General features: G+C 41.4%; 1 protein-coding gene across 2 annotated transcripts; it reads left to right on the forward strand.

Annotated features, from left to right (window-relative positions):
- Positions 1 to 13,735: 13,735 nt before the first annotated feature.
- TMEM170B (transmembrane protein 170B) lies at positions 13,736 to 49,254 on the forward strand. 2 transcript variants are annotated; one of them, XM_045066973.1, is made up of 3 exons: positions 13,736 to 14,414; positions 31,108 to 31,278; positions 41,730 to 49,254. In XM_045066973.1, the coding sequence occupies exons 1-3, from the start codon at positions 14,096 to 14,098 to the stop codon at positions 41,816 to 41,818; spliced, it is 579 nt and encodes a 192-aa protein (XP_044922908.1). In that variant the 5' UTR covers positions 13,736 to 14,095; the 3' UTR covers positions 41,819 to 49,254. The 2 variants fall into 2 exon arrangements, with proteins under 2 accessions (XP_044922908.1, XP_004753770.2); XM_004753713.2 differs by having other exon boundaries at positions 13,753 to 14,414; positions 41,618 to 49,254.
- Positions 49,255 to 72,089: the final 22,835 nt, after the last annotated feature.

Genomic DNA, 72,089 nt, shown 5'->3' on the forward strand with positions numbered 1-72,089 from the left:
TCTTACCGAAGCAATGATGACATTTTCAAGGATGCATTTCCAATTGAGGTCAAGTCGGCAATTTCAAAGTAAGTGACCAATTTAAATACATGCATTTTTTTCTTTCTCATCTCTTAGGCCTCAGTATGCATAAGAAGGAAATGGCCTTGTTTTCCAAGGCTCACAAAGACTAGTAAGGAATAAATAGTGATTTCAAAATGCTTAATAATCTATTCACATCATGTTCAGACTTTCAGAAAGGAAGAAGGACAAATGAAAGGAAAAATGGTCTTTAATTTGTGCCCACTGCAAGTAACTTCCCCAGAGTTTCCAGATTCCCCTCCCTAAAAAAAATATATTACAAAATAGTCACTCTGTTTAAAATGTGATGTTTTTAAACGGGCCCCTTAGGATACATGGACCACAAATTTTTCATTGCTGATCCTCACCCTGGAGTAAATTAATATGTTTATTCATCCTTCTGTGTTTTATGTATCATATTTCACAGTAAAACACTAAACTGCACTTTGTTTAGAAATCCAGGGCAAAATACGAGAAGGTTGAATTAAAGGGGAGGTTCCCTTGGAAGCCAGACTCTGAGAAGCAAGAAATGCTCCCTGGTTGCAGAGAGGAAGTTGCATTTTGTTGTGCAACTTGTTGGTTACACAGCACCGTTGGCCTAATTCTGAGAGATGCCACTTCAACCATTGCCCAAACTCAGTGCCTTGCTCAATCAGTATCTGTTAATTTGATTTTAAGACATTGTCTTCTATTCCTTTGGTCTTTGGGAATGATAAATTAAGAAAGGTAGCTGAGTGCTCTAGTTGATACAACCTTTCCTTAAATTTGGAATTGTAACATATTTACTGAGTACACACTATATAATATAGGAAAGTATATAATATGTAATACATATATATTTTAAATATACATATTACATACAATGCATATCTAATAATGTACATATATACATAAATCATCTAATTATGTGTTATATACATGTATAATACATGTCACACATGTATTTTTCATGTATAATGTTAGTGTATGTTTGGTCTCAAGTTGTTTTTTACCTGTTTCTTTATCGTTTCTTTTTTTTTTTTATTTGATTTATTGTATTTGACAGACAGAGATTACAAGTAGGCAGAGAGGCAGGCAGAGAGAGGAAGGGAAGCAGGCTCCCCGCTGAGCAGAGAGCCCGATGCGGGGCTCGATCCCAGGACCCTGAGATCATGACCTGAGCCGAAGGCAGTGGCTTAACCCACTGAGCCACCCAGGCGCCCCTCTTTATCGTTTCTAATGTATGTTCTGTTTTCCCTTAAATCGATACTGAGGTCTTCAAGGGTAGGAATAACAACTTCTTTTTAAAAACCATATATGATTAGGATAAGGAAGGAAAAATGATGGAAATTATTAACTTGGGTTCAAGGTTGTACTCTAACAATGGGCCCAGATGTTTACTATATGAGCTTGAAAACGTTATATTATCTAAGATGGCATAAAAAATGGCTACTGAAAAATTTATGTTCAGGGTTTTACTTTAATGTTACAATATATTTCTAGTTGATTTAAATCTATGATTGGTTATACAATCAACATATGATTGGTTATATAGGTGACAATGTATTTCTAGTTGACTTCAATCTATGATTGGACAGAAATTTAACATGGGCTGGAATGGTGGGGTAATGTTCATTGTGCATGTGATATGACAAATTAAGCTGTTGGAATGGGGGAAGGAAGCTGGTCTGGGTGAGTTATCCAGGAGATGCTTTCACTAGCTAGCTACAGAAGTATTGCTTGGGTAGAAAGATTTTGTGATAAACAAGATCTGCTCAAATTATTTGAGTCTGATAGAAAATTTGTATCACCTAGATTGGATTATTACACTGAATTCATCAGTAGATTCCAGGAAATAGAATTAGTGAGCCATCAGGTACAACAGAATTCATTCCTATCAGAAAAGTATTGGAACATTAATTAGGTTAGCTAAACTGCTGAAACAAAAGCTCCAAAATACAATAGCTCAGTGCTGAGAGGGTTCAAATTAGCTCTATCTAGGTCAGTAGGGGTGCTCTATGCCCTGTTCCATGCACCCTCCTAAGAACCTGAGCTGATGATCGCTTTGATGTCTTCAAGTTCTGACTTTCAAGGCTCCTTGGGTATCACCATCCCAGTGGGTCAGAAAAGTGAGAGACTGTAAAGGAACAGTTATGAGAGGTTTTTACATACCAGCCTGAAAAAGGCACACAGCACATCTGGGCACATTCCCTGGCTAGTCTTTAACTCCAAGGAAGGCTGGAGAACATATCCGGCTGTGTGCCCAGGAGGAAGGGAAGAAGAGAATTTGGTGACCAGCTAACATCTCTGCCACAAATATCATACAAGAAGGTCTCCTTCTATAGTTTCTATAAATTTCAAGTCTCAGAAATCTTACTAAAAGAAGGGGGTAGTTTGGGGGAGTAACAGGTTTGGGGGGTCTGAAGTTAAATGGTACTATGCTTGGTGACTTTGGCAGGTAACTGGAGGCTCAGAGCTACACTTTACTCATTGGAAAAGTAGAATAACACCCGAACCTTAAAAGAGCATTTGAGGGTCATAGTTCAGCATGTGGAAGATAGAAAAGTCAAGTGATAGCTTTTAAGCTGTTTGTAAGAGTTCCACCTTTCATTTCAGAGTTTCTTTCAATAATATAAGGGCTATCCCTTCTGTTGAATATATTGTATAACCTAGATGTCTTCAAGTTTATTTATTTTAGAAACAAGAGGAGGAAGCACAAGCTGTTGGGGGAAAGGGTGGGGGAGGGGCAGAGGGAGGAGCAGACTCCCAGCTGAACAGGGACCCCTCTCCCCAATGTGTGACTCCATCCCGGGACCCTGGGATCATGACCTGAGCCAAAGGCAGAAGCTTAACCAACTGAACCATCCAGGTACCCCAACCCAAATGTCTTCAAGTCTCCTGAATTTCTTAGGTTACCCTTGTGATGATTCATTTTATGTGTCAACTTGACTGGGCTATGAGGTGTCCGAATGTTTGGTCAAATGTTGTCCTCAGTATTCCGTTGAGGGTGCTTCTAGATGAGATTTAGGTTTGAATTCGTAGATGAAGTAAAATAGGCTGCCTTCTTTAATGTGAGTGGGTCTCATCCAATCAGGTGAGGCAGTTAGGGGACCCTTATCCTGTTCTTCAAGCCACAAGAAAACTTCTCTTGGGGCTCTCTCTGTGAGTACCTACATCCCTGTCTAGGTTCTGTGTTGTCCTGAGCCTGGGCCAGGGAACACCAGAGGAACAAAACATGGGAAACTAAAGGTCTGTCTGGTGGCCCTTCTCATCTTCTTCTCCAAGCCATCTGCTACTCTTTACTTTTCAAGTTCTTCCTGTCTTCTGTCTAAGTGTAATAGCTGCACTCCACAGAGGATGCCAAGTGAAGCATTTATTCTATCTTACCTTGAACTAGACTGTGACTTAATAATTTTTTGCTTAATCAAATTTTCATTTAAGCATGAAACAAAAGCAACAACAAAAGATTTTAAGGAATTTATTGTATTTTCCATAGACTTCTTAGTGTCAAGGATGAAGTAATATTGTGTAGCTTATAGAAGTTGAGAGGGAAGTGGGTAAAGGGAAGGTTTAAACATTTGTATTTCCTAATCTTTTCTAGCTGGGATTGAAATGATATTTAAAGTGGCTCAGCTTTAGAACCAATCAGCAGAAAAGTTAGCACCAGTGGATACCTGAGGACTACCAAGTGGTTGGGGACCAGGGGTAGAAGAAGATTTTCACTGAGCATATTTGCCTGGTGAGAGTTTTCAACCATGGGGATATTTTATGTCTAAAAAAGGGGTTGAGGCACCCAGGTGGGTCAGTCACTTAAGGATCTGCTTTCAGCTCAGGTCATGATCCTCAAGTCCTGGGATCAAACCCCATGTTAGGCTCCCTGCTTCGCAGGGAGTCTGCTTCCCCGTGTCCCTCTGCCCCTCCACCAGATTGTGTGCAGTCTTTCTCAAATAAATAAATGAAATCTTAAAAAAAAAAAAAAGAGGAAATGAGGAGAAATAGAAGTAGATGCTTTCTCATCAAGACTATTCCTTGCAAGTCCTTTTTGTATATTCTTTAGAAGAACTATTGTTCAGAAAGTTGACATTTCCATATACTTTTATAAAAATATAATAATATTTAAATAAAACAATAATAAAAGCTAGCTTTAATTAAATGTTTATAGTGGAAGTAAGTAATTTTAGGATTGCTTAGAGTGGGTCAGGAGTCACACTCTAAACAGAGGATGATATGTCTATTAGTGATGGTGATAGAGATTATAATAAGAAATAAAAACAGAATCTACTCTTTTAAATGATAAGAAATGCATAAAGGACGTACAAACCACATTAATTAAATACTTCTTTTAAAAACACAAACAGAATAATATAACTATGATACAACTAATAACACATACCTAGTATATCAGCAAATGGAAATGGTTTCAAATTTTCTGTAAAATAGTCTAATGGTGCGTCACAAAGTCAATCTCAACAACAGAACTGCTAGAACAAAGTTATTCAGAAAGGTTGAAAAAGAATGGACAAAATTATGCTTAGCAAATACAAAAAAGAATATTTCCTTTAAATTCATGATCTTAACATTAGATGAGATTAAATTAAATTTTGAAAGCCTCTATAATACAAATGAAGACATTTTATTATTATTATTATTACTATTTAAGATTTTATTTATTTGACAGAGGAGAGCACAAGCAGGCAGAGCAGCAAACAGAGAGGAAGGGAGAAGCAGAGTCCCTGCTGAGCAGAGAGTCCAATGTGGGGCTCAATCCCAGGACCTGGGACCATGACCTGAGCTGAAGGCAGACACTTAACCAACTGAGCCACCCAGGTGCCTCAAATGAAGACATTTTAAATAGCAAGGCGTTAACCTTAAAAAATAAAACCAGTTTTTTACCAAGGCAAAAATGTGTTTATTTGGGAATAGCAGAGAATTGCAATCCTGGACAAAGAAACTAAGTCAAAAACCAAAGGCAAGTCCACTGAACAAAGCAGAGGAGTGCTCTGTACAGAAGAGAGGGGGAAATTGGGAGGCTGATTCAAACAAAAGTCCACTGGAGTAAACTGGGAGTTAGAAGCATAGTGGCCCTTCATTGGCTGAGGTGCGACCACCTCTCATTGGCTGGGCTGTTGCTAGGAGAGGAGGAAAACCTTTTCTTCCTCCTGCTGGGGCAGTAAAGTTGTATCCATGAATTAGGTCTGTCTCTTCCTGTCAGATTTGCAATGGTAACAGGTGGTAGGGCCCGAGAGCTCCTGTCGCCCAACCTCTGGACTCCATTTTTAATGTTTCCCTTTATTAGTTTTCACAAAAGTAACAGTCATAACTAAACTCTAATATACTAGAAAATCTACTCACTGAAAAGTATACAATCAAAATCCATAAAACCCAAACTACAGAAATAGGAGAAATAGACAGACATATTGAAAGGGTTCTATTCAAAGTCCCCTCCCCAGGCAAGCTTACAGACAAATCTCACAGGTGTCTATAGTTGGCGTCAACTCTTTGTTTTTCTAGGTCATGGTGCTCCACATTCTCAGAAAACAGACCACAACTACCAAACATATTCTTCTCAAGCTGGACCACAACCCTGGACAAGCCCTGGGCAGAGCCCTTTGTGAAACCTGTTCACCTCCTGCTCTACCAGGCCAAGGGTTGACCTCTTCCCCACACACCCTCCCCCATGGGCACAGCTACAACCAACTGCAACCCTCTCACATCCTTAAATTCCCTAACAGAAACTTGGGGTTGTCATCTCTCTTAATGTCTGGCCCCTCTCTTCCCTTGGAGAATGAGTAAGCTCTCCTAGGCTTGTTGCTCTATTCTTGGTGCCATTCTTTGTTGCCCACATCACTCGCCACCCTAACACATATATGATTTGTAGGAGACTGACCTCACTCAGCCTATTTTGGACTGTATTATTTATTCAAATTATTTGTTGCCTCCATGCACCCATGCTTCCCTTCCTTCCTTCTTTTCTTTCTTTTTCCTATCCCTTTTGGTCTTTTATTTTTTTTTTAAGATTTTATTTATTATTTGACAGACAGAGATCACAAGTAGGCAGAGAGGCAGGCAGAGAGGCAGGCAGAGAGAGGAGGAAGCAGGCTCCCTGCTGAGCAGAGAGCTGGATGGGGGGCTCGATCCAGGACCCTGGGATCATGACCTGAACCCACTGAGCCACCCAGGTACCCCTCCCTTTTGGTCCTAATCATGTAACCTGCTTTGGCCAAAAGAATGTGAGTCTATGTGACATGGATCATATCTTTTTGTAAACTTTAAATGCATCAGTTTAGTTTGGCGCTCCTCCCTTGTTCCTGCCAGCACTGGGACTGGGGGTGAGGTGGGCAAGGTAGGATTATGCAAGTGCAGGATCAAATTCTGCTTTTATTTAAAACTTTTGATATTGTGATTATCGTGGATTTTTGTATTAATATTGATTTTGAAACTATTGCATGAGAACATTATTTATATCGACTGCTGAGTTTTTGGAGTCCTCTTGAAATTTTCAGGCAAGGCCAAAGCCTTTGCTGTGACCCTACTTCCAGTCCTAGACCATGAGGACAGCATGAACCTTCAGACAGTATCTGATGTGAATAGACCTATGCCTGGACTGAGCCCAAGCAAGCGGATACCAGGAAAACAAAAACCGATCTAAAGTCCTCATGCTCCACAAGTAAGAAATGAGATGTGTTGTTTAAGCCAATGAAATTTTGAGTTTCTGCGTTGTGTACCTTGGGCTGATGAAACCTTACGTACAGCCTATGGAGATCTATCAGGTAAAAATAAGTAAGATTTGGAAGATTGTTGGTAACAAAGTAAAAATGGTAGATCTTCATGGATACGGCAATTTACTAAAAACAGAATACACATTTTTTCTTCGTGTATTCTCACTTACCAAAGTTAACCATATATTGGGCCACAAAGGAAATGTTAATAAATCTCCCCAAGTAGAAATTGTATAGATAACACTCTTTGGCTAGAATGTAATTGCATGATGAGTGGCTGATCCATAGAAAACCGCCTCTCCCAAAAGTCAAAAATTAAATTATCTCTTTGAAATAATTTAAAAGTAGAAACCAAAACTACAATGGCAGAATTTCTGGAAGGTAATAATAGAAAATGTTAATGGAACAGTATGCTTCAAAAGCTCTGGAACAGAAGTACCACTCAGTGAACACTCAAACTTATGTACTTATTCAGAAACAAGAACAAAAGTAAATGAATCAAATAGCTAAAGTAAAACTAATAGAAAATATCAAAATGATACAAAGGAAAGCAGAAGAAAATTGATCATGATAAAAGTAAATAAGTGAATGAATATATAGACACATGGAGAACTGATAAGTATCTCTTAAGACCTAGTTAATGGGGAGAAATATAAAATCATCAGCAAATATAATTAGGATAAAATGAGGGAATATGCAAATTCACAAACTAAGCAATGTGTTGGAAAAGTTTAAAGAGGCATTGGTTAACAGTGAAAATTATTTTTTAGGGGTGCCAGGGGGGCTTAGTCAGTTAAGCATCTGCCTTCAGCTCAGGTCATGATCCCAGGGTCCTGGGATCCAGCCCCACATCAGGCTCTCTGTTCAGTGGGAAGCCTGCTTCTCCCTTTCTCACTCCCCTTACTTGTGTTCCCTCTCTCTCTGCATCTCCCTCTCTCTGTCAAATAAATAAATAAAACCTTTAAAAAAATTATTTTTTAAAATGGTGGACAAAATTATAAAAAGGATTCAAAAAGAGAAAAACATATCCACATGGATTGACTGCCCCGGGGGTAAAATATTAAATAGAAAAAGCTGATGAAGAACCGCTTCCCCAAAGCATCAACAGCAGTTTAACAGTTGAATTCCTCCAAATCTTTAAGGAAGTGAGGAAACCCAAATAAGAACAGTTTCTAATTATTTTATATAAAGCCAATACAAATAAATTAGAAAAAAACCCCCTAAATTAAACATGTTTTTAAACAGAGAACTGCAGATCAATCTCACTTGTAATATTAATGGCACAATTCCTTTTGTTCAATTTTTAAAGTGTTTTATTTTTTAATTTTTTAGAGACGGGGAGAGAAAGAGCACAGGAGTGGGTGTTGAGGAGCAGAGGGAGAGGGAAAGAATCCTGGCTCCACACCCAGCGCAGAGCCAGATGTGGGCCCAGATCATGACCCTAAGATCATGACCTGGGTCAAAATCAAGGGTCGGATGCTTATCCAACCGAGCTACATAGGGGCTGTCACCCCCTCTTTTTTAGAAGATTTTAATTTTAAGTAATCGCTACACCCAGTGTGGGACTTCAACTTAACCATGCCATAATCCAGAGTCACATGGTCTACTGATTGAGCCACCCAGGCACCCTCGATGGCAAAAATTTAATAAAAAATTAAGATGCAGAATTATCATATTAAAAGAATGAGAGATCATGACCCAGTAGCATTAATCATAAGAATTCAAAGAGAATGCATTAGGAAATGTATTAATACAATTCACTGTATGTGGAGAACCAAAGGAAGAATCACATGGTCTTATCTACAGATATTAAACAGACATTTTTAATAACTTTTCAAAATTAAAATTCTTAAAATAAGGGGAAAGTTCTCCATTTCCCCTAAACTTATTTATAAATTTAACATGACTCCACTAAAAATATAACCAGTAGTATTTTTAGAATTAAGAAGCTGATTTTAAAGTTCCTCTGGAATAATATGCATTCAAGATTAATTTTTTAAAAATTGAAAATGAAGAATAAGCAAGACAGAATTTAGATATTAAAGCATATTTTACAGTTAAAATTAAAACAGTGTAATACTGATATATGAATAGATAGATAGAACAGAAATGAAAGCCTGAAAATAGATCCAAGTATATAAAAAATTTTGTACATGAAGTAGCTGGTATTTTAGGTGGTTAGATATTTTAAGCATTTAGGTGAGAAAATGATGGATTATTCAATAAATGTTTTAGGACAACTGAGTGGCCATCTTAAAAAAAAATTGGATCTCTGCCAAGCTCCTTACATTAAAAAAATTACAAGTGGACCAAAGTTATAAACAAAAACACTCATAAAATATTCAGGAAACATAGAAGAGACTTTAAAAATCAAATCTGAGAGAAAGGAAGACTTTCTAAAGCACAGCTGAAGACTCAGATACCATAAAAGGAAAGCCTGATAATGTAAATATCAGACATTCTGTATGACAAAAGAATTTTATTAAAATTAAAAGGCAATGGACAAAGGTTCTGGAAATGATAAATGCAATGCATGTCACAAATGGTGTGTTGTTAAATATCTAAAAGGTCCTACATGTTATTTTTAAAAGATAAAATATCCCAAGGAAAAATGGTAAAATTTCCTAGAAAAGGTAATCCAAATGTTCCTATACACATGAAAAAACGTGTAACTTCACTCAAGATCAGAAAAACATTAATTAAGATACAGTGAAATATGACTTTCATGATTTTGTTCTTGGCATATAATGTTTGCTGATGTTTAGCTCCACAGTGAAATAATTTAAGAACTGAATGCAGTGAGAATTAGGTATTACAAATCTATAGGTGCTGTTCAGTCAACAGACTATTTTATGTTTTATATTTGGCCTTCCACCTATAATATGAGCAGGGTGGATGCAGGGTAATTTGTAAACATTGGTTATGGGTGAAAACTAAGTCTTGTATGTTGCCAATGCAGGATTTTGTGTGCATGTGACTTTAGCAATATTTTTCTTCTTCTGCTCGCATTTAGCCTTCAATATATGAAATTTTAGAGTCCAAATATCATTATGTATTCTCTCTTCTTAAGACTTGGGATGATATCAGGGCACCTGGGTGGCTCAGTGGGTTAAAGCCTTGCCTTTGGCTCGGGTCATGATCCCAGGGTCCTGGGATCTCTCTGCTCAGCGGGGAGCCTGCTTCCTCCTCTCTGTCTCTGCCTGCCTCTCTGCCTACTTGTGATCTCTGTCTGTCAAATAAATAAATAAAATCTTAAAAAAAAAAAAAAGACTTGGGATGATAAATAAGGTGGTTTGAATACACAGGCAGAGATAAGGCACAAAAATGAGATGGAAAATGGAGCTGGAGGCCCTGGCGGTTATCTCTCTGTCCTCCCATCTCAAACATGGCCTTGACACTTGATGACTATGGATGGACGTCCCACTGCCAATGTGAAGAAACTCTTCCTTTTCTGGGCAGCTCCATAATGGTAGCTTGGCATGCTAAGTGTGCCATACTGGGGAGATATAATAGGACACAGCTTTGTATTTCCCGGTCACAGAAATTTCAACTTTTTAAATTCCCAAGGTAGGCAAAGTGGAATGATTCTAATTGTGGTAGCTAGGCTATATTTAGGGTGTGAATTTCCACAGTGTCATTTTCAACATTGTTTTTAGAATTACAGCTTTTAGAGAAGGAAATACTCTTTACCTTGTTTCTCTGATTTACTGTGATAGAAATGTATCTTGACTTAATAGGTGTTCTGAGAAACAGTGCAACATGTAAATTTCGGTGCGCATATTTACATACAACTCTTTGTTCTTAGTACTTCTGTCATTTCATTCAACTGAATTTTATTTTCTTCAGAAAACAAGCAACAATGATCTCACTGGGTGTGTGTGTGTGTGCACAAAGATTTGAACAGCTTTAAGTATGGATTTTGAAAGCAAAACAGTTTAAAAGTGTTGTGAAATTTTAACTCATCCTTGTGAAAATTAAATCTATAATATTTGACACAGGGCCTGACATAAGGAAGGAGGTTGCGTTCATTATTACTATTTCTCAGAGGACATCAAATATTTGGAGAGAGAGATAATATTATTATTCCCATTTTAAAGCTAGTTGCAGGCAGTATTCAAACCATATTTTTCAGATAATCAACCTATTGAACCTATTCCACTACTCAGGGTTTAGAACCACTAAGATGTGCAAGAAGATGAAATTAGATTGTCTATACAATGTGACATTATGCTGTAGTACTGTAGACCAAGAAAGGAAGATAATAAAGTGAAGGAAAAAATTCTCAATTGTCAATGTTTTTCTCAAAGGATCATATCATTTTATATTCCAGTTGATTTTGAAAGCTTTCTTCCGGGCCCTCTCTGAACAATTAATAAGATGCCTAAGTCTTAGGGGTGTCCCTTCACTCGCAAGCAAAAAATAAACCAGGAACTGTTTGTAGATTGGGCACAAGGGCATAAGATTGAAAGACACCTCAAGGATTCATTTGAGGCATTCCCTAACTTCTGCAGTGTGACTAAGCCATTCCTTGATTGCTACATTAATTCAGTATCAAAAATCTGCAAGGAAAGAAGTTACACATGTGACTTCTTTTTGCATTAACTCAGTTTGGAGTTTCATTACTCTGGCTATTGGGAAAATGTTCAGTTCTCTCAAGACTATAGGGTTCTACATGGTGGGTATCATTAGCTTTATCAAAGCAAAGACAAATTAAATGCAATACATTAGTCTAGAGAATAGGGACCTTATTCATCTTCAAATTCTATAGATGAGGCCTCACAGAGAACATTATGGATAGTAGGAGCTGAATAAATACTTACTAAAGTGAACTGAAAAGGAGGGAGAAAATTGTCAGGTTACCGAAGTACAGATCACATTGAGCCTTCATTGCTGTGTTTTACAATCTCATTTCCTGACATTGTTTAGATTTAGTTTAAAAAAATATGAAAAACAAGCAAAATGCCAACTCTTCTATGAAGTTCATTCAATTATTCATTCAGCTAATATTTATTGAATATTACATGCTAGGCACTGCTGCAACTCCTGAATGTTTTAAATATATGCTACCATGTTTAAATAGTGTGTAACCAGAAGCACCCCAATTGATTCTATGTAAACTCACTAAAAGTTCTTGATGTGAGAGTTTAATGCAGCTGTTCCTATAAACCCTTCATCATGGGATGTGTTCATGTTTGGTTAGTGATACCACTAACCAAATAATACCTAGTCTCTTAATGTTGCCATAAGGTAACCTGCACTTCCCCATTCAGAACCTTAAATTATGGAGTTAATTACTGAGGTGAGAAAGATAGTGTCATTTGCAAGAAAGAGTTCATAGACGAGGAATTCAGAAACTGGGCTTTCAAGCGGTGTCACCTCTATTCAATCACTTAATTCTGCAGGATTAGTTTTCTACCTGTAAAATAAAATGAATTAGAAAATTATTAAAGCCTCTTTTAAGTCTGGTAGTGTATAATCTTAAATTAATTAAGATGTAAGACTTCTAAACGGTAGGAAGAAGATAAACTGTACATTGTGAGTTTTGGCTCAATTCCTATTAATAACGCAAAAATTTCCCTTGACTGTGTTGTAATATCCAACAGATAATACATACATATACACAACAGACAATTACATACATATAAAATTATTTTATTTTATTTTATTTTATTATTATTTTTTTAATATAATTTTTTATTTTTTATAAACATATATTTTTATCCCCAGGGGTACAGGACTGTGAATCAACAGGTTTACACACTTCACAGCACTCACTACATATAAAATTATTTTTAAAGTGGTCACCAAGATCACTGTCTTAGAGGTGATTCAGTCCCTCTGTGCTTTGGCCAGATATACTTGGTGATTTAGCTAACACATGAACTTCTTTATTTCTCTTTGTCGATTTTCTTTTCCAGAAAGCAGAGCAGTTGAAAAAGGCTGGAGAGGAGGAGGGGGCTGCCTAGTGCATATTTGTTATCGCCAAAATTTAGCTTTAATTTTTCAAGTTAAAAGGTTTCATCCTTCAAGGAGAAGTTAATAAATGAATTTGCTGTAGTTGTAAATCAGACAGCTCCTCGGGCTCAGATTGGACACAGAGAAAAGCAGCAAGCCAAGGGAGAGAGTATAGTTTCAGTCGTAGGGGGGAAAAAAAAAAACAACAGAGGCTCTGACAATTTAGATAAAAAGAATATTGCAACGAAAAGAGAGCGAGACTAGAGGACGGCATTCAGGAGTAGGACACCTCCGGATCCCTGGGTCAATAGGTGATTTCGGATGCTAGTGCCACGGGAGGCCCAAATTCTTGAAGCGGGAAGGACTGGATGAATGATACAGCGGGTCTATTTCTGTTTTAGCGGCTTAGAAATGTATTCTGCAGGTTGTGACCTAGCCAGATCAGCTGACTTACTTGAAGAAAAAAAAAAAAAACACGCAAATTTTAATACATCTAAAACGTTGAGATATTTACACCCTTAAAAAAAAAAAAAAACAAAACTTGTACGCAAACATCTTTATTAAAAGCATTTTGAGGCCAAAGAGCTGTAATGCCACAGAACCCCTCCCACGCGCTTGAGCACCCCGGCTCCCCACACGGTGGGTCAGGGCTGCCCCGCACGCTTCGAGTCCAGCATCTCCGCCCCCAGCTCCGCCCCGCCGCAAGACTCCAGCTCACACCAGGCGCGCGCCCGCGGTCTGGGGGCGGGGAGGGAGTGGAGGTGGTTCCCTCGGAGCACCCAATCAGCGGCGGGGCCGGGCGGTGGCGCTAGTGACGTAGGCCGCGCTTCCCTCCGCCCCACTGCGGGCCGACGCTCGGCGCCGTCAGCCACCCGAGCTCGCGCGCGCGGGGAGGGGGAGGAGGAGGGCTTTGGGGGCCGGCAGGCTGTCGGAGGGCGGCGGGTCGAGGGGAGGAGGGAGAGTGAGCATGCGCAGCGGCTCCGGGGACGGCGGGGGAGGTGGGGACCTGTGCGCGCGCGCACGAGCGGCCCGCCGGCGGCCGCGGGTGGAGGGGGCGGTTCCTCGAGTGTCCGCGGCCGGAGGGTGGGCAGGCTGGCGGCAGGTGCCGCTGCGGCCGCCGCCGCAGCCTCCTCCGGGTCCCGGGTCTCCTCGTCCTCCGGCGGTGATGAGCTGGGCCCCGTCGGGGGCTGCACCTGCCGTCTGCCCATCACCCCGGGCCTCCCTGCGTGACCTCGGCCTCCTCGCGTGCCCGGCCCCCGCGGCGCGGGGCTGCCCCTGAGAGGGAGCGGCAGCGGCAGCGGCCTCTTCCGCCCCGAGTCCTCGCTCGGGGGCCGCGCGGGGAGAGCGCCCGGCCCCCTCCCCTCCCCCGTCCGCCGTCCTCAATGTCTCCCCGGCGGGGAGGGGGCTGCCTGGGAGACGCGCTGAGCTGCCCCCCCCGGAGGCCCGTCGGCGGCAGCAGCAGCGCCCGGCCCGGCGCCCCGCAGCCTTCCCCGGCGGCGGCGGCGGCCTGGAGGAGCCCTGCACCCGCCGCCGCCCCCGGAGCCTCGCAGCCGCCGCCGCCACCCGGCGCCCGAGGAGAGGGCGGCGGGCGCCCCCCGGGGAAGATGAAGGCGGAGGGGGGCGACCACTCCATGATCAACCTGTCGGTGCAGCAGGTCCTGAGCCTCTGGGCCCACGGGACGGTGCTGAGGAACCTCACGGGTAATTGATGCGCCCGGGGTGGGGACGGGGATGCGGTGCCGCCCCCTGCCTCCCTTCTCGCTCCCGAGGAGGGGCCGCGCTCCTGCCGCCCCACCCCCGTGCGCGCCGGCGGGCTGGCAGGCGGTCCCAGGTCCCGGCCGGGAAGGTGTTAACTGGGGGCACTCCACGCGGGTCCCCGGGGCCAGACGCTCGACCCACTCCCAGGGCGCTCCGAGGGGCCTGATCGCGGGTGGAGAATCCACGACCCCCTCCTCCTGCCGGCGCGGGGAGGGCTGCCGACGGTGCTGCCTTGTGTAGTACGCGCGGAATCGCGTTAGTGCTGAGACTCGGGCACAGTTAGCGCTGGTTTCCCCCACACCCCCCGCCCCGCAAGCGCGCGCACACACCCCGCTTGCTGCTAAAATCCTCTTCTTTCTGGCAAATCTCAAACCGGATGCAGGACTTAAATTCTCTGTTCACCATGATCAGTTTGCTTCACCTGTTAAATTGTTGTTGCCCTAGATGACTGATGAAGTAGGTTATAGGGGGTAAGGGGCTTGGGCCAAGATCTAGTGCATTTCAAGCATTTCAGCTTAACCATTTTCTCCCTCTTGTTTCTCTCTCTCTCTGGCCACAAGCTGCCGCTTCTGTGACATTTGATTTTTTTTTTTTTTTTTTTTTTTTTTTTTTTTTTTTTTTTTGCATTTCCCTTCATTCGTCAAGGCTGTCAAGAGGGAATTGGACTTAACTACATTATAATAATTAACCTCAATTTTGGTGGTAAAAGTGAGCAGTAATATTCTTTTTTATCGAATTTGTAGGTTTGGTTTGTGAAGAAACTTCTGCATTAATGTGGAAATTCTTACACTCTGATTTCTGAATTTAAAAAATACTCTTTAAGATTAGTGGTTAGAGGAAAGAGATTCTCTTGCAATGTGGTGTCTCCTCAGTCTCTGCTTCCCAGGGAAAAAACTCAAAAACATACTCAGGATTTAATTCTTGCAAATGTATAAAGCTAAATTTGGTAGGAACATTTATAATACATTATGTCAAACTTGTTAAGTGTGAGGAGTATTTTACAAATATAACCTGTCCTGACATTATATACACATGTGTATTATATACATGATAAATATAGAGTATCATTTATAATATAGTATCATATGTATATATTTATTATAAAATCTGGCATGATATGGAATTAAGATATCTGTAGAGAACAATTTTATAGAATTTTTATACCGTAGAATGAATTTAAAGACACGGATTTTCTTGAATGCGGCAACTATAAAATTAACATAGATTCTGGATTGATTCATGGTGTCCTCACTTTTAATCTGTGGTTATTTAACTTGATACAAACTGACCTTACATGATGGTTGAGGGTGAGGAACATATTTTTATTTCTAAAAAGAATACATTGACAGGAAGACCATTTCATGATTCAATTGAACTTGGAGATAGCCTATGTTATCTTACTTCTGGCTTTGCTTATATTTATCTACTGTTCATATTTCAAATGTTGTATCCATAGTGTTTGTAGGATTGAAGTGAAAAGTAAGAACTTAAATATATGTTTGTATTTGGTAAGGACTCACCATTTATTTAGAGAAAATTAGTTTGGGGAGCTATAGAGTAGTGTAAATGTAACGTACCACTTGGCTAGATCTAACAGTATTTCTAAAATATTGACTTTAGGATTCCAATCATTATAGTGGCTTCCAGTTCTATGAGTCAACCAGTAGGTTGATAATAGTTTCAACCCAGGGTTAACTCTCATTATTGCTTAATATAATCTTAATAATCGTCTGTTGCTCATCAGACTTTGCCATTTCGTAAAGGATATGCTGAACATCCAAAACTAGTTCCTTGGGTGGGACTGAGGAACATGGGGACCTCTTCTAGGAAATATCGAGCCTGACTATGCAAAATGCTGTTTGTCTTGGTAGAAACAGAGGAAGATGTAGGTCAGAAATACGCTTCACCAGCAGGTGAGTGAACCACATGTTAGGAATCCATTTCTAAAAAAAAAAAAGTGGATTCTGCAAGTGGTAACATTTGACGTGATGTGATTCACTGTGGCCCTCTCATGCTGGTGACCTTAGTAATCCTATATGTACCTTGGTTATTAGTCCAGAGATGCTCGCCATGGTGCTATTTAGGATTTGGTCTATTCAAAACAAACACACACGTCCTAAGACAAGACTCGACTGCCACTTACTTTGTGAGTGCCTGCTATGTAGCAGACACTTTACATATATTGTTTCTGATCTTAAGAATAACTTTCCAAAGTAGAATTGCAGAGAAGAGAGGCGAAGTTGCCCCAAATCATATCAACAGTGAGTGGCTGAGCAGGACTCTGAACCCCTGTCTTTGCCCGCAAATGTACTCTTTCCCCTCTGCCACCTGCTTCTGCTCCTCCTTTTTCTTTTGGCAGAATGAGTTACTTACCTCACCCTGCTGCTTCTGCTCCATATACGTGCTTTTATTATTATGTTGTTCAATTATAATTTTTATTTGTCTCTTCCAGACTGAACTTTTGGGGAGGGGGTCATTGTCGTAATCATGAAATTCTAGAGTTTTAGCATTATTCTGCCTGCACATATAAATACTCAATATGTGTTTATCGAATTGCATTTCTGAAACAATACTTAACAATTGCATTAGTTAAACACTCTACTTGCATTAGTTGGTGTGAATATACTGTTAACTAGGGGATGAGTTGTGTAAGCAAATTTTATGGCTAGATGTTGAACCTTTAAACTACTTAATCCTGAAACTACTTAAAATGCTTATTAAATATACTTTTCTGTGCTTGTTATCATGCCTTCATGTATTTGATCTTTTCGATAATCTTGAAAGAGATTATTGTTTATCTTTATGGATTCAGACATGGAAGCTGAGAGTAACTTGCTCAGCTCTGATAGCTAATAAGTGAAAATTTATTACCTTTTTTTCAGACTTTGATAACACATTAACTCAGAAGACATGTTTGTCATCATGATAAACTTAGAAATGAAACAGAAAGGAGCATAGTGTAGAACCAAATTAATTTGGATTTAAGAAATGGCTGTGTGAAGGATTGCAGAAATCTGGTTAATAGGAACTCTGGTTAATTAAGCAAAAGGAGAGTGTGTTCTCATCTCTATTTTTTCTTTACACTAACATAAATAACAGGTGTTATTTATTCTCTTTGTATTTTATCCTAAACAAAGGTGAAGTAGGGAAGTTTTTATATTGACTTTTTTTTTCCCTTAGACACTTATCTTTAGGCAACAGTCTTGTGTATGTATTACTTCAATAGAAATGCATTTTCAAAAAAATGAAAATAAGAGCTAGAAATTAGAACAGGCTTTAGAACTAGAACTTACATAGTTTGACTGCTTCATTTCAGAAATACTGATGTATCACATCATTAAAGTAACATGGCTGGGATCAGTTACTCAGGGACAGAGGCAGGCCCTAGAAATGATGCTCAATGATGCTTGGTTCTGTGCCTTTCATTTCGTTCCACACAGATTTTTAATTCAGGCACATCTGGTGATAAATCTTAAGATACTTCAGAATAGCCTAGCATTATTTGCCCTGATAAGCCTAATAATGTGTGAATGGAACTACTTTTTGTCCAGCAAACAAAAGATACTGGAAAATATAAGATATTATTGAATAATATTTCTTTCCCAAAATTTTAAGTTGCCATTGCCTGTGTAAAAGTTAGTGATCCATATTTATTATATATGTAGCTTTAGAAATCCTACCAAATTTGCTCTGCTATTTATTCTTTCTCCTTCCTGAAGACACTAGTATAGGGATTCCATATAGAACAGATTAGTACCTGGAAATTCCATCTCTTCTGTTAATCACCATTGCTAAAGTTCTCTTCTCTATCCATCACTTCCCAAAGTGTGTCATTCACGGGATTCCAAAATTATTAACGGTGTGTAGCTTATCCGCTTCTTCAGCTTACTAAAGTAGAGATAAATGCCTTCTTTATGAAATAGTTTTTCTTTCTTTCCATATGTTCTAAGTCTCCTTTCCCCAGTCTAAAATTATAGTCAGTATGCATGTACTCTTTCAGTTTTATGGGTAATTTGACTTAAAAAAATAATCTACAGTGTAATACATTCCTTTGCTTTACTTTTATTTTCTTCAACTACTTTGGCTCCCAATTTTGTGTTCTGACCCAAATTTAGTTGCTAAGAATTTAGAGAAGAATTTTTTACTTAGAAAAACGCAGGATCCCTAAACCTGTGTGTAAACACAGAGTGAGACTGGTACTGGGAAAAGATAATTGGTCCCTGGGAAAAAAGGCACAGGTTGGCCTCGGGCTCATCTCCTTTCGCAGTGTCTGTTGCAAATGGGGGGCAGGTGCCCCTCTTCTGTGGGTACAGACATCGAGAAGCTGGGAATTCAGGCTTGAATGAAGGTCAGATAAAATATATATGTGCTTATTTTTCCTGTTATACATACACACTATTCTAGTTCCCTTTTAGACTTTATAGTGGCTGAGCTACTTTAGTGTTAATATTGACTGTCCGCAAAAAAAAGAAAGAAAGAAAGGTGGGGGGGTTGGGAAGTTTTTTATCCATTTTGTGTAGTTGGAATTGTCCATACACGGGAATAACCAGCATCTTCCTTCAGTATGCTCCCAAGAAAGTGTGCAGCTTTCTGGGGGTACCCTGCTCCCTAGCTTCCAGTGAATTAAGTTCTTTCTAAATGCTCTATTACAGGAGGTTTTTCTGCAATACAAGTGAAAAATTCCTTACTCTTATGTGGTACAGAGCCCATTAACTAGCGCTGCTATGATTTGTACTTTATAGGCTTTCACTTTTTGGAAGTTTTACCTATATGTCTTACTGAGAATGAAGCTACTGTAGTTTTTCAAAAACCAGAATTGTCATCTATGGGTTCTTACTTTCTTAGTCTCCATCTCATTATCTTTGAATCATGCGTCCGTATGATTCATCCATATCCTCTGGCAATAGCAAGTCCGAGGTCTAGATGACATTTCTTAAAGCAGTTTCTGGGTACGTCTTCGGACTGTGTGAGCTGTAATTTTGACGCTTTAATAGACTCTTAATATAAACTTACCTTTGCTTTGTTTGGTGATTGAAAGGAAGGACCGGAAAAGTAAGGTAATTCAGGAAGAGGAGTCAAAATCACTAGAGGTATTTGTCTTGTGGAGAGAAAGCCTAAACTGCAGAGGAAGCCTGAGTCTGGGGTAGGGCAGAGGCAGTGAAACCAGGAAAGGAAATTGGGATTAAGAATAGTTAGGTGTAAACTGCAAAGCTCCTGGAGAAAACAGAGGCAGTAATCTTTTTGACATTAGCCATGGCAGCATTTTTCTAGATCTGTCTCCTTGGGCAAGGGAAACAAAAGCAAAATTAAACCGTTGGGACTATAGCACGGTAAAGCTTCTGTGCAGTGAAGGAAACCCATCAACAAAACAAAAAGGCAATATACTGAGTGGGGGAGAAGATATTTGCAACTGATATATCTGTTAAGGGATTAATATCCAAACTATCAAAGAAATATAGATAATACCAAAGAATGAATGATCTAATTAAAAAATGGGCAGAGCAGCTAAATAGTCATTTTTCCAAGGAACACCTTTGGATGGCCAGCAGACACATGGAAGGATACTCAACATCACTCATCATAAGGGAAGTGTGAATCAAAACTACAGTGATGTATTGTAGAGTCAGACCAGGTAGAGTCAAAATGACAAGAAATAACAAGTGTCGTTGAGGATGGGAATAAAAAGGAACTGTCACGCACGGTTGGTGGGGATGCAGACTGGGGCAGCCACTATGGAAAACAGTGTGAAGGTTTCTCAAAAAATTAAAAATAGAACTGTCATATGATCTAGTGGTTCTACTACTGGGTATTTACCCAAAGAGAATGAAAACACTAATCCCAAGACATACATGCAGCCCTGTTGTTATTGCAACATTATTTACAATATCCAAGGCGTGGAAGCTACCCAAGTGTCCACTGGTAGATCAATGGATAGAGAAGATGTGGTATATATGTACAATGTAATATTAGCTATTAAAAAAGAAAGATTTGTGACAAAATGGATGGACCTGGAGGATATTAGAATGAGTGAAATAAGCCAGACAGATAAATCAGAGAAAGACAGATACCATGTGATGGTACTTACATGTGGAATATAAAACCAGAACAAATAAAAAACAGAAACAGACCCATAAATACAAAGAACCACCTGACGGTTGCCAGAGGGAAGGGAGATGGAGGGGTGGGCAAAATAGATAAAGGGGATTGAGAAATACAGACTCTGGTTATCGAATGAATAGGTCACCCAGATAAAAGATACAGGATAGGGATTATAGACAATGGTGTTGTAATAGCGTTGTATGGAGACAGACAGTGCAGCCGTAGCGAGCAGATGCATAGGGCAGCCTCCAGACTTGTCCAATCACTGTGTTGTGTACCTGAAACTAACATCGTGTGTCAGCTCTTCCTCAACTAAGAAAAAAAAAAAAATCAGCTGTAAGAAGAGAGCCCCGAGACTATATAGCATGCTGAATTTACCACAGTATCAGATGAAAGATTCTAATAAATACCAAAGCTCTAAAATAGTGATGTTCATTGAATATTTACTACATACCAGATACAAGGCAAAGCATTTGATATGCTTCTTTTTTCCTATAATGGAAGTGACCATGTAACTTACTGCTGTATTAAATGTATGTGGTTATATCAGGTAGGATAGACTAATTGTGCTTTTCGTGGCAAAGTATTTTAGCATTAGAAGTATAATATAAAAAAGTAAAATAAATAAAAAGTGTAATATAAAAGAAGTATGATATTAAAGAAAAGTAAAAGTAGTATAAACAGTGGCAGTGGAATCATTTAAAAAAAAGGTCTCATTAGATTATCCAATTCCAGTAACCTTAGCTGAGGAGATTTTTCACCAAACCTTGTACAAGTAGGAAGAACCAGACTTTTACCTGGGTCCAGTTGCCTGTTCTTACAAATCTTGGGATATAATCTAGAAGGACTTTTTGTAAGAGTGAAGTGATATAATAGGAGATTTCGGAAAGCAGGAGGCACCTGTCTACTACTCTCGTATCAATGTCTAGCTGCGATGTTTCTGTCAGTGTTGTGGACTGGATTTTCATGATGAAACTGCACCCCTCTCCCATTCCCTGCCACGAATTACTTTAATCCAACATAGTTTCTGAACTTTGCTGCCTATCAGCATCACCTGGGTTGGGTTAAAGGTACAAATCCAGGGTTCCAGTCCCTATTTATGGAGGACTTTTGAGAAAGGGGTCTCTGAAGCTAACATTTTTAGCTAGTTCTGGGTGATTTTGTTATTGAGAGCTCGAGGTTTGGGAACACCCAATTTTTAAAGATAAAGTTTTTGGTGATCAATCTGTAGCTATATTGTGATATATAAAGCAAATTAATATGGAGAATTTGGTATAACTAAAGACTTATTAAATTTTCAATATAAACAACTCATTTCCAGGAGGATGCTCAAACCCAGTTTTTAATAAGTGACTATCTTTTAATCCTAATTATTAATATTATTTTTAATATTTTAATCTATTTAATATTTTAGTAATGTTTCTTTATATGAACCATTAACTGTAGAGAATAATTCCTATTAAATGACCATATTTTGAAAATTCAAGATGGCTTAGCTACATTAGATCTGAAGTATATGGGAGAATTTAGCATTAGCAATATTTATGTAAACACTTAGATAATGTGCAGCTATTGGAATTCTTCCTTCTGGAATAATCTGGGTTCTGTCAGATACTTGTATGCAAATAAAGAGTCTAAAGAAACAGTAGGATCCCTGCATTTATGGATCAAGAAACTGAGTTTTATGCTTGACTGCAACTAAATGGATTTTGCATGTTGGACAAGCCACATGTTTCCCAGGCTCAGGTTCCTTGTGTGTAATACAATCTGATGCCAGCCGTTCTCATGCTGATGTTATGGGAAAGCTGAGTTAGAAATTAGAAAGTAGGGAGAGAAAAGTTTAGTTAGGGGCACCTGGGTGGCTCAGTCCGTAAGTGTGTGCCTTTAGGTCAGGGCATGATCCCAGGGTCCTGGGATGCAGCCCCACATTGCGCTCCTTGCTCGGCAGGGGGCCTGCTTCTCCCCCTCCCACTTACCCTGCTTATGTTCCTTCTCTGTCAAATAAATAAAATAAAATCTTAAAAAAGAAAAGGAAAAGTTTAGTTAACTATGAGTTAAGGAAAACGCTTACCATTTGCATATAAACTTATTTCTTTAATCTTTAAAATTAAGATATTTTTCTTTTTTAAGTGGTGCTTCCTCAGGTTTTTAATAGGCTGATTTATAAGGTGAAGCTTAGGACCTAGAAAAATCCATACTCTGTGAACACCATTTAACAGCTCTTAGAATGGGGCCTTCTTAAAATTTGGTTTAGGAAACTGGATTCAGTATCTGAAATTATGTCTTCGTTTAATTTTTTTGTTTATCTGTGTGTGGTGTAACTTCTTCCTCTGGATTATTGTCAAGTGATATCCAAGGTGTGACACTCTGACCAGGCGTGCACATTACTTGCTAAATTTTCTTGGTTGTGCTTTTATTTTCTGATCTGTCATTCATCTGGCCCTGTATTTAGATTTAATTTTAGGAGTTTATTACATTGAGAATTTCATTATATGTTATGCTCATTGATGTAAAAAGTTCAATTTTTAGTGTTCAGTGTTAATATCCCTTGGAAATACTGTGTCATGAGATTGTGAAACATTTTATCAATTGCTGACAAGATTTTTTAAATCAGTGACTGATTCAAACAAACATGTTGTTACTGACTTTTTTTTAGTATGACATGTATAATTTAAGATACTTGAGGGCATACAAGTAATAACAATTGAAATCATTGTATAATGCTATAATTTCATAATAGATTCAGATTTTGACATTTAATTCTTATGCTTTTGTAACTGAGTAGCTAATCAATTACAAGGAAGAACAAGATGAGTGACATCTTTTAGGAAGACAGTACTATGGCTTGAATATAGAGCAGTATTTGAACTATTTTAAGTAGCCTTAACCTGATTGCTTTAAAGCAGTGATATTTTGATTGTTTTAAATTAAAAAACTTGCTTTTTAAAGAAATTTCTTTTACTATTCAATGATAAGTACTGTAATTTACCGTTTGAAATTATATAATTAGCTGGCAAAAGTGTAATTTAGTGAAAGTGGGTAATAAGTGTTGCCATAAGCTTTGAGAAAGCCAATGAATTAAGGCAAACCCTGAAAGTATCACCATTGAATTTAAAAACTAGTGTTTTTTTCTCTCTTTAAAAAGCAGAAGCAGATAGCTTTAAATATTTACTGTAGCTTCAACTTCTATGTTAATTGCAGTTTCAAGTGGACGAATACAGTGATTTATTTTTAAGTCCAGTTAATATGTTAAGAATGATTAAAAATAAGGAAAAATGTCCTTTATGTTTACCTTCATTTTAACTTTCTTTTTTGTTCATTTCTTTGTGTAGAGTTAAGCTTCCATCTACTATCATACTCCTTCTGTCTGAAGAGCTTCCTTTAATATGTCTTTTAGGTCCACTGGTGATTAATTCTCCCAGCTTTTCTTCTTTTTGAAAAAAGTCTTCATTTCACCTTCAGTTTTGAAAGCTATTTCTCCAAAATATAGATTCCTGCCTTTCCAGGTTTTTTGTTTTGGTTTGGTTTGTTTTCCCCTTTCAGTCTTTAAAAAAATGTCACTCTATTGTCTTCTGGTTTGATGGTTTCTGATGAGAAGTTTGCTATAGTTTTTAATCTTTGTTCTCCTATATGTAAACTGTTGCTACTACTACTTTCAATATTTTCCCATTATCGTTGATTTTTCATCATTTCACTATGATGTATCTAGGTAGTGTGTAGCTTATTTTTATTTTATTGTGTTTTGGTTATTTTGGCAAGTCTTTATCTTGCTTGAGATTCTCTTGGAGTCTTAGATTTGTGGTGTGATATCTTTCATTATTTTTATAATTTTTCAACCATCTCTTTTCAAATATTTTTCTTTTCCATTCTCTTTTTCTTCTCCCTCTGTGACTCCAATTACATGTGTGCTAAACCACTTGAAATTGTTGCATAGCTCTTAGATGGGTGATTCCTCTTTTCCCTTAATCTCCTTCTTTCCCTTATTCTCCTCCTTTTGTTCTATTCTTTTTTCTCTCATATTTTAGTTTGAATAATTTCTTTTGGTCCATCTTTAAGTTGACTGATTCTTTGCTTAACTGTGTCAGGTCTATTGGGGAGACCATTAACAGAATTTTTTATCTCAGATAATATGGTTTTTGTTGTTGACTTTTAAAAAAATGTCAAGCATTTCCATTTGACTTTTACTTGGAATTTCCATTTTTCTGCTAAAATTCCACATCTGTTCATGTGAGTTTTCTACCTTTCCCATGAAAGCCTTTAACATGTAAATTATAGTAACTGTAAAGTCCCTTTCTGCTTGTTGTAAAGTCTAGGTCATTCCTCAATTTGGTTCTATTGATTGCTTTATTTCTTGACAGTGGATTCTTTTCTTTACCTTCATGCCATTTCCAATATGTTTATTATTTAGTTAAATTAAATTTATTTAAAAAAATTCTTATGTGACAGTGAATTCTCTTGGGACCTTCTTTGACATTGTCCTTCTTGTTCAAGCTTCTCTTCCGCATTATATCAGCTACCCACTGTGCTCTGAAGAACCGAGTTATTAGAATATATGCCATTGAAATCATTAACTAAACACTCAACGTGGCAGCTCTTGCTAATATATGAAAGTACTGTATTAAATTAATTAATGTACCATAGTAAATATTTTCAGCTATGCAGGCCATATGATCTTTGTCATAACTACTCAGTTTTGCTTTTATAGCATGGAAGTAGCCATAGAGAGTCTGGATGAGTCTGACTATGTTTCAGTAAAGTTTTATGGACACTTAAATTCAAACTCTGTGTAATTTTGAGGTGTGAAATATAGTTCTTTTGATTTTTCAACCACTTGAAAATGTAGGAACCATTCTTAGTTCACAGACTTTACAGAAACAGGTAGTGGGCCAGCTACAGCTCATGGAGCCTACTTTGCTGACCTCTGATCTAGGGGACTTTTTCAAATTATAAGTGCATCATCTTCCTGAGACTCTAATAAGTCACCTAGGTGAGATGCATCCCCAAACTGAGAAGTCACTGATATTGGAAACTAAGGGGAGTGATTTCCACGCTTTTAGATTTGCTGGAATGAGAGCAAAGCTTGAGATAATCTAATGTGAACACAGACTATCTAAAGATACAATGTGGACCATTTTTATAAAGAAGGTAGAAATCCTGAACAGCTAACAGAGAAGCAGGCTCTCCGTGGAGACCATCAACTTAAAGATGGACCAAAAGAAATTATTCAAACTAAAATATGAGAGAAAAAAGAATAGAACCATGTCTTACCATGTATTTTCTGCTGGAGACTTTGAGTATGTCGAGCATACAGTAAGAGTTCAGCACCTGTTAATGATTTTAGTAGAAAGGTGAGATAGTCTCTAGAGGATTAAAAATACATTTAGTGTTGTTTGTCTAATGAGATGGTTTTGTTGTTTTTATGACTTTGGGATTTTTTCATAAGCATCTCTTCTGTAACTTTAGCATGGGGTAGTACTTCTGATTTCTATTCCATGTTGTGGTTATTTGGTAGAGTTGACGAAAGTGTTGTTCTTTAGGTCCTACCTCCAGAGATTACTTTAATTTAGGGTAGTTCTTGTGAGCAGCCTGGGTTGAGGAACTTTGGCCTAGTAGAGCACCTTCATTGATGAATTTTAGAATGAAAAACTACTTTTTTGAAGACAGTATGTTTGCAGCAAAATTAAAAAATATACACATTTCAGGCAGGTTCTAAAAAATATAAAGAATATATAAAATAATATCACCCATCTCTTATCTTTAAAAGATAGCCATTGTCAAGTTTTCTGTTTGTGCTTTTTTTCTGTACATAAACATATTTTTTAGTAAATAGGATTGTACAGTATGTACCATTCTTTGACTTGTTTTTACCCAGTTAATACATTTTAGACATCTAGAGAAAACCATTTCTCATAAATAATTTTGCCCAAGGATTAAAAACAAAAGCACAGAAGATAATTTTTGAGCAACTTGGCAACGGGCGCTGATGAGAGATACAGATTGGGAGCAGGGCTATTCTAGGATTGTTTGGAGGCCGGGACACATCACAGTTCTCCGTGCAACAATTCAGGCAAAATTTGTTTACGGTGAAGATTCCATAATCTTTGAATAGGGAGAAATAACCAGAGGAGATGCACCCAAGAAGAAGGAATATTTCCTTCCAGTGAATTAAGGTGAGTGTATGGATGGCAGGCTTCAGAATTTTCTGCTTTGTGCATTGTATTTTTAAAATTTTGTGTTGCATCTTGTTTAGCATGCACCAAGTCTCCCTCTGGCCTATCCTCCCCTCACCGTTGCTCAATTGCTGGAGGCTTGGATTAGGTGGGCTGTTGGCAGACAGGAACAGTGGGCCTGTGGATGTCCACATCAGCTGTATGGCCTAGGCAGTTGAGGAGAAGGTGGTAGTATTCCATGCCTGTCCTCCTAACATCTGTCCTTCCTCTGGGGCTCTTGGACATCTGGTCTTGCTCTCCTCTTAGGATCCTGCAGTTCTCTTCACCTGAACTAACCCAGCAGGCTTCCTCTGTTTGCCAGTAGTGAGCAGGGCCTAAGACAGACTTGTTTATGCAGAGGAGATCAAGTTCTTCAGAAGCCCTATCCACGGACCAGGTTGCGTGCATCCATCAGGTAATTCACAAGCATAGTGATAACATGAGGCCTAAGTTAGCTATAGATATTCTCAGCAGAGTTCAGTTTTTCCAAGATAAATAATAACGATTTTTTAACAAAGACAGAAATGTGAAAATAAATTTAAGTTTAGGTAGTTTATGCTCAATCTGCTTAAGGGATAACCCTTGCCTGGTCACTAGAGGACTCTTCGAGGTTCTATTTTAGTTGTATAATTCTTTGATATCTTGGGGTTTCATAGAACATTAAACTTAAAATTTACATTTCCAAATGATCAGGCCAATTTATTGTTGAAGCCAATAACTATATAGTCAATAGACAAACACCATTGTTTATAATGTCAAATAATTTCTCACTCATAGTCTTAAATATAGTTAAGAATGCTTTACCCCTATTTGTATTTCAAGGACAACAAACAAAAGTGTTTTCTGGGGTAGATCTGGTAAGCTACCAGAGCTGGCTTGGGCTACGAGGCAGATGATTGTTTTCTTTCTCTCTCTCTTTCTTTCTTTCTAAGATTTTATTTATTTGTTTGACAGACAGAGATCACAAGTAGACAGAGGGAGGTGGGGGAAGCAGGCTCTCCGTGGAGCAGAGAGCCTGATGCAGGGCTCGATCCCAGGACCCTGAGATCATGGTCTGAGCTGAAGGTAGAGCCTTAACCCACTGAGCCACCCAGGTGCCCCGATTATTTTCTTCCTTAAGAGTATCTGCCTGTTGCTATCGAACCCTTCTTGTCTCAGCGCCTCCCTGGTGAAAATGCCTTCATGTTCCCTTATATTCCCTTATATTTCCAGTTTTTTAGGTTCACTTTGAAAAATTACATCTTTAAAGATAGAAATATCTTCTGAGCAGGTTAAGCCTTTTTGTCTTTAATGCATTTATTATAAATTGAAGCTATTTGTTTGGGATTGACAGCATGAAAACACTATTTTCCTGAAATCTGGAAAGGCAAGCTTTGTATTCTTTTCCATAATGACCAGCATCTGTCTCTTATGCCACTGAGAAGCATGGATGGTCCTTCAGCACAATTGGAAAATATGTCTGGTGACTCTTCCTTCAAATTATTTCACATTAACTGAGTCCAATCTGATTGTTACTCTTAAGAATTTGGCATGCTGAAATGATTTTATTTTTTAATCTGTTTTCAGTGTATCCTCTCTTTTAAAAAAAAAAAAAAAGAGCTTTTTACTTGGAGACGATTGTAGATTCACATGCGTTTGCAGGAAATAATGCGGAGAGAACCCACTTACCCTTTACCCAGTTTACCCGATGAGACCATCTTGGAAAACCACAGTATAATATCAAAACCTTGATACAGACCTCATTCAGACTTCACCAGTACTACTTGGACAGGTGTACTCAGTTATGTGTGTGCATTTATTTCTGTATGGAGTGACAAAACTGTACACTTGTACAAAACCACTGCAGTCAAACTATAGAATAGTTCCATTGCCCAAGACCCCTAGTATTTACCTTGTTCCATCCACACCTTCTTTCCTTCATGAGGTGTTTTGGGGGTGGTGTATCCTTCATGAGGTGTTTTTTTTTTTTTAAGAATGCATTTATTTATTTATTTATTTGAGAGAGGGAGAGCACAGGGGCGGGGGGAACAGAGGGAAGAGGACAAGCAGACTCCCCGCTGAGCACAGAGCCAGGCGCAGGGACCCATCCCAGGACCCTGAGATCATGACCGGAGCCAGAATCATGAGTCAGGTGCCTAACCAACTGAGCCACCCAGGCGCTCCACTTCACACATCTTTAATTTGTTTCTCATTTATGGTCATTACAATAATTATCTCTTTCTTTTCTTTAAATTTTATTTTATTTTTTTTCAGTGTTCCAAGATTCTTTGTTCATGCACCACAGCCAGTGCTCCATGCAATAGGTACCCTCTGTGATACCCACCCCCAGGCCTTCCCACCCCCCACCCCTCACCCCTCCAAAACCCTGTTTGTTTCTCAACCATGAGAGACTGTGGACTCAGAAAATAATTATCTTTAAAAATTATATCCATACGTTAAAAAGTTTATTTTTAGTGTGGTTAAAAAAAAATGCATAAAATTTCCCATCGTACCTATTTTAAGTGTGTAGTTCAGTAGCATTTAGTCCCTTCACACCGTTGTGTCACGGGTCTCCACATCTTTCTTGTCTTGCAGAACTGCAGTTCTGTACCCGTTCCCCTCTCCCCAAGCCTCGCGCAGTCATAATTCTGTTTCTTCTCTGAACCACACTGCTTTGGATCTACCTCATGTGAATGGAATCACACAGTATGTGTAGTTTTCTGTGACTGGCTGACTTTACTCAGTATGACGTCCTCAAGCTTGAGCTCTGTTGTGGCATGTCCCAAGGTTTCTTTCCCTTTTGAAGCTGACTACTATTCCATTGTATGTGCCATCCCTGTTGGTGGACACCCGAGCTGCTTCCGTTTCTTGGCTGCTGTGAATAATGCTGCTCTGAACACGGGTGTGCAGATTGCTCTTTGGGATGCTGCCTTTAATTCTTTGGCTCTATACACAGAAGCGGAATTGCTGGATCGCATGGTAGTTCTTTTTCCAAGTTCTTGAGGAACTACTCTACTTCTCTTTGGCAGCGGCACCATTCTACATTCCCACCAACAGCATATACCTGATAAATCTGTTCTTATTCATCCATTTTTGTTCTCTCTGTCTGTTTCATGACTGTTTCATTGACCTTTCTTGAGGTCAATGAGAGAGAACGCTAGTGTAGGTAGATATCTTGCATTACGGAATGTTGGCTTACCAAGGATGATCCTCAAGGTGACATCCCAGCATTCTGGTGTCCGCTCTTCCAGCTCTAAGTCACACAACTTGTTTACATAAAAAGGGATTTTATGACAAGGAAACTAGGGTGTTATGTGGAAACTAAGGGTGGTGATGTGGCAGGCCATAGGAATCACTGGAATGAGGGATTTGGTTGTCTCTTCTCTTTGGTGGGTACAGTTTTCTTTCGTCTTGTCCCAAGGCTCTCATCATGTGATGAAGAAATGGCCCTTCAGAGATCCCTCAGCCACCCAAAGACTGAGGTGCTCCCTTGGGCCCAGTCCAGAATTCCCAGAGGAAGGGAAAGAGCAGCTCAGCTGGGATCAGTTGTCTCCCCTGACGTACCTCACCACGGGCTTGGGCGGGGAGATGGAGTCAGTGCAAGGACCTGGCCAAGCCTCTTGGAGCTGCGTGGGTTGACTGGGAGGGTGCAGGAAGCCAGAAGGAAAGGGAACAAGCACAAGAGAGACAGAATGGAAGGTGTGCTCATCGACCGTAGCCTAAACCACAGTGAACAGTAATTAAGGACACTCTGAGGAAGGAACGATGGAGCTTGGAAAGGTCTGGGTAAGGACTATTAAAATTATGCGAGACAAAGAAATTAAAAAAAAAAAAAAACCCATTCTGAGTGATGCCTTAGTATATAAAGTTGGGATCCAAGAGGGGAATTGCCCGAAATGCCTAAAATCATAAAAGATGAAATTGTTGATTTCTGGAACAATTTGAATTAAGAGGTAGATTTCAAAAATGTCAACACTGTTATTTGGTGTAGAAAATAGAAAATCCTACCTCAAACAGCAGTTAATAAATTTATTGCACGAGATTTGCAAATATGTTAGGGACTCTCTAGACACGTTGATGGGTTATAGCTGTATGATGGAGACAGAGCCAGTCAGAGCGTCTTCGCCTTAATGTTTTGAAGGCTGAACTGTTCCCCCGTCGAGCATCAGTGATGATGATCATCGTTAATGTTTAGTTAGTGTTGCTATGTGTGAGGCACAGTACTGGGCACTTTTCTATCCGTTTTCTCATTTACACTTCCTCCAAACCCTGGGTGCGCCCCTGTTCATTAACCCGGGTTGTCTAGGTTGTTTCCAGCAGAACTATTAACCCTCTGCTCTTCTTTTCAGAGATGTGGTACTGGATCTTCCTGTGGGCTCTCTTCTCGTCCCTGTTTGTCCACGGTGCTGCGGGCGTGTTGATGTTTGTGATGCTGCAGAGACACAGGCAGGGGAGAGTGATCTCCCTCATCGCCGTCAGCGTCGGATTTCTGGCTTCTGTCACCGGCGCGATGATTACTAGTAAGCGGGTTTTGCTTTGCTTAAGGACCTGACCGTGCATGCACTTTATTCTTACGATGAAGGGGGCGTCCGTGTCCTCTCCCACGGAAGGTATTTTCAACACTGATTACACTTCACCTGGAGGAAAAGATCCGTTCATGGGCTCATGGAATGGAGAGTTTTAGTACTTCTCTGTGAAGACTTGCTATGCAGGGTTCTGTGGGATCTAGAACAACTTGTGAAAATTGACTAGGGGCGCAGAAATTCAGGGGGAGGTTTATTTTCTAGTGGACTTAGTTTTTGCTTTAAAGGAACTCCGATCTAGTCAGGGAGAGAGACCGGCACACCGATTTGACAGTGGTCATTGTCATTAAAAAAGTGAAAATACCCACCACCTGTGGGTATTATAGAGGGCACGGATTGCATGGAGCACTGGGTGTGGTGAAAAAATAACGAATACTGTTTTTCTGAAAATAAATAAATTGAAAAAATTAAAAAAAAAAAAGTGAAAATAGAGCCCAGAGGTCCTCGATGTGATCTGCCGAGGACTACAAGGTAAAACCGCACTTTCTTCTTAAATACAATTTGTTACGACACAAATCTCCTCTGACCTAGTGGGGATCGGCCGCGTGCGAGTGTCCTCGAGCCCTGATCAGCTGTCCTCCTGTGCTTCCTGAAGTGCCCAGCGGCCCTCCGCAGCCTTCCCTCTGCCTTTCCTTGACACTGGAGCGGGCCCGCCTCTGCCTGGGGTTCAGAGAGGCGGTCCCAGTTCCTGCTGTGCTGGTTGAGCCGGTCCTTAGATGTCCTGTTGAGACCAGAGGGTGCCATGGCTGCTTCCTTGATGCAGCTCTGCCTGCAGGGGCTGCTGCTTCTCTGTGCTGCTGGGGACTTCTGCCCTCGTCAGGGCATCATAGCGGCTTACATGGCCCTGCACTTGGGGCCTGCTCCCTGGTGTCTGGGCAGCTCACTGCTGCACAAGGACATCTAACTTTCTGGTTGGTTTTTAGCCTCCCAGGTAAGAGTCAGTCCTTTTCTTCTCTAGTTCAAAGGCCTCCTTTTGGGGGAGGCAGTCACCTTTTCCCAGAGGGATTTACATACCTTGCCCTGCTCCCATTTCCCAGTGTCGGTCCTGTGGCACTACTAGGACATTCATAAACAGCTGTGGGACAAAGTGTAACTATGACTTGTACTGGGATTTAAGGGAATGGAGAGGTTAATTTGGAGGGAACTGGTATAGTAAACTGTTCCCCCCAAGAACATGTATTAGATTTCCATGTCGTCGTCTGTTTCTTCATCCGTGCTTCCCTCACCGTTCTGTTTTTCTGTGTTCCTCTGTATTGGGTTTCGGTTGTTGCCGCAGGCAGCCTGTCACCCGATCGTGCGGTACCGTGTCCATTCTGCCATAGCTGGGGTGTAGGGCGAGCGCTCAGGTTTAGCCGAAGCACAGGACATGCAGAATGAAGCTGGAGATTCAGCTGGAAAGATAGTGGAACCAGATCCTAGAGGGCCATGGAAGGCGAGCCAGAAAATTTGGGCTTTTTTCCTGCAGGCCATGGAAAACAAGTAAGATCATTTTGAATGGGGTTGGCAAGGGACAAAGCAGTCCGATGGAAAAATGTAATAGCTGAATATAGTTATACATAAAGAACCAGGAGGCAACTCAGAAGGGGCAGGGGCTTCGTCTCTCTTCACCACTGCTGCCTTCCTAGCAACAAAACAGTGCCGGGATCATAACAGATCCTCAGAACATGCTGGTCGGAGGGATGGGTTCAGTAGGGGAGGAGGTACAGGGGTAAGAAAGGAGGAAACGCGAGGGAAGAAAGGAGAAACGGAAAGGAAGGGGAAGTGAGAGACCTCACCTGTGATCTGAACTTGAGGCGGGGATCTGAACGAGAGTTGTAGCTGTGCTTGGACATGACGGCTAGGGACTATGGCAAGAGGAATCAACCCAAATTAGTTTTACTCACTGTGGTGGCATACACAGAGGCTTGGAAGGGACTGCAGTGTTTTTGGTGGGCGCCACTGCTGTGATTGCGAACCCACGAACATTGTGCTTAAGAGTTGTGAGCCGCGTGCAGATCTGTGCATCTATTGGCATAAATTACCGTAGAAGCTCAGAGATCAGGAGAAATGTCACTCTCCTTAGTGTATCTCTAACGGTGCATTTGTATGTTTATTGCCTAGTTTCAGTTCAGCCAAGAATAAAATACGCCAGTGATTTTAGAAACTGCTGTGTTATATTTTAAATCCTTACAAAGAGAAGTCTGACATAATTTCAAGTAAAAATGTGTATCCAGGTTTCCAATAAAGCATTTAAATTTCTTCTGGCTAGTCTTTTGACCTACAGACACTTGAATTAAGAAAACTAGCCAAAATGAAACTATTTTAGCTATATTTATTTTCTTAATGCAATTTGTGATTGTCCGTATTCTCACAACTGTGTATTCAAGTCTGCAAATGATTGCCTCCGATCTCTTCTGAATAAGATACTGATTGAATATAGACACATCTCTGTTATATTTTGCTCCTCCTTAGGTTTTATTTCCAAGACAGTGATTTTTCATTTTAGTTGGTATTGATGGTTAATAACAAACTTGGGAGAAACCAGGTGTCTGTATATTGCCATCAGCCAACATTATACAGCTGACTAATTTTAGCAAATCTGAAGGTATAAAATGACACATCTGTTTGTTGGGTTAATTTGCATTTCTCTGATCACTATAGAGCTTGAACATCTCTTCTTATGCTTATTATATATTTAGATTTCTTTTTCTGCAAATTGCTTCTTTAAGCAATTTAAGTGCTTGCTTTTCTTTTGGGGTTCTTGCTTCCTTCTCATTAAATTATAGGGGTTTCTTATACACTAGAGGTATTGGTCTCTTGTTGGTTTTGGAATTTGCAAATAACTTCTCCATCTTTTATCAGTTACCATCATCTATGATGGTAGTTGATCTATTCTATGATTCTATGATCTATTGAGCCGAAAGCTTGAATTTCTGTGTTATCAGCTTAAAGAGTTTTTTGCCTTAAGAACTTCTTCCCCCCACCAAGGTCAAAAGATATGCTGATATATTTTCTAAGGTTAATTTTATTGTTTTACCTTCAGTACTGAGGTCTTCAATACCTACAGAACAGGAGTCAGCCAACCTTTTCTTAAAGGGAGTATGTAAACTTTGAAAGCCCGGTGGTCTCTGTCAGAGCTCTTTGGCTCTGCCACTGTAGTGTGAAAGCAGATACAGAAGTGTGTAAATGAATAGGCATGGCTTTTTCTAATAAAATCTTACAAATACAGGGATTTGGCATTCAGGAATAATTTCATAAATTCCTGACTTGCCTGGTTTAGAGTCTAACTTTGTATTTGGTATTAGATAGGATTCCAGGTGTATTTATTTTTCTTCCCACATAATAAGTTGGGTTTGACCACACCATCCATTAAAAATACCCATCATTTCCTCATTGATTCACCTTGTCTGTGTATTATGCTCAAGCACGAGGATCTGTCTCCGAACCCTGTTCTGATCTGTCAGTCTTTTTATGTGTTCTTGCAGCAAGGTCACTTTTTTTTTTTTTTTTCTCCTGTAGTTTTGTGGTATTTCTTGATACCTGATCAGGCTGGATCCCTCTCATTTCTTTCTTAAGTTAACATGGCTGTTTAAGGACTTTTATTCTTTCACATAGATTTTAGAATATGTCTACTCAATTTCTCAAAAAGTATAACTGTATAATGTTTATTGGGATTTAATTTAATGGAGAGGTTAACTTGAGAAGACCTGGCATAGTAAACTATTCTACCCAAGAACATGTATTAGATTTCCATGTATTCGGATCACCCTCTGTGTCTTTCGTTAGAGTTTAAAAATGTCTTTCTCAACAAGAGGGTTGCATGTTTTTGGTTAATTCTTAAACTCTTACATCGTGGTTGCTGTGCATGGTATCTTTCAGTGACATTAGTTAGTTTTATTGGTATAGAGAAATGCTGTTCAATTTTCTGAGTGGTGTCTATGAAAGATAAAGCAAAACAGTATCTTAGTAGAAAGATACTAAGATGAATAATCGCTGGTAAACTGATTTAAAAAAAAGTTAAGGCAGAAAAATAAAGTATAGAACAAAATAGAATAAATAAGTAGAGACCCAATGGTAGAGATAGAATAAAGAATTATAAAAATAACAGTTTTGCAAACAGGGATATATTCCTAAGTATAAAATGTCAAAATTGGTATAAAAAGAAACTAAATGAGATTAGGACAGTAAGTATATTTAAACAATTGAAATGCTGAAGACCCCCCCCACACAAAGGAATTCCAGGGTCAAATGGGTTCTACCAATATTTTGAAGGGACAGTTGAGTTCCTATTTTATCCAAATTTTTGAGGAAATGGAAAGAGTAAAAGCCTTGCACAGCTCATTGGCTGAGGCCAAAGTAATCTTGTTAAGCAAAATAAAGACTGTGTAGGAGCAGAAAAGTATAGGCTCATTTACCTTTTGAGTGTTACCCTAGGAATGTAAAAATAATTCAGGATCAGACATGACTATGGCTGTGTGCCAATAAAACGCTATTTATGGGAACTGAAATTTAAGTTTTGTATAACTTTCATGTATCATGAAGTGTTTTTCTTTTGATTTTTAAAAAATCTTTTAAAAATGTAAAAACCACTCTTCACTCCTGTGCCACACTCCTGTGTGATGTGGTATGCAGGGTGGACCTGTGAACCGTAGCTCGCCAGCCCCTTGTTGGACCACACAGGCTGGTGGAACCAACACTGTTAAAACCAAACCTGTCTTAGCCTTCACGTTTACTTTCTCTCAGGAAATTCGGAGGGCAAGTCAGGTCACTTTCTTTGGTGTGTCACTGTATATTGACATCTTTCTTCTTCTGGTGGCTCTTCTAGTCTCTCTTGACCTTGTAGGTTCATGTCTTTCACTAACCCTCATGTCAACTCAGCAGTATTGCTTTCCGCACTTCATCTTTACTGTGCAAGAGTTTGCTAGTCCCTAGGTCCTCAGGAGCCTTTTCCTTATTTCTAAGTGATTCTTTCTGCCATGGTTGGTAGGGGCAGTTCCAGACATGCACCATTTATTTCAAGCATTCTGATCTGCTTGGGTCTTCTTATTCTTGCATAACTTAACCTTGTACTTCACCAAAAAAATAAAAACCATAATATTTGTGGTCTTTCATCTGGCTAGTGTGTAGCAGAATACACTGTAGAGAGAGTGAAAACTAAAGCAAGAATTGGAGGGACGACATTTGTGAACATATATAAATAGAAAAGGATTAATATCCAAACTATATTTTAAAAACCCTATGAATCAAATAAGAAGAAGAAAACTCAATAGAAAAAAGGATGGAAAATTTGACAAGCATTTAGTAAAAGTAGAAAACCCTCCTGGCCTCTAATATGTGAAGAAAAGTTCAGTCACATTAATTATCGGGGAAATGCAAATTTATCACAGAGATGACATCTCTTATCAGATTGACAAAAATTTAAAAAATAGATACCAACTGCTTCTGAAGATAGGAAGTAACTGAAATATAAATTGGTACGACTACTTTGGAAGATAGTTTGGCATTCCTTACTGAAGTTGAAAATGCCTATCATATAAGGCTAAGCAGGGGCATCTGGGTGGCTCAGTGGGTTAAAGCCTCTGCCTTCCGCTCAGGTCATGATCCCAGGGTCCTGGGATCGAGCCCCGCATCGGGCTCTCTGCTCAGTGGGGAGCCTGCTTCCCTCTCTCTCTCTTCCTGCCTCTCTGCCTACTTGTGATTTCTGTCTGTCAATAAAATAAAATAAAATCTTTAAAAAAAAATACAAGGCTAAGCAATTCTACTTTTACTCGTGTATTGAAGAGAAATTTTTGACAGTGTACGTGGGCCAGGGGTCACGCACAAGGATCTTCACAGAATCAGTGTTTGTCATTGTTAAGGATTGGAAACAAATTTACTGGCAGTAGAGTGAACAAATTGTGGTATATTCATGCTTAGAATTCTATGCAATAGTGAAAATGCATGAATTATAGCTACACACCCCAACATGGGTAGCTTTCAGACCTATGATGTTGAGCCCCAATTCTGGAATACTTACTGCGTCAATTTACATAAAATTAATTTATTTTACAAAACCAAATAATATATGTTTTTAGGATACAAGAAGGTGGTAAAGCTGACAAAAAGCGAGGGAATGATAAAAAACAAATTCAAGGAGGGAATGGGACATAAACTGAGCAGAGTACATGGGAATTTCAGAGGAGATAGTGACGTTCTTCTCTTCAGTTGGATGATGGTATTGGGAATTTGTTATTTTATTATCTACACACACATACTTCAAAGACTTATATATTTGAGAGAGAGTGGGGAAGGGGCAGAGGGAGAGAGAACCCCAACAGGCTCCACCCTGAGGTCACAACCCTAAGGTCATGACCAGAGCTTGAGATGAAGAGTCAGACACATAACCGACTGAGACACCCAGGCACCCCCCAACGTATGTTTTTATAAATACTCTTTCAATAGCACTGTTTCCAAATTCATTTATTAGGCATCTAAAATTGTTTTCTTGTAGATCTTTTAGATTGAGAATCACTGGTGCACTCTTCTGACCAGTGCGTCTGGGTGTGGAATCCTACAACACAGTGGGGATTTCTGTAAACCTGCTTCTTCTGGAGGAAAGTTGTAACTTCCGAATTGTTTCCTGACTGATTATCCACTGGAAAGAAAACGGTGGTTTATTTTATTTTCTGTATAACACTACATAGGCTTGAAGAGCTTGTCCTGTGTTCCTTGAAAGATTTTAAAGAAGAATAGTTTATTTAGTAGCTTTGTTTGTTTTTCCTCGAGCAGCAAGGCCTTCCAGCGTGAAATCCATTTTAATCACCAGAGCAGCCAAATACTTAGTAAAGGAGTCAGCTTGTTTGGGAAAGGAGATGCCAGTAGAGTGGAAAGGTTCTCAGTACTCATTTTCTATTCCTTAAATCTTTTTTTTTTTTTTTTAATCCCCTTCTCCCTTTGTCTCTTTGGGTATGTTTCCATGGTTCCTGACCTCCAGTTAAAATCTAACCCCCTACGGAGATGCCCCAAATGTGTTTTCTTGGGCCCTCTCCCTCCAGCCAAAGGAACCTACCCTGAACTTCAGAGGCACAGAAATAATAAATATAAGCACTGCCTCTTTTAGTTACATAGAAAACACTTGACATTGAACATGTACACAATTTTTCTTATTCTGTAAGATGTGCTACCTAGCTTAAAGTGTAATTTATTCCTTATTATTTGATATTAAGAATTCAGTGAACTTTGTCATTACCTACCAATATTTTAGTTTGGAAAATAGGATTGAAAGATATTCTGACCTTGAGGATGAAAGTTTCTTAGACTTATAGAGAAGTATAGGCAAGCTGGCGTGGAAATTTAGATTTTTAAAATGAGTTTTAATTTCGTAAGTAATAAATGACTGCATATTCTCCTTGTAAAACGCAAAACATTATGGATGAGGCAAAGGTCTCTTTGGACTAGCACTCCCAAACTAGCGCTCTTCTCAGTTGTAATCCCTATTTTTAGTTTGGCTTTTATCCCCCCAGATTGTATGTCTATATGAATATTACATTTATTCATATTTACATGTATAAACGTTTACATACAGGCACACCAGCATACAGATGCATGTACTCATAGAGAATAGATACAGTTTCAGGTTTCATTTTCTTTGTTGCAAAAATGATCTGTCTTAGGTTCTGTTCATATCAGTTCATAAGTTTTTTTATTTTTCTTTTGAAATTGTATGGGTTTCATCGTGTGGGCTTGATCTAGTTTACCCACTCCAGACTGAAGGATATTGGGTCCTTGCTTTTGATTTTGTGGTTTGTTTGTGTTTGTTTTTGCTACTACAAAATGTACTGCCTTGGTTATCCTGTGTGTGTTTGTGTGTATTTGTGTGTCTGTGCTGTGGGTATGAGTCAAGTATTTTTCTAGTCTGTCCTTTTAGGGTTTTTCTCTTTTTTATATAGTTTTAAGCTCTTTTCTTTTTCCTAAGGTCATAGATACATTCTCTTCTGTTTTAAAGTTTACATTTATAAGATTGTTTTTAGTATTTTAATATTTTAAGATTGTTTTTAATATTTTAACTTAATATTTTAACTTTAATATTCTTTAACTCATATGAAATATATTCTGGGGAGTGTTGTGAAGGAAGGATCTAGATTTTCTCCTTCCAGTGGCTGCTAGTTGTTCCAACATCATTTACCGAATGCTAAGTCACTGGGAATACCTTTTTCATTTTCTCCTATGACAACCATTAGCCAAAGCTGAGTGCATACTAGGACCAGTCACTCTTTGTCTTCATGCTCGCCCATTTTACAGTTGAGGAAATGAGGCACAGAGAAGTTGAGGGACCGCCCCGTGTAGCATGTCTGCTAGCTAGTGGATTTCGGAGTTTGGTCCACAAGTCTGGCTTCAAAACCCGTGCTCTTCACCTCACATGAGCGTGAGATGTTTGACTTGATGCGTTTGCTTCCTATTTCCTAGGAAGCCTGAGCTAGTAAGTGCTTAGATTTTCACTTCTTGGATCATTTTTGAAAACTTAGTGCTGGAGATATGGAGGCCAAATTGAAGAGAGTCATGGAAATCTAGGGTAAATCCACAGAAAAATAGTATTTCTTCAGGTTTATTTTAATATTATTTTTGATAACAGAGAAAGCATAAAATCTTTAAAATATTTTTTTCTTTTTCAAAGATCTATTATTTTAGGGAGAGAGAGAGAGTGCATCAGGGAGGAAGCGGCAGAAGGAGCCCCGTGCAGGTTCAATCCCAGGACCCTGAGATCACGGCCTGAGGCAAAATCAAGAGTCAGATGCTTAGCCCCTTAGGCACCCATTTTTTAAAAATCTTTAACATTTTTTAAAGAATGTTCTCTAATTCTAAAATTTGAGGACGTCACCAGTTACTCTAGTGAAGCTTATTACTTGATGAGGTAAATGTTAGTGCCACTAGTTTTATTTAATGTTGAGATGTTTATCAGACTTTATGATTTTCTGAATTCCTTGTTTTCTTTTTTACTTAGTACATATGTAAAATGATAGAATGATTTGGAGATTTATAGCCAGATTAACTGTTATTGGAATTCCTGCTCTTGTCCTCACTGTACTTCCTTGGGCTGGTCATTTAACCTCTCTGAACCTCTGTTTTTCATCTTTACATTAGGTGGTAATATTCTGGCCTGGGATGATATTTAAACAAGATAGTGTTTGTAAAGATAGTATTTGTAAAGTTGCTCTCAAGATATATAACACGTAGTAAAAAGGGAGTACATTTTAATTTCCTTCTTAAAAAATGCACATATGAAGTCCTTGGCTCAGATCAGTAACTTCTCTTCCCAGTTTATATCTCTTTAAAGGAATATAGTTACTTTTGTTTGGGGAATTTTAAGAGAATGACAGAGTTCATTCTTAGTTAATTTTTTAGGAACAGATTTCTATCTCAAAGAACTGTCGTGTCAGTATCTCTGAATCATTTACTTCTGGTCTTGCATTTTGTTTGGCCATTCTAGGATAGATCGTTTTTTTTTTTTTTTTTTTTTTTTTCTAGGGGAAAGTTTGAAGGCCATCTCAATCTCTAAATTAAATACTCTACTTACTCTAAATTAAATGCTTAGAAGGCATACTCTAAATTAAATGTTTCATTATATGTAGTATATTAATAAGGTGAAGTGTTGAATCAGACGGGCTCTGAGACTCCTGGAACTCCAGGATTCCCGCATTCTTGGAAGTGTGCACGATTTAAACATTTTTCCAGAACAGACGTCAGGTTCATCTTCCATTTTTATTAGATGTCATGATACTAGTCTCTAAATAACTTTATGGTTGTATGCTTTATTACAAAATAAGAACTATATGGTAGATTCTGAGATGTAGCTGTCAATTCTTTAATATTTCATATCACATTTAAGAATTTTTAAAAAAATTTCTTGAGTAATTTAGGAACTGCATTAAACTGTGCAGTTTTCTTTATTTTCATTTGTGATTATCAGCATATTGAGTTGTATGTTTATAAAAATAGTGATTGGCCAGTTCAACACCCAGGTGAGAGGTTACAGTAACAGATTACTCATGTTTATGAACATGCTTAGTGTCAAGTAAACAGCGTGTGTTGTAAATACGTATTTTGCTGCTGAATAGAAATCCTGTTTTTCCTGGAAGCCGGGTGGTCAAGTGTGACTTTCACGGATCCCACGGAAACCTCCGTGGACAGGTTAGAACAGGAGCGTGTAGGTGACTGACTCTGGTGTGCAGAGATGGAGGACGATCTGACGTGCCCACGGCGCAGGGTGTCAGGAAGGGAATGAACGTGTTCTTGTCTTTCTCTGCCCCTTGTCACCCAGGCGCAGCCGTCGCGGGCATCTACCGAGTGGCAGGGAAGAACATGGCCCCCCTGGAGGCGCTGGTGTGGGGCGTGGGACAGACTGTATTGACATTAATCATCTCCTTCTCAAGGATCCTCGCCACACTCTGAGCTGTCGGTGGGCATGTCTCACTTCACAGAAGGAAACAGATGTACAGATTCTCAGAACACGGCGTTGTGAAGGAGCGGGATGAAATTGAGCCAGGAGAGCGTGGAAGGAGCAGGTCGCTGCAGAAGGCCTTGAGCTGTGTGCGAAGATCGCCCTCTGGTGTCCAAGTGATTGCACTACCGCACCGCACCTTAACGTGCCTCCGTCCCAGGCCAGGCGCATCCTGGAAGCCGTGAGCAGAAGCACCTTGTTCAGCTGCCAATCAGGTTAACACTGGTGTTGACTCATCGTTCTTTAACAGTGTTGTGTTGAGTTACGGGGACGTTTTGAGGAATTGATATATGTGCCAAACTCTTCTCTCTCTCTCTCTCTCTCTTTTTTTTTTAAAACATTGATCATGTGACAATTTGCAAGTGTAGATGTAGATGAGTGCTGTGAACCACATTTGACATGAATTCAGGTAACGTAGTGAGATTTTTCTTTCGTGACGCTAAATCCCGTGTGAGTGCTGAACACCGAATCCTTTAGTATGCGGCGAACTTTTTGGTTTTTAATGTTGAACGTTTCTGGGATTTAGGGCTTTAATATGTTTAGGCATTATTGTTATTTAATTTATGTGGAAAATAATACTTAATGGAAAACTAGCTAAACTCTTGTAAGGACTCAAAGTAGACCCATAGGGTGCATCCTTCCCACTCACTTAAATAACAAACACTCTTTTAATAGTTTCCCTCCTACGTAACTATTCTATTGATATGAATTCAAAAACTATGGGTCACACACATTGGCTGTAGTTTGTGTGTCATAAAAATATAATTTGAAAATTTTCTTATAAACTTTGTAAGAAAAGAAGGCTGAAATGCATGTTGCATTCTTTGACCCTTCTAAAGAAAGTTTTTGCCATGTATCTCATGGAGAAAACATCTTTATAACTCGTATCTCGGTGGGATTATATTACTTGTTGCATATATCTTGATTTTTGACAAAACATAAAGGATCTTGCATTCTGGAGTATTACCTATATTTAAAGAGTGGCCTAAATTAGGCTGTGAAAACAGAGAGCCTCATTTGTAGATAAGTGACAAGTTATATAAGAAGAGTAATAAACTATCTTACATTGGGCATGTGGTAACATAATTTTGCTAAGTAAAAATTGGGGAATATAAGTAATTTAAAAATTTGGCACTTACTCTCAGCATATCAGTACAGTACTGAACATATATTAGAGCCGTTCTGTCGTTCAGTTCTCGATTTGCACTATTAAGTTTCCTAGAATCAGCGACGACATTTAATAGAATGAAAAAGTACTTAGTAATACAACATTTTAAGAGGTTTTGGCAAGATGGAGTTGTTTTTAAGAGTGCAAGGAGTAACGGGGACAGAACCTGGTTGAATTTGTCTCCAACTGATTGTTTTAAATTTCAGGTCCTCTGATAAATGTGCTAACTCAGAAACCCACTGCAGAAAATGTGAAGTTAAGGGCAATCCAAAAAACAATCTGCATACTCTAGCCTCACTGTTTTATACCCCGATTTGCTAAAAAGTGCATTTCTATTAGGTCCCATTCAAATTTAAGACCCTCATTACCCACACCACTTCTTTTCCACCAAAAAGCAGAAGATCTTTCAATGACTTCACAATAGGGAGTTGGGGAGGTGATACTTTTACCAGTATGGAAGCCAGTCTTGGGGGTTTACTTATGCTGTGGCTTAGAAATCTGTTTTTGTTTTGTTTTTTTTTTTAACCAATAAGCAACTATGCATCCCTAGAGATCTTTGAAGTAAACCTTAAAATTGATTCTTTTTATCATGTACAAACCTAAAAATTATTTTCATGTGTTCTTTATGCTCCTGATGCTTTCCCAAATTAAATTTAGGCATAAATTTTCCAAGTCAATTTGATTTCTCCTTTTCTTTCAGACTTGAATTGTGTTCTTCCTTTACTTTGGCTCTTCTATTGGTCATTTCAAGTGTTCATATTCTTTGAGAGGAGTTACCAATCACATGTTCACATTGTTTCAGATCGACGATAGGAATATTTCTTTGAACATTTGGTTGTTTCATGATGTAAGAAAGTTACCTTGGTAAGGGAATACGAGCACATGGTTTAGAATCCAAAATTAGCCAGAAAATAACGCAGACACATTAAATCCATCCGTGTGTGGACCAAAGAGATTCTAACTCCTGTTTTTACTCTCGAATGGAAGTATAATTAGGTGGTTCTTAATTAGTCTATGGAGTGTCCTGCAGCTCTCTCCATCAGGTTGCTTTACATTATGAATTGTGTCTGTGTGTGAGCTCTTAACCTTTGGAGAATTGCTGGTTTCTTTGCTGTTTTCAGTTCTTTCCATTGGGATTTTGTGCAGATGTCACTCTCTTGATATTTTCAAATGCAGTTGAATCGTGTGAGTTGATGAAATTGTCTTAATAGCTCTTCCTGTGCCGAGATTTTTTTTTTTTAAATCAGTGGTTTTCCTACAGAGACAACAAATGCTTAATGTTATATATTCACACACACATATATATCATTATATACATATATGTAAAGCTGCTACATATGAATATAGTCTAATTGGAAAGCTTTTGTTCAGTGAACACTTTCCCGTTCTAGTAGAGAATTTTATATATTTGTTCAGTTGAGTGATCTTTTAAATAAGCAAGGATATTTGAGATTTTTTAATTTGGAGTTTTTCTTGGGTTATTAGTGCTGGAGACCCTCGTTTGTGATATGACAAAAAGCCCTTATTGATGTATTTGGGTTAAAATTTATATATGATTTAGCAGTAAACTTTCTTTGTGATAAATGCAGGAAGGAAGGGGGAAATCTTTTAGAGTTTATACTCCTTTATTTAAAAAAATTTTAAAAAAGTTTACTAAAATACTACTGATGGTGAAATCAGTTCCCCAAAGAAGAGACCTATGCCAACATCTCCAAACTAATTATACTTAACATACTGGTTAGAACTGTCCATAGATCAGAATCGATGAGGGGGGCCCACTGAAGCTACAAATAATGCAGAACTTTTAAATGCAGGCAGTGCAGGTGGCCCCATGGGAGGACTCCACTGGTTGCCTAGAATAAGGACATTTCTAAATGGTGGCTGTATTCAATGCCCACAGCTTAATCACTCTTACTTTACATCTTACTGTATACTAAGCAGTCTTAGTCTGTTACCTGGGGTACTTTCTTAGTATTTGCAACGTATATTTGCACAGCCCAAAAAAGCATGAGGGTTTTGTTTGTTTGTACTTTAAGTGAGAAGTAAGGAAATGAGCTGCCCCGTATATCACGCATCTGTGATATAAGGAATGGGGTAAGTTAAAATCAAAGAGTGTTGAAAACGCCTTTAAAGATGGACTAATTAAGACACAGAGGGCTCTGCCATGTTGCTGTGCCCATGCCATGCGGGCACTTCCTCGCCAGCTAATTCCGTCTGGTATGCATGGCTCTGTGGCTTTCCAGGTTCCGTCCTGAGTATTTCTATAGTAAATACAAGGAGGGAGGGGGGGGTCCCTGCCCTTGAGTCCACCAAGAGCTAGCAAGGTAATTGTAAACCCTAAAAAGCCTGGGCATTTTACTTCCCGATTCTGTTTGAGAGTTTAAGTCCTGGTCCCCCTTCCCGCTGCCCCCAGATTCTAGTCTTCCCAGTTTATCCACTGAATGGACTTTCTGAAAGTGAGATACCATTGCTCTGACAGTGTGGACTGAAGGCTAGACTGTAGCCCTCTGCCTCACCTCGAACCCAGGACCTGTCTCTCTTTGAATGCACAGCCGTAACTATTTGGCAGTAGGTGACCAAGGGAATCATTAGGATGGTTTCAGTTACATTTTTAACACCAACTGAATATGTTGTTTTGTAAAATTCATCTATTTTCTTCCATTTCCACATGTTCCCCTACATCTATTTTAAGAAGGAAACTAAAAAAAATGTCTCATAATCTTGCTTCCTTTACCTCCTCTCCAGCTCTTTATTTTGAAAATGAGCAGATTCTGCAAGACCGCTTCTGGGAGTTGGAGGGGGTGGAGATGGCCGGGACGAGCAGGATTAAATTCGTTTGTTTATTGCTAGTTCAACTAGGAAAAGGGTGAGAGTAGCCAGCACTGACACTCCCCCTCCTCGGCCCGGTCTTTGTCTTAGCCTGCTGTGCTTCCCTTGGATCATTCAGCCTACGTCCACTGAATGTCTACCACATGCGGCTTCACGGTCCTTGTTTCGGGGATGGCACAGGGTGTCCTCCGTGCCCGCCCCTCCCCCTCCCCCTCGCCCCTGCGCCGCCGGCTTCAGGTGTCGGGTCAGTTCTGTAGGAAATAGATCCGGGCTTCGGTGCCTGCCGCGCCCCTCCTCCCACGGACCACAGGTGCTTACGCCCTACTTGTTTCTAACTGCAGGGGGTTCTGTTATTTTTGATTTATGTCAGGTTATAATTCATGAAGTCACAAGACATGAAGGATATTTTCTGAAATATTCTCAAACTACTTCACTCTTCTATTACCTTTTTTCCCCCCTCTCTCGAACGTCTTAATCAGAATCTCTTCAGAGTCCTTACTTGTTTGTAAGATGTGAAGAACACAGAAGGTCACGAAGGAGTTCTGGCCGACCTAAGGGGCAGAGAAGTTGGGCACCACCTGCTGGGTCGCTGTGTAAATGGTTGTTTTTAATCGTCAGGGGTGAGAATCTCAGTGCGGAAAGTTGGCTAGTGATCCGATCAGTTGGCTCATAATCTCTTAACTCGAGGGGAGACTCTTCATGCAAAAGGACATTATTCGATTAAAGATGACAAGGTGTTTCAAACACTGTGGTAGCATTTTGTAGCAGGGGGCAGTTTTTCCTTTCGGCAGGAAGAAGCTGGAGGGGAAACACCGCAAGCCAGGGCGAACACAGCTGGCCCCGGTGGTAGGTCTGTAAACTACACTGTGTGAGGACGTCTGCTGTTCATTTGAGAGACTCAAGGGAGCATTCGCAATCCGTGTGTGTGTGTGTGTGTGTGTGTGTGTGTGTTGATAGGTTAGCTCTTCTCATAGAACGATCTCTGTTCAGTGTAGACAGTACAGTGTTTTTAAGGAGGCTGCTAAGGTAGTTATCTAAAAATATATTTACGAATTTGTTTGGGGGAGTAGTACTTAATATGTTTCAGTAAATGTGGAGGTTTACCAGTGAATACTTGATTAAATCGATGGAAACGCCCACATTTCTGCATGAGCTGAGCTCTGAACTGTATCTCCTCCCCGGAGGTTAGAGGACTCCTCCTTACATTCATTGCGCAGACGTTGGACTTACATAATGACCCTTTGTCAATTTCAAGAATGAATTTTCCAGTTTCTTAAAAATCTCCCCCTTCCTTCCATACCAATGTCATAAGTTAAAGGTTAAACCCAAGTGCAGTTTGTTGATAGACTCAGAAGCACTGTTTAGAAGAAAAGGTTCTTAACACCTTACGGTCATGCAGTTATAATCTCACTGAAAAATAAATGTTCCAGGCAAGCCAAGAAAGCATGAACCTCTTCCATATTTTTTGGATGATGTTCTGCGTCCTCTCAATCTGGCCTCAATGGTAATGTGACTGTCCCCTCTTTGGGAATCTATTTAGGTACGGAACTGAAACTGGAAAGCAGTGTAACACTAATATATAGAACGAGGCACCATCATCCATAATGACCATAACTGTAATACTTTTTCTCCTAATTTCATATTGAAAATTTCCAAAGTCCATCTCTCGTTTTAGAGCCCTGTACGAATGAATGTTAACTTGACAGTACTACTGATTAGGAGAAATCTCTCTTGTTTTTAGACTTAAATATTTGCACATCATCACTAAGTATCTTGGGGGAAGGAACGTTTTAAAGTTTCCTCCATAGAGAGCGAAATAGAGGCCCTTGTTTGAAAAGAAGTTAAAAATGATTTACTTTCAGTACTGGATGAGTTGGTTGTCTTAACTGTTGACCCTTTCTTGGTGTTTGTGGTAGCAGATGCATTTATGTGGAGAAATTTTTAGTTTCTACCCTCAATACACGCAAACGTGAGCTGTACACATTTTAGATGAACAAATAAAACTCCACAGTATTTTCCATTACAGTCCTATAACTTACTAAAATTTATAGGATTCTGCCATGAAGTATTAACCCCTGACTCTAGACATTTGAGGACGAGGGGATCCACTTCAAATGAACCAACAACAATGGCTTGATTTAAATAGCAACAAAATATAGTTTACCCGCTAGGTATTAAAAATTCACTTTCAAATTGTGTTAACTCTCAGGTCACTGATGAGTCATTTAGTAAAACGCAGCAGTTTTTAAAAGCTAAATGATGCCTTAGTGCCTTGGAAGTTAAGATACTTTTGCAGAGTGAATTTGACGGGATACAGGACTGGCATACTTGTTACTGGAGATTTAGAATTTAGGGATGGTTTTATTGAATTCACTCCTTATGGTGAATAAAAATCAGCCATTTTGCCATTGACTCCGACAAATGACAACTACTTTCCTTACATTTTCATGATGTGGTATTTGTCTATAATTTTTTTTCTTTTTACAAGGAAGTTCGAAATGGAGAAAAATGTAGTCAAGACAATGAAGTGTGGGATTTTAAAATTCAGTTTTGTCGTAAACTAGAAATTCTAGCGTGGACAGTGTTAGTTTTATATCGTAGTATTAAAGGGCAGAAACTTTATGTAACCTTTAGGAATATGTTTACCATCAGGGATTTCTTTTTACTATAGAAAAACTTAATGTACTGTGAAGTTTAAAGACAGGAAGAATAAATGTTAGACGGGGTCACACACAAAAGCAAAGGCGTATGTGATGAACTACCCCATATTATGTGAACACAATCCCTTCCTTCTGTTAAGACTATAAACTACACTGTATGAGTATGTGTACTGCATGTTTACATAATACAGTTTAATTTTGAAGGATTATTTTAAAAACTATGTTTATGTATAATACCTAACGAGCTGTAAATATTGTATACTATTGATTTTTAATTTTATATAAGCGATTTTTTTATTTCCCAATTCATGTACAAACCTCATTGTGTATATAGCCTGATTTCCTGGAGAACACAAATTTTGCAGTGAACTTTATTTTAATTGTGGTAAGCATCAAGTTAGCCTTAGGGATGTTGGTCTTTATTTTCTTTATTTTTCACCACTCATTTTCTTCAAAGGGCAGCAATAAACACATGCAAGTTATTTTTGACTCTAGAAAGTTGGTCTGCAAACACAAGATCTAGGTTCCAATTCATTGCTTTAAAGAAAAGATGCACAATTACTATCTACTGTCTGATCACAGGACCATTTCTGAGGTCCGTGTGTCTCTCCTCTTTGTAATATACAGGGTGAACTCTTTACTGACACACACAGGACAACTGTTAAAAGCGAATCCAGCACTTAAACGTCATTACACAGAATTTATTGGATTAAAAATTTGTAATATACAGTATTTTAATAAAATTTCTGTATTCAATTTCATGCACTTATATATAAATAAACCTGTCTTTAAAAGCTTTATGGGGCGTTTTGACTCTTGACAACAGCTTCTCAACTCATTCACTGCGGACTGGAATGTTTTTTCTCTTACCCTTCGGTCAGGTTTTCTCGGCCCGTTTTACATGTGGATTTTGGAGGTAGTCCTGCAAAAGTAAGAAGTCCAAAAGACAAACTTGGTTGAATTTATTGTTTTACCCAGGACTAGTCATAGGCCACATAAACATCTTCTTCTAAGAATTATTGTTTTACAAGGTACACTCTCACTTTTATTAATAAATGACTACCATTTATGGAGTGTTTATTATCTGTTAGACACCTTATTCTTTAACAGGGTGATCCTTCAAGTTAAGTGGATTACTAAGGTTTGCAAAGGTAATCCTTTGCAAATGAAGCACTGGAGGTTCTGAGAAGGTGAGAACTTCTCAAGGTCACACAGCTAACAGCGCTGTGCTGGGGTTTTCTTACTCTCTTACCTGTGTGTTTTCTCCGCCAAGCCCTGTCGGCTTCCACAGAGCATTCTGGGAGCTCCTACCTGCAGGAAGAAAGTCTCATTCTTGACCAAGACCAGATGGCCTCACGGGGATTTGAAAAATTATCAACTCGGGATTTGTATTGTCAAATTTATGAATACTCGGAATTTTTCTTAGGGATTTCAGGGGGCTGGTACGGGATACCCAGGTAGACTCCTCTATTCTTCTGCCTGAGAAGAGATTAGGACTGACAGAGCCAGTCACTGTCATCGTTACAAACCCCACAGGAATAAAAGCTAGGTAACTGTAAAAACTCTACAAGCAAAACGGAAGTAAACAGGTTTTTTTTTTTTCATGTACATGGACATATTAATTACTGAACTGAAATAGTTTTTCCTCAGTACCTATAATAATTATAAAATTATTATATTTCTCCTTTATAAGTCTTAAAAAGTTCTTGAGCAAAACATAAATCTTGAGATTAAAAAAGCATTTCCTGACGCACCTAGGTGGCTCAGTGGGTTAAGCCTCTGCCTTCAGCTCAGGTTGTGATCTCGGGGTCCTGGGATGGAGCCCCGCATCAGACTCTCTTCTCGCCGGGGAGCCTGCTTCCTCCTCTCTCTCTGCCTGCCTCTCTGCCTACTTGTGATCTCTGTCTGTCAAATGAATAAATAAAATCTTCAAAAAAAAAAAAACAACCCTCATATTCTATGTTGCTTCTATTATCTTTGACACTTAAAGTAATACTTTTATAATGTTTTTCTAACGGGTAAGCTATCCTTGGGTATTTTGATATTTACTGAGCATTGAGAAAAAATGTCAAATTCAGACGTAGTGCCGCTGGTGCAGAACAAGAGCCGGGGGAAAAGGTTCGGGTGGTAGACTGAGCTCCGAGAGGGAGCGTGGGTCCTACCTAGTGAGACTCGTGGAGGCAGAGGAGCTCAGACTTCCTGGATAGGCACCTGGGCCGTCCATGTGCTGAAATGGAGCCCGTGTCAATTAGTGAAATAGTACTAAATGTTTCGGGGTACAAGGAGAAAGGAAAACAGGACCTGCCACTGATCTTTAAGAAGTAGAATTTGGGTTCACCTCCAGCTTCTAATGGAGTCTTACCAGAAGAATTTTGACAGAAGAATCGTTTCCGTTCCATTGTTCTTGTTGACTGCCATTGATTTCTCATTATTTGTTGTTATCAGACAACTTTCTTTAGGCCAGTTTTACGAATATCCTTCAGGCTCAGAGACTTCTGGGGACTGATGTGCAATATGGAATCACCATCGGGTGGTTTTCTTGCAGAACAAGAGTTTTACCACTAGATGGCGCAATGGCTCCATTTTATTTTTCCCTGCTTTCCTCTGGGCCGTTCCCTACGAACAGAGCCTGTACTTTTGGACTCAATTCTGTAAGATACATCTAATGTTCATTTTTTTTTTCCCGACAAAAACACACATGAGGAAAGTAAAGTTGAGACAAATCAAGAGCTATGCCTTATCACTAACAAATTTAACTTTCCAAAGAACATTAAGATCAGGTTCAGGGGTTATTTGCAAATCAGAAAAATCACATTAACTGTATGATTTTGGTAAGTCATTAACCTGGACCTGGATTTACGTATTTTTCTCAAATTTGTTACTCTAACCCCTAAAATATTTTTTTTTCATTGAAAAGTTAATGCTTTAGTGATATTTAGTTATTTAGTTGGTCAACTTGTTGGATCAAAGGGGATACCCCAGCATAACGCCTTGTCGTAGCATGAGACTTGGTTGTACATTTCTGCTCTGCCATTTAGTGTGTGGACTTGGCCAAGTTATTTTCCTTCTGTGACCTTCAGTTTTCTCCTCAGTAAACAGGGACGCTATCTCCTGTTGCATGTAATGGGTATTCAGCAAATACTCCATCCCGTTCGTCCTCTCGTGTAATGTGGGCACTGGAAGGGTCATGCCCTTCTAGACTTTGCCCTCAGTTGTGGTAGTTAAAAGTTCAGGTACCTCCATTTCCAAGTCAGAGCCGGATCCTCTTTCCACACAGTGCACAGTGTATTTTTAGAGAGAGGATTCGTTCCAGGTTCAAACTGTCCCACTGAACCGTGTGCTGCTCTGGCAACAGTCCGCTGGGAGAATTTCTCAGAGACATACCTCAGTAGACAAGAGCCTGGTTAGAAAAAAAGAATGGATAAACTTGCTCAGCAAGCGAATTCCTTGCGTTCTGCCAACCAAATACGTACAAGATGAGGAAGCCACAGCAGCCAACATCGATTCAATTCCCCGATGACGGTTGTGACTCGCCTGTCAGCTGTACACAAAGTCATCCGTCACCTCAGATCCTGCTTCAAGTGGCCTTCTCGGCTTTGTTTATTGTTCTGCAGAGACAGGGAATTGTTGGGCATCTCAGCTCCCGAGTTTCTGACCTTAAAAGCACAGGCGGAGACAAACATGCCTGTGCACTCAGGGTCTTAAAGAAATCGAGACCCAATTTGAGCAACCAGAGAAGGTACCCAACTGATCTTCACAAAGTGACATCACCCCCATTCCCTCTGCGTTGTTTCGGGGGGAGCTGGTGTTGGTGGGTGAGCCCAGCTTGTGATACAAGACACTGGTGTTCTCTTCAGTGTGGAAATCGGGGAGGGATGGAGATGCGTGGGAGATGTAGGGCTGAAGGAACAGCAGGTTTGAGAGACTTAGGACTTCTGGAAGCCCCATGGTATGGACTGATGGGGAAGGGGTCAGATCTGGGTCTTCTCCCTGGTTCTGACCCTGTGTGCCCATGAGACCTCACGTCAGAGTAACCTCTCTGTGCCAGTTTCTTCTGGAAAACAGATTGGCTCTTTCTGTCTTCTCTTAAATGTGGGCTGAAACGTTCCATGGGACATCAGTACAGATCCGTCATTCAAGGATCTTACTGGACCCAGACTGGTTTGGCATCCTGGACCGGACATTGGCCACATCTGTTACAGTTCTAAGCTTTGGCCCACCTTGTGACTTTTCTTTTCTTTCTTTTTTTTTTTTTAAAAAGATTTTATTTATTTATTTGAGAGAGAATGAGTGAGAGAGAGCACGAGAGAGGAAAAGGTCAGAAGGAGAAGCAGACTCCCCATGGAGCTGGGAGCCCGATGCGGGACTCGATCCCGGAACTCCGGGATCACAACCCGAGCCCAAGGCAGTCACTCAACCACCTGAGCCACCCAGGCACCCCATCTTTTGATTTCTTATCTGAAGCTTGTTTAGCTTGGAGACTTTTTGCAAGGTGAAGGAGAAGGGATGAAATTTTCAAAACTAAGGTACAACTTTTTTTTTTTTTTTTTAAACAAGTATTTGGAGGAAATGTGTAAAACCTGTGTGGGTAATCCTTGTAATAATGTTTTACTCCCAAACCATTTTTCACATCTATAATCTCATTTTATTCTCATAATTCGTTCTTATTGGAAGAAAAGAGAAAATGCCTTTTCTTTTTTCTTTCTTTCTTTCTTTCTTTTTTATTTTTTTAATCAAAGCCATTTACCTGGTTAAATACAGATTATTACGATCAGATGCTAATAAGAAGAACAGACCGGAAAGGGCCACAGCAACCTGTTGCCTGGACTCAGGTAACCCTCAGATGCCTGAAGAGATCCCCTTGGAAACTGATTATTTCCTGCATAACCCACGACTCGATCGTTCTTCCACAATGCTTTGGCCCAAGACATTTTCAGAAAGGATGCAGAAGGCCCAGATCGGTTCTACTGAGAATTTATTAAAGAATCAACCTATTTTCTTCCAACAGAAATATCTTCCTGGGGCACCTGGGTGGCTCAGTCAGTTAAGCATCTGGCTTCGGCTCAGGTCGTGATCCCCAGGTCCTGGGATGGAGCCCCGCATGGGGCTCTCTGCTTGGCAGAAAGTCTGCTTCTCCCGCTCTTCCTTGCTCTTTCCTACCACTCGTGCTCACTGTTTCTCTCTCTGTCTCTGGAATAAATAAGAAAATATTAAATAAAAAAGAAAGAAAGAACTTCCTTGTGATGAACATTTTTAGTCCTATGACTTCCGTGCCCAGTGTTGATAGAATGCTCATATCGACAGACGAGCCACCATATTTAATTAAGGTTTTCCCACGAGTTAGCTTCACTAAGCAAACAATTCCTTTCATAAATAAAACAGCATGATTGTCAGAGACTCTTGTTTTCACCTTAACTGGCTGAATGCACACTACATATTATCTGGACAGGAAAACTTGCCGAGTCAAAGCAAAACATTAAGTCTTCCTAGACATTTTTGCGTCCAAAAGAGACCAAAGAAAAAACTGTAATTTGGGTATCCTGGAGATGGGAAGCAATGTGTTCGGGCTATCTGTAAATTAGGGTCTTTGGTATTTCCGTAGCAGACGTGTTGACTACAATAGGCAGAGTGGACAGCACGAGTCAGGACTAAGTGAAAACACATCCGCGCTTGACATCAGCAATCTGTTCGTGGTATTTAAGACTGTATTGAGAAAATTATTGAAAGCTGGAACCCAAACCTAGATTACAAGCCGTGTCCATGAATAAAGATCAGCTCAACATTATGTCACCCCACCTTCACAATGGAGGAAACAAGAGGCAGAGATAATAAAACGGCGGATAACCCCCAAAGAATTTTTGCCTGACATTGAAACCCACACTGCTTTATCAACATCACTTTGTATCTTAAAGCATTTCTTTCTCAAATGTATATAAACTTGGTCTTCACTCACCATCTCTGGAAGGGGGCAGAGGTAGTTAAGCGTTGAAAGATTTCAAAGGATTTTGTTACATGCAGAATACAGAATTAAGACGGATTGAGCAGATAAGATTCTTTTTTTTTTTTTTTGGTCAAAACAACCCCAGAAGTTTACGAAAGAAGCCCTCGAAATAGATTCTGACACAAGGGCAAGGTTTCTTCCATAAACTAAAATGAGAACAATCAAGCTAAAAATAAGGACGAATTGTTTTATTTTTGGAAATATCCATTCAGTGTCTCTATTATTAGAAAATATCAGATGTCAACTGGAGAAATGTATCAAATCATTTGGTGGGGTTCCAGGTTTTTGAAGTGCACCTCTACTGTTCTGTAATGATCTTGGCTGTGATGAATCCAGGCTGGAATCATTTTATCTGAAGCTAGCAATAACTCGGACTCTTAATATAGTAAAAACTTGGTAAACCAGGCCCAATCTCTCTGAAATTTCCCAGTCCCATTGCTCTCTGAGCCATGAAGAAACACAGGTTTCACATAAATGTAAATAGGGTTTATTAAGGATATTCCAAAGTTCACTCTTGAGAAAAAAGAATTCCAGGGACAATTAAGTGATAAAACTTGCCTCGCATCTTCCTAACTTAGACTGTCACAGTTCACCCAAGCCTCCTTAGGATTTTGAAAATCCTTTGAGTTAAGAGCCCTGTTTGGCTTTGCTTCATTGCCATGAGCCCTCTGAAAAGTTGTCCATGGCAGTAAGACGGGTCTCATGGCTGATCTGGGGGTCTTTTGGAAATCATTTCCAAACACATTTTTATTTTTAATATTTTTTATTTTATTTTTGTGTGTGTGTTTTATATTTTTATTTAATTTTTAAAATTTATTTTCAGCATAACAGTATTCATTGTTTTTTGCACCACACCCAGTGCTCCATGCAATCCATGCCCTCTATAATACCCACCACCTGGCTCCCCCAACCTCCCATCTCCCGCCCCTTCAAAACCCTCAGGTTGTTTTTCAGAGTCCATAGTCTCTCATGGTTCACCTCCCCTTCCAATTTCCCTCAACGCCCTTCTCCTCTCCATCTCCCCATGTCCTCCATGTTATTTGGTATGCTCCACAAATAAGTGAAACCATATGATAATTGACTCTCTCTGCTTGACTTATTTCACTCACCATAATCTCTTCCAGTCCTGTCCATGTTGCTACAAAAGTTGGGTATTCATCCTTTCTGATGGAGGCATAATACTCCATAGTGTATATGGACCACATCTTCCTTATCCATTCGTCCGTTGAAGGGCATCTTGGTTCTTTCCACAGTTTGGCGACCATGGCCATTGTTGCTATAAACATTGGGGTAGAGATGGCCCTTCTTTTCACTACATCTGTATCTTTGGGGTAAATACCCAGTAGTGCAATTGCAGGGTCATAGGGAAGCTCTATTTTTAATTTCTTGAGGAATCTCCACACTGTTCTCCAAAGTGGCTGCACCAACTTGCATTCCCACCAACAGTGTAAGAAGGTTCCCCTCTTCCGCACACACAAAACAGACAATCATATAAAAAAAATGGGCAGAAGATATGAACAGACACTTCTCCAATGAAGACATACAAATGGCTATCAGACACATGAAAAAATGTTCATCATCACTAGCCATCAGGGAGATTCAAATTAAAACCCCATTGAGATACCACCTTACTCCACTTAGAATGGCCAAAATTAGCAAGACAGGAAGCAACATGTGTTGGAGGGGATGTGGAGAAAGGGGAACCCTCCAAACGTATTTTTAAATTTCCACCTGGTGAGCCCATCTCAAAGATCCCTGGATCAATCATGCTAAACATGAAGTAGGGTTTTAATATCTAAGTTTTAACCCACATTTTTAATCCCAGCGGCCCGGGGCTGCTCCTCTCTGGCTTCCAGTATATGCCGACCTTCAGGCTTCTCACCCTTGGCTTGGCCCAGACCTCTGGCTGCAGGTGCCTTCCCATTTGGCCCTGCGAGGTCATGTTTGGCAGAGGTATGTCAGCATTGCTGTAACTAGCATACCCTTCTGGGGCTTCTTGGTCCCAGGCTGGCATTTGCCATCCGTGACCCAGGCTCAAGTTAGTCGTGTTCACTGGGATTTTCATGTAGACTCAAAGGTTGCACCTGACACGTGTCAAGTGAGAGGTACAGGCTGGATGTCACGGCATTTCCAGGCGTGAGAAGGTCAGGGACAGCTTCCCAAGTGACATGGCGTCAAGGCAGGACTCTGAAGGGTGTTTCTCCAGCCTCTGTTGAGGAGGAAAAGGATAGAGCTGGACAGTGCAGAGGGAAGGATAACAGAAACCCAGGCAGTGGGGTGGGATGTGCCAGGAGAGCGACAGACAGGAGAGGGGTAAGTGGGAGATGGCAGAAGGGGGCCAGGATGGTGCATAGACACCACATGGAAGAGCCCTCACCTGGGCTCATGAACTTGACTTTGATCCTAGAGGAAGAAGGAGCCATTGGAACTTCTGGAGAAAGAAAGGCACACCTCCATCTGACATGAGAGGGAAGGAGAGCGCTGGGGCCCGGGAGTTCCCTGGTCATTCCAGTGTCCCCTTCTCGCTGTTAGAGGAAAGAGCAAGGGCTTCCATCCAGAATCCTCCTCCTGATCTCACTTATGATTCTGAGAAACGTAATTGGCCTCACAAAAATTTCAGTTTCCCCATGTATGAAATGGTTGCAAAACTACCTCGGTGGGGACCCAGTTCTGGTGAGCGTCCGAGTTCCACCCTTGTCAAGAGGCTGTGCTGTTGGAAGAAGACAGGGCCGCCCACCGTTTGCATCCATGCGGATGGAACCGGAGGGGATTCTGTTGTGCGAATCAGTCAGAGAAAGGCCAAGGCCATCCTAGTTTTCTGCTCAGATGTGGAGTGTAGGAAATAGCACAGAGGACCCCAGGGGAAGGGAGAGAAAGCTGAATGGGGAGAAATCAGAGCGGGAGACAAACCATGAGAGACTCTGGACTCTGGGAAACAAACTGGGGGTTGATGGAGGGGACGCGGGTGGGGGAATGGGGCCACTGGTGGTTGGGCATGAAGGAAGGCACGTGATGTGATGAGCCCCGGGTGTTAAACGCAACTGATGAATTACTGAACGCTGCATCTGAAACTAATGACATACTTACTATAGGTTGGCTAATTGAACTTAAATAATAATAATAATAAAAGACACGGCTGCAGACAGCTGCAAAAGCCATGCCCTTGGCCATCACTCTACTCTTCTGGATATAGAGACGTTGATCAGCGTGCCGTGGGCTCAGCTGTGCACCCCGGCGGCATCCCTGAGCGGCATGGCCCAAAGTGCCCAGGACAGATAGGATCCTGCCACCTCCATGCTTCCCCTTCTTGAGCCGCTGGGTTCGTCTGTTTGCCAGGAGCCCCCTACCACTGCTTTCTTCAGCAGCATTAGCCCTAGCCTTAGCTGTCATCTGGAGAAAAGCAGCCACCTGGCCTGGCTCTGGGAGCAGGAGGGCTGAAACCCTATCTGCTCAGATAGCTCCCGTGCAAAGGAGACTGTCAGAGGAAGGTGAAACCCATTGACCCCAGCCTGGCTCTTTTCACAGAAAGCTGGAAAATCCCAGTTCCCTCGTGGCTTTCCCCTTTCTTCTTTCTGAAGTTCCTTAATTGGGGGAGGGAAGGCCAGATGGGAATTGTCTCGAAGAGCTCTTACCTGGATGCTAGCCGGGGCCCAAGGTGTTGAAAATAAGCAAAAGTACATTGTCATCTATGGGATTTTATTTACACTGTAAGACACTTAGTACATTGTTATTATTAGCTAACATTTCATTTATGTCCCTTCTGTCCTTATCTTGTCTCTATATGTCAGGATTTTACAAAATTATTTGAACACCCCAGGCACCTGGGGGGCTCCGTCGGTGGAGCATCCAGCTCTTGGTTTTGGTTCAGATCATGATCTCAGGGTCGTGAGATCGAGCCCCACGTCAGGCTCCTGCTGAGTGGGGCGTCTGCTTGAGATGCTCCCTCTCCCTCTGCCCCTCCCCCTGCCCACTCACACACCCTCTCTCTATCTAAAATAAATAGATAGATCATTTTAAAAAATTGATTTTAACCCCTCAACCCAGACTCTCATTCTCCCCTCACGTGGTAGCTTTATAAATAATGTGTCCATTTGGTTCCTTGTCCCTGTCTTTGTGTTTTCCACCTCCTCTAGGCTAGACACCCACCCTGGCCCTACTCCAGGGGCCGCTGTGCCTGGACTCGTCTTCTGGGGAAGAACTTGGGTAGACTCTGAGTTATGGGGATAAAAATGCCAATGGAGAAGGAGGAAAGGTGACCGAGAAACAGAGAGAGAGACAGAGGGAGGGAAGGAAGGAGGGAGAGACAGAGAGAGGGAGAGCTAGGGATAGAGAGAGAGGAGAGGGAAGGAGAGAGAGGGGAGATGGAGGGAAAAAGAGGAGGAGGCAGGGAGGGAGGAGAGAGAACTAGGGAACAGGAGAGCTGAAGAGAGATAGAGGGAAGGGGAGGAACAGAGAGAGGGAGGAGTAGAGAGATTGTTGGAGGAGAAAGAGAGCACATAGCCTCCAGAAGTTCCCACAGGGTGGGAGAGGACGAAAGCCTTGACCTCCTAAGGCTTCTCTTGCAATGACCCGGAAGAAAGGGATAGAAGACTGTGTGTGGCTGTGGGAACGTACATGCCATTGCTACAGTATCGATATCACATGATCATGAAATCAGCACATATCCTCCCGGTGGATAACGGTGTGGGCTTGCTCTCTCTCTCTCTCTCTTTCTCTCTCTCGGTAAGAAGGAAGAGCGCTGGAGCCAAGGTTGGTCATGTGTTGAGTTCAGCACTTCTAGCTCTTGGCTCCTGCTGTGGCTGTTGGTTGTGCATTTTCTGGTCTCCTGGGGTCCTGGGGTCATTTTCATAAAGAACATTGCAAGTCTACATTTCCATTCTTGTATGGAAGCCCAAATCCTGCTAAAATGTTGAAGACTGTATTTTGCCTCTTCGACTTCCTTACAGATTAATTGCATTTAGAATGAAATATCAGATCTTACAAATCAAGCTGATGTCAGCAGGATGGTCAGAATATCTTCCCAGATTTATAAATAGGTATTTAGAGGTCTTCTATGAGGCAGTAACCAACGTAAACGTAGTTAGATCAATAAATAATTTATGGTGCAAATCATTTGTTTTTAGTAGAAATTAGTGGGAAGTTTCTCAGGAATGGTCTCTGCAGTGCACCACATGTTTTCCTTTTGTTTCATGACAAATAAACTGCCTAAAACTGCGCTAAGACTTTTGGGATACATTAGAGTCATATTTTATGGACTGGAGATGAAATATATCTTATCAGTGTTCAGTTTCTTGAATTTGATAACTGCACTGTGGTTACAGAGGAGAACCTCTGTTCTCGGGCAAACATTGCTCTACCCCACAGAAGGGGACATCTCTCAAACAGTTTAGGGGAAAAAAAAATGGGGAGGGTGAGTCTGGCTACGTGGACTTAGCAGGATTCTTGTCGAACTTGGACAATGCAAAGACAAACACAGAAACCCACAGGTCAAAGGCTAGTCTAGAAGAGTTTGGAAGAGGCCGGATTTGAGTTTGGTCAAAGAGAATGTGTATCAAATAGCCAGTGGTGGTTTATAGAGAATAATGTGAATTGAGTTAAATAGTCAGAATGAGTTACTACCGGCAATTAGATCCTTTCATTCTACATGCCCTTTGCTACTAAGACTGCCCTTGATCAAACATTGGTCAGGGTCATCTGAGCCTTCTTTTCTACTAGGTCTTAAAATGGACCCCCTTCCTGTACTTGGCCTACCCCAGCCTAGACTTAGCAAAGAATCCCGCTAGGTCATCTAGCAAGAGTCCCCTATTTTGGACATGACCTCTGAGTAATATCCAACCACACCTCCCCTCCGACCCCTTACTCCTTGGGTGGAAACCCTCAGATGTTCTTACCAGGTTCAGAGGTGAGTCTGTTGTCCCTCCCCCAGGGCTTATGTCTCCAGAGATGCTAAGATTGGTCCCAGCTGGGGTAGAAGTGCTTAGGATCCAACACAGAGAGCGTGGGTGGTGTGAAGAGACAGCCATGCAATAGAAAAATGATGAGAGCAAAAGTAACAGGGCTAGGAGTCAGTTGCTGTGAGGATCTAGACTGAAGTGTGTGCTAAAGAATGGGTACAACTTTGCCACGTAGAGAAACAGAAGAAGGAGTGCTCCAGGAGGAGAGCTTCGAATGGGGACCTTCCATGTCTTGGCTCAAACAACTGATCCACTGGTAGGGATTCCAGACCCTGTCTGGGGGTCCCCCTTAAATCACTCCATGGGGCACCCAGCCCTGCCCCCAGGAAAATGTTCATTTCAATGACCCACATGCTACAATGCCCTGCCTTGGTTATTATCAAGGGATTTATTAAAGAGGAACTTTGGCCCTTTGGTTTGAAATGTCAAAAAAGAAGCGTTTCTCTCTTTCTTTAAGGACACAATCTTTCTTTTGGTTCTTCTGAAAATGACTGAGAAGACCAAAAGGGGTGAAGCAGGGAAGGAAGAAGGAAAAAAGAAAGCTTGGCACCGGGGCCTGGAAAACGAGCCCCTACGTGTGGAAAATGTTTTCGCAGTTTCTCCTAGGCAGGACTCGAAGCAAAGAAATCATGCAGAAAAGCCCATGGAAAATTCAAGCAAAATATTTTTAGCTAGTTGACCTTTTTGTAAGAGTAGTATCTCCTTTAAAAGGAAAAATTATCAAAAGAATGTTATGGTACTAATACTTGGAAGGGAGGCAGGAGCAGGAATAAGCCAGAGGTAAAAATATCCAAGTTGGGGTATACATTTGTGGGCCCTGGGCACACAGTGCCTCATCTTTCTGGACTGGATGGTCTGGAGCTCTTTTCTCTTAAATCTGGTAGAACTACACTCTTTGCCTCTTGGACTGTGTCTCAGGGTCACTTCTCCCTTCTCAGAATGCGCCCTCTCTCCCCCTCTTCCTCTCCCCACCACCATTTCCCTACTTCCTTCCCTCTGTCCCTATCATTTTTCTTTACTGTGCTCAGGAACAAGCAGCATCTTGGAGGTGGTGAAGCTTCTGGTTAGGAGCCTCAGCTAGAGAGTCTCGATGGTCTGCATTTGTGTCCAGACTCTGCTACTTACTATATGCGTGATCTTGGGCCACTTAATTTCTCTGGGCTTCTGTTTCCTTATCTGTACGATGGGGAAGGGTCACAGTGGCCACCTCACGGGGTGGTCAGGATGGTTAAAGGGAATTCTCAGGGGAGCTGGAGGAGCTCCTTAGAAACCTTAGAAACCTACTCACTGACTCTCTGCTCAAGGGAGGAGGAGTGTAAGATAAACCACCTGCTGAGGATGCCCCATCCAGCCCTCCTGGGATTTTCATACCTTCCAGTGTCATTCCAGTACTCCCTGAGTTGATTCTGTTGTACTTGGCTAGATTGCTTGGACAGAATAAACTCTGAGCTAATTCCACTCCATGTTCTGCAATAAAGCCAAATCCAAGTAAAATCATGATGCCGATAGGGCTTTGCTTCGGTATTGCTTTGTTTTTGTTCCTCTCTACCTCTTCTTTTCTCTAGGTTTCTCCTCTCTGCTTCTTGCCTGCTCCGCTAAAATCCCAAGTACCCAGAGATCCAGACAACGTCACTGCAGCAGCCCGCCCAGTTCTGCCTTCTTCCTTGTTTTCCAGAATGGTCTGTCTTGGTGATGGCCTTCCCCCAATCTCATTTCCTGGGGCAGGAGATGCACAGGCGACCCATCCACAGGTGACCACAGGAATGACCTTCTCTCCTGTGCCTCTCTTGTCATTTTCATTTCCGAGGCACGTCTCTACTAATGAAAGAGTGACACATTGCCAGCCCACCCCTGATGGTACCCATCCTGTAGGGAATTCCCCGTTCTTCTCCCTGGAGGTTAGGCTGACTCCAGCCAAGTCAGGGTCACCACTCTAAAGAGACCCACTGCCAGATAGAGGGAGCAGGCTGCAGGGCTGAAAGCTAGACAGGTTACACGGCAGAGGGCTGGGAGCATGGGTGGGTCATCCTGCAGGCAGAGATCTGGTTGTCCCTGGGTGTTCGCTTCGCTTGACTTTGCCGATTGTAATAATTGTTGGAATGGATACAGTCCTTTTCTTCTCTTGGAAAGTCTTGTCGAACTCACTTGGGTGGTTGGAAAGGAAAAGGAGTGAGCTTCCCGGACTTGCATGCTGTGATTTCAAGGACTCTGTGGGGTCTAGATCTTCTGTGATATTAACATTCTTTTCTCTTAACCAGATAGAGATTTTTAAACCTTTCTTTCCAAACCTGGCAAGACCCATGCCCCTCTTACCTGAACCCCACTCAGCCAAGGACCTTGGCTCATCCACTGGCCCCTCAGTTTCCCTCACCTGCCTGCTTTCTTTACGTGTCCATCCCTCCTGCCTCTCCCCTCTCTTCAGGACCCCTGTGTTCCTCTGCCTCTTGAAGGCTAATGCCCTAGTCCCTGACCTAGACTTAGAGTCCTCCTGCAAACCCCACTGACTTTGTTCTGTTATCTGTGTCTTCTCTTGTTTGTCTTGGAGTGCTCTCCTAACAGAGTATTATGGATACCTGCCCATCTTTGCAGTCTTCTTGAGTGGGAAAAACCCACGTCCCTTCCTCCTTTGAACTCCTGCACATCTTCCTCTCCCTGCTGGTGGCCAAGGTCTTAGACATGGCAATTCTGTTCAGAGCCACACCTGCTGGGAGCTCTCCTCCTCTCTCTGACTTCTGAGCCCGAAGCACTCCAGGTCACTGTCCCCCTCCCTGATGCACCAGTGCGTCCCCTTCTTGAAACCTTCTCTTTCCCCACTTCAATGGCACCTTTTTCACTGTGATTTGTTTTTCTAACCCTTGATATCATTCTGTTTTCTTTACTGTGTTCTCTTCTCCCTTCCTCCTCCTTCTCCCTCCTCTTCCTCAACGCACAGGTTCTGTCCTGACATATTTTCCATGTTTTCTATGGATACTCTTGTGTCCCTTTTGTTTTTCTTCTGACTTCATCTGTCAATGACATCTAAACGGGCACTTCCCTCTTTTCCAAACTCCAGATTTTCTTTCCCTCCCTTCCTCCCTCCCTCTCTCCACTCCCTTCCTCTCACTGGTCCAGCAGGTAATTACTGGACATCTTCTGTGGGCCGGGCCCTGTACCAGGACATTGACATAGCATTTACAATGATACAGGGCAAGTGCTGTGATGTGAGCGGGAGGTGGGGGACATTTTAGGAGAACCCAGTAGGGACCCCCATTAGTGATGGGACCATGAGGAAAGGCTTTCCCTAAGGAAGCAGCGTTGAGGAGGAGCAATGGGACATGCTAGAGACCTGAAGGGTGGGGACAGTGTGTGGGGGAGTGTCTACAGCACCAACCAGCAGAGCGCAGCCATTTCTACTGGCTCTGTTCCTGCACTCACAACTCCACCTGATGAGGCGTCCCCTGGTGACAGATTCTTCAGCCTGGACAGGTTTCAAACTTCTTATCCCTTCCCAACCCTTCCATGCTGGTTTCAGGAAAAGTCACATCAGCGTCTTTTCCCCAACTCTCCCGAATGTCATATCCGATGGCTCTTGTTGGTCCCACCTTTGCAACATCTGTCTCATCCTTCCCCGTGTTTTCACGCCCATGAAAACATTGTTTTCTTTTTCTTTTCTTTTTAAGATTTTATTTATTTATTTATTTGAGAGGGAGGGAGAGAGAGAGAGAGAGAGAGAGAGAGCATAAGTGGGGGGGGGGTGGAGGTGGGAAGAAGTTGGACAAGTAAACTGTGCTGAGAGCAGAGCCTGACACGGGGCTCAATCCCAAGACTCCTAGATCATGACCTGACCTGAAATCAGGAGTCGGACGCTCAACCAACGGAGCCACCCAGGTGCCCCCCAGATTCCCTGTTCTTCTAGCTCTTCCTTCTTCTCTGAACCCTCCAGTCTCTTCCTCATTTGATGAACCATGTACTTCTGTTTACAGATATTTCCTAAAATACATTGTTCATCATATCACCTTCTTCCTCAAAAACTGTCAAAGCACTGTAAAATAACTTATCTGACTCTGATGTCATGCATTTTTACCACTGGACTCAAACAAATATTTCAACTTTTTCTCTCACTGTTCATTTCCAGTGAATGGTCCAGGCAATGCCATGTGATTGTTGTGACGGGATCAGGCATGCACTCTGCTCTCCCTACTCCAGGATTCCCACAGACAATCCCCCCACCTGTGATACCTTTCTTTTCCATGGTCTTTTTTTGTTTTTTTAATTGTGGCAAAAGACACATATCATGAAACATTATTTTAAGCATTTTCAAATGTACAGCTCGGTAGAATGAAGTACATTCACACTGTTGCACAACTGTCACCACCATCCACTCCCAGAACTCTTTTTATCTTCTATAACTAGAACTCCACAGCCCTGGGGCACCTGGGTTGCTCAGTCATTAAGTGTCTGCCTTTAGCTCAGGTCATGATCCCAGAGTCCTGGGATCCAGTCCCGCATTGGGGTCTCTGCTCCATGGGAAGCCTGCTTCTCCCTCTCCCACTCCCTCTGCTGTGTTCCCTTTCTTGCTGTGTCTCTCTCTGTCACATAAATAAATAAAATATTAAAAAAAAGAAACAAAAACAAACAAACAAACAAACACCACAGCCCTTCAACACTCGCTCCGCATTCCCCCCTCTCCCAGCCCCTGGCAACCACCCTTCTACTCTCCATATCTATGAATTTGTCTGCTCTAGGGACCTCACATAAGTCGAATCATACTAAATTTGTCCTTTTGTGACTGGTTTATTTCACTCAGCATAATGCTGTCAAGTTTCATCCATGTTGTTGTGTGTGTCAGTTTCCCTCCTTTTTAGGGTGGAGTGATAGTCCATTGTGTGTGTAGACCATGTTTTGCTTATCCATTCTTTCACTGATAGATGCTTGGGTTGTTTCCAAATTTTGGCTGTTGTGTCTAATGCTGCTGTGAACATGGGTGTGCAAATGTCTGTTCTAGTCTTGTTTCAATTCTTTTTGGTCTATACCTGGAAGTGGAACTGCTGGCTCATGTGGCAATTCCATTTGGAATTTTTCTGATGAACCGCCATATTGCTCTTCAAGCAACTGTATTATTTCACCTTCCCAACAACAGTGTGTGATCATTCCAGTGTCTTCACATCTTGGCTAACTCTTGTTCTTTTCTTTCTTTTTCTTCTTTTAACAGTAGCCATCCTAATGGGTAAGAGGTGGTTTCATGGTCTCCTTTTGAAACTCTTCAGAATATTCTGAAATTCTTCTAGAATCAGTAGATTATTTTTTATATCTTTATTACTTAATGATAAAAACAAGTCTTATTCCCTTAGAAAAAAATAAAACTCCAAACTCAAAAAACCCTACCAGGCATTAGAGGGGGTATAATACGATGGCTGGTCTCCCCCAAACCTTGCCCTACTCCCAAACTTCTTTGACATCTTGTTATCTCCTGTACCAGCTGCACCCCTGGAAGTGGGAATTATGTTGGTAGGCATGAGCTTGCCCAGTGGCTTACAGTATGTCCATTCCCACAGGTCCATTCCTGCCTGTGACTTATTGGTTATTTGATATTCAGAATATCAGTCTTTTCCTGGGAGTCCTTTCTTCCGGATACCTCAAACTCACAACGGAACAAGGAGAGGAGAAGTTCTGGGACAGCACCCATGGGCTGGGGGGCAGAGCCGCCATGAAGGACTTCTCATCTGGCTCACTCAGTAAGAAACCCTTGGAGACCCTGCTCACAAGGCCCAGGTAATATAAAGGCCTTCCTCCCACTGCCTCCTCCATTGGAGGTCATGTCTTCCCTCCTTTGTGCTCTGACAGCACTTTACTTGGGTCTGCAATTACACACGATTACTAATAAACTTTTGGCTCTTCATTATCGTTATTTATGCGCATCTCTCCTCATCCCTGGAACTGTGGGCTTTTTCACTCCCTTAAGTGGTGGCCAAACTATCTTGCATGTAACAGGCATAAGATAAATGTTGCCCAATTCAACTGCATCGGGGCTGTTGCTCCGGAAGGCCCTGGTGATTTCATCCCGGGACTCGTTTGAACATGTGGGTAGCATTGAACTAATCCAGGGATGCCTGTGTGAGTTCCAGCAGCAACAGCCAGACAGCCAATGATGTGTTTTTCCAGATCCAGAGATGCCAACTGGGACCTTCGACCTGGACTGTGGTTTAGAAACGACACCTAGGGGGCACCTGGGTGGCTCAGTGGGTTAAGCCTCTGCCTTTGGCTCACACCATGATCCCAGGGTCCTAGGATCTAGCCCTGCACTGGGCTCTCTGCTCAGCAGGGAGCCTGCTTCACCTCCCCCAACCCCGCCCCTCCTGCCTCTCTGTCTACTTGTGATCTCTCTGTCAAATAGATAAACAAAATCTTAAAAAAAAAAAAAAAAAAAAAAGGAACCAACACCTAGGGTTGCCTCCTGGGGTCTCTTTATTACCAAAGTTGCTTCCCAGGACTGTTTGCATGCTCGGGGTGGGAGTGGAGGAGAAGCCTTTATGTCAGGAAAGAAAATGGTGATGGGGCATCCGATTTCTTTTCTGAGGTCCTTCTCATCCAGCCCCATTCTCCAGGCCTCACTCCTGCACAAGAACCCTGGTTGAAATCCAGACTCTTGAGATTGCGGCACCTGACAGCTCGCCCACAGTAAGGTGCAGGTTGTTAGTAGCTGGACCTCAAATTCCTAATCTTTGGACAACCCTATGCAGGCAGGGGACTTTAAGGTAAGGGACACTCCAGGATCCTACCCTGGAGAGCTGGGCCAGAGCACATTTTGGCTCATCAAGATGGCACAGCCTCTTGAGGGACAAAGAAAAGGAACCAAATAATCAGGAATTCACCCTCGTGAATGGAGGCTGAGGCCAGACTAATGACCCACAAGGCATCATGGTGCCACTGAATGCATAGGACAGTGTCTGGGGTTGGGCAGACTGTCCACGTCACTACCAGGAAGCTGTCTCCACGACACAGCTGAAGGCATATGAAGATGATGTCACCCAGGACTAGGGGTCTGGGGGGGAGGGGAAATCAGCACCTTCTCAAGTATAGCTCTAGCGTGGGTCCCTGACGTGAAGCTTGTGATCGCTGAGGCCTCCATCTCAAAGACAGTCACCTTCAATACACACAGGGCCCACGACACACCTCTACGCAGGGCCAGGCCACCCTAGCCACGGAGGTCCCCCTTGCAGAAAGCCCTGAGTGCGAACACAACAGACCATTCCAGGGACCCTGCTTTCCCTTCCTGCTCTGGTTTAAGTTCGCCAATAAAAAATGAACACGAAAAACCCGAGGCACTCCACTTTTGACCTCCCTGAAGTGAAACCCCAGGTCGGTGAGCTCTCTCTCTCTCTCTCTTTCTGCCCCCACACCCACACAACCTCACTGTGTGGTCTCAGGCATGCTGCTGTGGACCGTGCAGAACCTGTGAGTAACAGCCTTGTTTTTTCAAAATTCCTCTATGCAGGTTGTTTAGGCTCAACTTGGAATCCCAAGATCCATGGAGGGCCAATCTGGCTGCAACACTGGTTCTGGTCAGGGAGACTTTGGAGGGGAGGAGGGGGAAGTTGCCCCAGCAGCGCAGGGCGGGGTTGGCTGAGGACCACAGGGGACCGGAGCTGATAGCATCTATCCGTGGCCACCAATGGGCTGAGGCTAACCCAGAACTGCCTCTGGAGAGCTCTTATTTGTATGTGATATTTAACCCCCAAGAAAAGCAGTCTCATCATGATGACTTCAGATGACCAGGAAAGTGAGAAACAGAGGGAGGAGGGGTCTGGGGAGGGAACGGAGAAAACAGGTGGCTCCAAGTCTACACTGTGTGTTTCATCTGGGCTTTGTCAGAGTCAGAAAATGGTTCAAAGCAGGAGAGCCCCAGCCTCTTTCCCTATTAGACTCCCTAGACCTGGCTTTTTAAAATCTTATCATGTCTATTTAAAAGGTTCTGTGGAAGAATAGAAGAGCATGAAAAAGGCATTCAGCCTCTAAGCTTAAAGCAATTATTATCAGCTTCCAGAAGCTTCCTTTTTGAATCATCTGTTAATCACCTTTATGTTAGGAGCTTGGAAGAGGTAGACTTACTAACTACAGAGGATTCCCCGGAAGCCACAGATAGGACTCAAAGATCAATGCGGAAGGTGCTCGGAAACCACCGCCCCTCCCCCAGGCAGCCCCGAGCAGAACCTCTGGGGCTTTCCCCATCAAGAATCTACTCCTGTTCTTGGCCTGGTTGCCCCACCGGAGGGTTACAGGAGGCCTGGGAAAGGAAGAAAACCAGATTACAACACCACTTGTTTTGTTTCTCCTAACACCCCCCCCTTTCTCCACTTGAGTTTGGGCCCTCAAGGGTACCATTTGTTCTCATACAAAGGCACAAATAGATCTGTTGTGAGTTCCCCGTGTACCTGACTCTGCTACCTGACATCAGGGATGGTTTGTTTTCTGGGATGCCTACAGTTGTACACATTCCTTTCTGGGGCGAATGCTTTGTATGGACAAAAACAGCCTGCTAAGCTGTGGGGACTAAACCTGTAGCCGATTTTCTTTCTTTGGAGCTACATTCCTGCCGAGATAAATATACAGAAAGACAGACAGATTATAAAGGAGGAAGGACGCCGTGTCAGCATGAGGGCTCCAAAGAGAACAAAAGGGTTATCGTGTGCAGAGGCCGAAAATAGAATACAAACCCTTGGGGCTAGGAAAACAGTGAAGGCCTCCCAGGGAACCACCTGCAAAAAAAAAAAAGAGAAGAAATTCTGAGCCTCCCAGGAAAACAAGCCTTGGGTTGACTTGAGTGAAAGCAAAATTTGATAATCCGTGTTGAGTAATGCCGGAGGAGAGAGAGGAGAGAAGCCACTGCCTTCAAGTTTTGCAAGGAGCAAGGCACCCTGGCCTTGGGCATAGGGCTTCTTCTGAGGCTGCGGCAGTTTGATGCAGTGGGGGGCAGGGGGCGGTGGGAGCCTGGGGCAGGTCTTTTCAAATGGGCCCTGCTGGCCACTTGGAGAGAGGCAAGAGAGCTGCCAAGGAGTGCATATTTCTAAAACAATATATGTTACATTTAAGACCCTTCATAAAAGCAGATGCTCTCCCCCAGCGCCTTCAGGTTTTTGGCAAGCTTGCTAGAATCCAGCGAACCAAGTCAAGGGTCTGACTCTGTGCGGGTTCTCCGCTCCTTTGCAGATGAAGCCACTAATGAAAACCGAGCAGAACGGAGGTGAGTTCTCCTTTTAGGCTGTTTCAATGGGTAGTTAACCTTGGGGCTCACCAACTCTGTGCCTAGTTCAGCTTCCTCCTCCTCCCAGATCTAGTTGGCCACCTGCCTTCCTGTGACAGAGACAGCCTGCTGAACTGCCCTAGGGACGCTCAGCTGAGTGCCAGCCGGTCCTTGTGATAAATCCACGAAAGGATGGTGCGTTTTAAGAAACCTCAGCCTTCTGATTAATGTAATAATGAAGCTATGATGCCTCTTTGACGGTCTTTGGACTGGCTATGAGCTTCTCCAGACAGAAGCCCTCATCCAGACATTGAAGCCCAGTTCCTTCTCATTGCTGTGCCAAGGCTGAGTGCCAGGATCTGTGCCCATCCCGGGGAAAGAGCCTTCAATTCTAGTCACCTGTCATCGAAGCTCGTCTACCTGCCCTATTTATTCATTCACGCATCCATTAATTTTGAGGGTCTAGTGTGTGCCAGTCACTGGTCTGTGCCCTTGAGATACCTGAAAACTGACAAAACTTCCTGCCTTGAAAGGTCACCTTGTGACCTTCAAGGGGGGCGTGTGGGAGACAGATGGGAAACAATAAAGAATAAGTAAATTGTGTGACATGTTAGAAGTAATAGAAACAGAGGGCGCCTGGGTGGCGTAGACGGTTAAACGTCTGACACTCGCTTCTTGGTTTTGGCTCTGGTCACGATCTCAGGGTGGTGAGCTCGAGCCCCACCTTGGGCTCTAAGCTCCTCGGGGACTTTGACTAAGACTGTCTCTCTCCCTCCACCGTTCCCCCACCATATGCATGCAAGCTCTCTCCCTTTCTCTAAAATAAACAAATCCTAAAAAATAAAAAAGAGAGAGAAAGAGAGAAGTTATAGAGACAAAACAGAAGCAAAATTGGAGCAGATAAAGGGGGACCTGGTGTGCAGGTAGAATTTTCAAAATATTTTCAAGGGCAACCTTAATGAACAAGAGAGAAAAATGACAAATGATAATTTCTGTTCCTTCTTATGGAGAATTGGTCTTGCCAATAAAAAAACATTGAGACAGTGATATACATATCATTGTTTGTAGAATTAAAAATCTTATATTTCATAGATATTAATATTTATTTATAAAACAATATTTAGAATATCATTTTATAATTATATGTATACACATGTACATAATAATACAGGCTGTAATTTAATGAAAATTTTATCCTCAAGGAACTTTGATACCTCTTTCAAGTCAGGGGGATCTAGATTCTTATATATCTGAAATTTCTAGTTCCCCAAATAGTCTTTGTTTATTCAGGAGGAGCTTTTTGACCTGATCAACTCACTCGGTCAACTTGGTGACATGAACAGCAGAGGCAAACTCCCCGTCTTTTGATCCGATCCTGCTGACCGAGGTCAAAGCTACTTCATGCTGTCCTTCACCCCAAGATGACTTTTGGGAGCAGAGGGAATTCTAGGCTTTGGGGCTGGCACAGCACCAGGAGACTCACACTCCTCATGAAGGGAGATGGCCCTGGGGGGGAGGCCATTGCCCACACATCTCCTTGTACACTACATTCAGCTCTGAGCCCAAGTGAGACCCCAGTTTCTGGTTTCTTTGAAAGTATTTGGTGCACAAATAAGCAAATTGGGGATAAGGAATGTCCAGTCATTGTTTGAGGATTTTCTGGAATTTGGAGCATTGTGATTTTTGTTGTTTAGAAAGGCTTTGGTTGCCTGTTTATCATCCAGTGCAGGCTCATGAATAACTTCCTGGGGGACTGGCCCACATTCTTGGTCCCGTTGGCGTCTCTTGCCCAGCAAGGTTCACTCAGGACGTCTTCCCAACATCCTGTCTGAGAATGACCTTCTTTTCTCCACTTACTAAGCTCCAAGTCCTTATTGAAATGACCTCCTGCACAGGAAGGCCCACGGTGGCGCCTGGCAAGAGCAAACAGTTCTGGTTTCTAGGAAGTTAGATACACACACACACACACACGACGTCTCGTTCAGAAAAGGCAAAATGTTTGTGTTCCTCCGCGGGCCTGATACGGAAAACTAGCAGACATTCCAGCAACACAGAGAACAGAGGTGAAGGCAGGTGCAGGGAAGACAGCTGGAAGTCAGAGAACACAACAAGCCTCCTGTCCCTGGGCACCGCAGCCTCAGTGACCCCACCAGGCGGATGTGGCTGCTTAAACAAAGCCAAGAGCGTGTGTGCGTGGATCTGTGGGGACACTCGGGCTGAAAAATGACTCAGTTGGAAGCCTGCAAAGCCCTAAGCATTTCAGAGAAAAATAGCCATGGAATTTATCTTAACATCTAGGAAGAAGTTTGCTCTTGCCAAATAGGTTCTGCAGCAGTCAGGCTTTTTTCTAAATTTTACCAGGGAGAGTGAGGGGAACACCAAAGAGAGGGGCGGGTATGTTCTTTAAAGTCATTGTAGTTCGGGGTCTCTGGGTGGCTCTGTGCATAGTGTCAGACTCTG

This window comes from Mustela putorius, unplaced genomic scaffold (assembly GCF_011764305.1).
Source record: "Mustela putorius furo isolate JIRA1106 unplaced genomic scaffold, ASM1176430v1.1 tig00003870_pilon_pilon_pilon, whole genome shotgun sequence".
In the NCBI taxonomy this organism is placed as follows: Eukaryota; Metazoa; Chordata; class Mammalia; order Carnivora; family Mustelidae; genus Mustela; species Mustela putorius.

Bases quoted from the DNA above. Each gene is read 5' to 3' on its own strand.
- TMEM170B (XM_004753713.2), top strand. From the start codon at position 14,096: ATGTCTCCCCGGCGGGGAGGGGGCTGCCTGGGAGACGCGCTGAGCTGC. The intron at 14,415-31,107 runs GTAATTGATGCG...TCTTCTTTTCAG, and splicing joins GGTGCTGAGGAACCTCACGG to AGATGTGGTACTGGATCTTC. The intron at 31,279-41,617 runs GTAAGCGGGTTT...CTTGTCACCCAG, and splicing joins CACCGGCGCGATGATTACTA to GCGCAGCCGTCGCGGGCATC.